General features: G+C 47.4%; 3 protein-coding genes across 3 annotated transcripts in view; 2 read left to right on the top strand and 1 right to left on the bottom strand.

The window, feature by feature from the left end:
- The first annotated feature begins 725 nt into the window (after positions 1 to 725).
- LOC135244419 (apoptosis-stimulating of p53 protein 2-like) lies at positions 726 to 37,269 on the top strand. Its single transcript, XM_064316671.1, has 19 exons — positions 726 to 1,361; positions 13,309 to 13,456; positions 16,862 to 16,975; positions 20,622 to 20,698; positions 22,142 to 22,243; positions 24,667 to 24,847; positions 25,074 to 25,255; positions 25,719 to 25,883; positions 26,985 to 27,032; positions 27,590 to 27,794; positions 30,412 to 30,510; positions 30,780 to 30,910; positions 31,240 to 31,678; positions 32,905 to 33,746; positions 33,945 to 34,082; positions 34,240 to 34,373; positions 34,641 to 34,807; positions 35,159 to 35,358; positions 35,644 to 37,269. Exons 1-19 carry the CDS (start codon positions 1,335 to 1,337, stop codon positions 35,683 to 35,685), a joined length of 3,441 nt encoding a protein of 1,146 aa, XP_064172741.1. The 5' UTR covers positions 726 to 1,334; the 3' UTR covers positions 35,686 to 37,269.
- A 1,087-nt stretch (positions 37,270 to 38,356) lies between these two features.
- Positions 38,357 to 45,862, top strand: polh (polymerase (DNA directed), eta). Its single transcript, XM_064316673.1, has 11 exons — positions 38,357 to 38,511; positions 39,542 to 39,690; positions 40,031 to 40,165; positions 40,726 to 40,958; positions 41,713 to 41,876; positions 42,186 to 42,289; positions 42,691 to 42,810; positions 43,238 to 43,361; positions 43,953 to 44,018; positions 44,187 to 44,353; positions 44,665 to 45,862. Exons 2-11 carry the CDS (start codon positions 39,554 to 39,556, stop codon positions 45,590 to 45,592), a joined length of 2,178 nt encoding a protein of 725 aa, XP_064172743.1. The 5' UTR covers positions 38,357 to 38,511; positions 39,542 to 39,553; the 3' UTR covers positions 45,593 to 45,862.
- Positions 45,863 to 48,100: 2,238 nt separating this feature from the next.
- The window catches only part of LOC135244426 (GTP-binding protein 2-like), a 12,267-nt gene continuing 5,613 nt past the window's right edge, over positions 48,101 to 54,754 (bottom strand). The window contains 6 exon segments of the mRNA XM_064316680.1: positions 48,101 to 50,925; positions 51,107 to 51,271; positions 51,655 to 51,826; positions 52,231 to 52,289; positions 52,697 to 52,832; positions 53,035 to 53,254. Coding sequence (XP_064172750.1) covers positions 50,761 to 50,925; positions 51,107 to 51,271; positions 51,655 to 51,826; positions 52,231 to 52,289; positions 52,697 to 52,832; positions 53,035 to 53,254 — 917 coding nt within the window. The 3' untranslated portion in view covers positions 48,101 to 50,760.

Here is a 54,754-nt window from a genome sequence, read left to right as displayed (position 1 = left end):
TTACTGTTTAGACGTCTGTGAGTATAAGCAGTATTTTAATAAAATTCAGACTGGGTACACTGAACTTACATCTGTGGTTTGGTGAAGCAGAACAATGATTAACACGGAAGAAATGGCAATTATTTTCTTTCTGACGATAATTGTTTATTATTTTATTCTGGTATACGTGTCCTTTTTCATACATTCAGCTTCCAGTCAAATTGAAACAATGTGCACACAGTAGCCAGCCATCTCCGTATAGTGTGATTACGCAGCTATTACGGCCGAACTTAAAAATTGTTTGTAGTATATCGTGGTTACATTTATCTGATAGAAGAAATAGAAAAATATTGTTGCATTATTGAAAATGTTGTCGTTTGTGGTTTCATTCGTTGTTTTCTTGATTCAGTGTAGCCGATTCATGGATGTAATACAACCAATAAATAGCATTTAGACAGTCCATTTCCTTTTAAGTTCGGCGCATCTTGCCCGCTATTTAAACAATTGAATGTTTCTCTCTGTCCATAACAAAGCAATTGTTTATGTTTCGAGTAAACTTCACACTCCATTATTGAACAAACAAAAAAATTGATAGTGTACCTGTGAACGTTGGTGTGGCAGAATTCATTTTGCGTTTCTGGATAATGTGTAGGCTAGTTGGGTATGAGGGGAACGTGTAGGGGCAACCTGAACAAAAAGAGGAGGAATCTGAATTCCAGGAGAATGAGTTTCCTCCCCCTACGTCATCAGGGCTGGGCTATCATTTGTTGATCACGCCAGGCAGGGCAACAGGCAATTTACATTGGGGATTGTCCGGGGTGTCTGTGTAGGCTATATGTGCGACCACAACTGTGGAGTTTCCACAATAAATTATTGTAGGTGTACTTTTTATTTAGCCTACTTTGGAATGCTGTATTTAGACTGCAATGTTGCTTTTCCTGCTGAAAGGCAAAAGGCTGACAACTTGCATCAGGTGTGGACTATTTTGTAATGATTAGCTGGCGAGCAGCTAATCGTCACTGGAGAAACTTTACGCATGAAACGGCTTTGTTTCCTCGCTTTGCAACAAGTTTCTACGAAGGAATAATTCGACTTGACAAAGGTGCCAAATCGAAGCAGCATCGTGATATAAACTACACGGACAGCTCTATCAGCTTTTTTTTTTTTTTACATTTCTTGAACTATTTTTTTAAACAAGGCGGGGCTAAATTAGTTTGGTAGCTACCAAGCTACGGTCTATCGGACAGAACAGAGGAAAACTCTTCTGGTCACCACTGCGGTTTGTTCTGGATCGCAGGAACAGCTGTAACATCTTCGAATCCTCCCTCAATCAACGGGATTGGCAATAGGTTTAAATGCGGTACGAAGCTAAAATGATGCCGGTAAGTAGGCTAGTTTCTCGCTCGCTGTACCAACTCTTTAAAATGTGCGTGATTGTATTTTTCCCCCATACATATGTCGCAATAAATAGGCTGCATTTACAATGATCACATTTGACGTAGCCTACTAAGTTAGCTACCTATCTGGCTAACGCAATAGGCTACCTCACTGTCGCAAGGCTGAGTTATGTCCAGCTGGCCATCTCGCACTGCCTGTTTACGTTACCTGGAGGTTGGCTGATTTGTGCGATGATTGCTAGTTGGTCGCTGATACTAGCCTACATCTCAGCCAGTGTCAGTCACAAAATATGTCATTGTATTTTACCAGCCAACTTGACTGTCTTAGATATTAGGCTGCCATGAAGGTATACGGATATTACCCAATTCAGATAGTATGTTACCTCTATTTCCTTCCAGTTTACAGTGCAAAAATATTTACGACCTTCCAAAAGAATAGTAAAACAAAGTATTGCGCTATGAAAGGTTACTGTGGTCTAGCAGTTTGCCATTGGTGGATATGCATATGAAACTACAAATCAAAGCCCACGATTCAAACTGCAGTCGGTAACGTTGCCTGCACCTCTAGCATTTTAATAAAATCATCTACTATGGGCAATGAAGTCTGCCAAACTGTATTATTTCGATAATAGTCTGTAAAACCTCATGATTCATCCTGATCCAATACAGGAATTGCAAAGTTAATCGCTGCAGTTATCCTGTTCATTCCGAGGACAAATGAGGTCGCTATCGCTATATCGGATCAACAATGTTTTTTTGTAATTCTTCTATATGCAGCGGCTAGGATCGGATGCAGTGTTCTAATCTGTTACGTGTGTGAGAAAATGTTTATCCATTTTTTGTAGCTCAACTATGAGGTGCATGAGCCCCTGAGAATAAAGTAAAGCGCTGACATTATTCCAGATATTGTTACTCATTATTAAAAGCAGGGACGAATTCGTTATACTTTAACTGCACCGGTATGCAGTAGGGATGTTGTTTCAATGCAGAATCCCCGAAGTTCTTTGGTCAGAAATCCGTGTAAAATTACCTACATCGTGTAGAAATTGACATGATTTGTGGAAAGATTGCATTCGACTTTCACACCAAGGGCTCACCTGAAAGTACCTTTATTCTGAATTTGACATGCTCTTCTTAACAGATTTCGTCGATACGATTTGCATTCCAGCGGAATTATTCGAAACTAAAAACTGTCATGGTCAGTGATTGCGGAATGTCATTGTATCATATATTGTCATCACTGGTTTCAAGTTAACGTAATATTGCAGCTGGTAGGCTAGTGCACGTAAAAGTCTAGATTTTTTAAATCGGTTCATCGCCTGATTCAATTCTGCGGTAATGGCAAGTGAATAGACTTTCAGGAGCAATTTTCCGGTCTTTTAAACTCAACCTCGCACAAGGTATTATTAAAAACTCACCGGAATATGCTCGTTTCAGTATCACTTTGAACGTGTAGTTCTTGTTTATCATTGTTAAATAAGCGAAAACTGCTGCTTCAATTGGTTGCTGCACGCTCCTCGAATTTAGCACAATGACGCCAGGTGGTTTGAAAGTTCAGCTGGCACTGCTGATCATAACTGAATGAAGAGGCTTCTTGATAGTCCTGGGTAGCCTACAGTATACACAGGAAGATATTCGTGCATTTTAATGTGTGCACCGTGCCACAGTAAATGGGTTCTGCGCAGTCACAGTGTCACAAAGGTCATGGTGATATTTCGCCATGGCTATTGTGGAGATGGCAGGAGGTCCATCAGTAAAGAGCATTAACGGAAACTGATGAAACCGTTTTGTTTCTTCTGTAATTCATCATTGAGTAGGAGTAGAGAGAGAAAAAACATTGGGCCTCATTCATGAAACATATGTACGATCACGTGTTTGTAAACGGTGCAAGAATGTTTCCAAGAACATTTTGGCATTCATCTTTTTTTCTTATCTGTATTTGTTCATGGCTATTTCCTTATGCTAATTGAATGAACAGGATTGCGCATAAAATTTACAAACCGTCAGGATTCATCATCTCGTGAACCTGGGATACGCACAAAAGTTCTGTACATTTGTCATGAATCTCATATTGGTTTTTCATAGGAACATTTTTAAGAACAAAAGTAAGAATGAGAAAAGTTTTGTGTGTGATGCCCATTGTTTTCCCAGGTCGCATTGCTTATGAAAGGCTTCAGACTAAGAGGTGTAATTTTGTGCTACTCTGAATACAGTGAAAAACTGTTGTACAGTTGTTTTTCCCACGGCACACAGGAACTGCTGCCGTGGGCTATGCATGGCAAATTGTGGTCACTCACTCACGGATGACCTTTGAGGGACGTTTTGTGGGATGCATGTGCAGGTGGTGCTTCGTTCAGTAGGACGCTTGCGCAGGTGGTGCCAGCTAAAATGTGTCTGCGGAAGTGAGTTGCGCTGTGGGTCTGGACAGTTCCGTGCTTGTTAGTTAAACATCTAGATACGCCAGATAGGTATGAACCCACAGACAGCTTCAGCACCATATTTTTTTCAACCACGGTTAAATGTAAATGATTGAAAATCTCCATCATTACAAGACTAATCATTAAGCTTGAAGTCAAACAGCAGAGTGTTTTGCAGTAGCTGTGGTTTTGTCCGAGTTCATGCTTTCAGAATGGACCGCGGGTGCCAGCTGTGTGTAAATCCCTGTGGAGTCATTTTGAGAGCCAGATTTGAGTAAATAGGAACTGGAGAATATCATATGATCTGTCTGTGTGCTGACTTTGGATTTACTTACTTTAATCTCAGAAAGGGGTGTTGAACATTAGTCCTATAGGTCTGCAGGTTTTTGTGGTTTCCTTTCATTCAAGCTGCAGCCAATTACAGTCTTGAGAATGGGTTGGATTCTGACACCTGCGATCTAAAGCAAAAGTCCGTAACGCTAGTCCCGGAGAGCCAAAGATTTGTCTGGTTTTTGTTTTTGCACTAAAATCCGCAATATGAGTTTTCTGTATGATTAATTGCTTTAATTGATGAATTAAGTTCTCAGTAACAGCAAAAAACCAGAATGCCCTGCAGCTGTCCAGGATCAGGGTTGCAGGCTGCATCCTTCATGAGGGGTACAGTACAATGTTCTGGAGATGACAACACAGTGAAAATCACTGAGTTCCTACGGAGATGGAGCCTATAACTAGGCTACTGTGCTTTTGTGAATGGGCGCACAGTAGGTTATATATAGGCACTGAGGAATTAAGGGCCTACTGGTGATGATTTTAAGATTGTGCACGTGGGAGATGGCCGTGTTCAGTGGCACGTCTCTTCCTGGTTTCTGAGATGAGCAGATTGCCGACGTGATCTCTTCGGAAAGCAACATTCTGTTCCGAGACACAGGACTTCGCGATCGCAGTGTACCCTGCCCTGTGTTCTGGGGCAGGGGTGGGAAGTGCTTTGGAGTCCGAAGAGCTTTCTCTCAAGGAGAGCTGCATTTAAAGAATTTTTTTTTGCTTTTTCAGTTTTTACTGGGAAGTTTTTGCTTGTGTTATTTTAAAAGTCCCCTGCTACTTGGCAACAGGCCGACCCTCACCAGGGCTTGCTGTGAATGAACAGGACACTATTTAACCTTCATGGCTTATGAATGGCTTAATGGCTCATCTCTTAAATTAATATCCAGCTAGTGTCAATGAGGTTGATATTGCTGTTTTGATCTTGATGTGCGCACAGTCACTTCAAAGACAGATAAATAGCCTGCATGTAATAGTGTGTCCTGGGAGCCTTAAAATAAGAGCCCCGATAAACACCAGTTGTTATTTCACAAATTTGGAGGGTTTTCAGTGGTTTGAAATGTTCTTCTAAGGAATCCGTAGTGTCATGAGGTAATGTGTTCTTGACGTCACTTAAAGACAGATAAATAGCCGCATTATAGTGGTCTGGAGCCTTAAATAGGCTGATACCAGTTATTACAATTGAGGGTTTCAGGTAAGTCTTCTATAAGCGTAGGCCTATGTTTGATGCAGGCCATTGGGAGCACTCTTTGGTGTGTTACTGAGCCTGAATTTTAATATGCTGACATTGTCATCCTGCGAGCGCGGGGGTGGGGAGGGCCTAACGTGCCTCAGTTTATGGGGAGAGTGATGGATGTTTGCCAAAAGCTTCAGAGATCCATTCTTCTTTCTGTAGCACCCGGCGCAGCCTGGAATTCCACCCCGCCTTTGCAACAAAGTTTGCTTAACAGAGCATTTTTGCAAACATCCCCCCCCCCCCTTTTTTTTGTTTTGCAAATTTTCCACACTGCCAAACAATTGTCTGGGGGAAATTTAGAATTATTTATTTTTCTTTTTTGTATTTGATTTTTTTTTCTCACTGGTTTTCCTGTCTTTTCGACAGCAATATAATAACAGTGTGATTTAAAAAATAAATAAATAAATAACTTCATTTTAAATAAATAAGATGATAATATGCCTGTAGCCCATTCCTATTGAAAATACAGGGTTCTGTTTATTACCGATCTGCAAAAGTAATTCTGCCTGGGCTTGTATTTGCAAATTGTCACTATTTTAAATATAGATTTTTGTTTTTGATGATGAGCACCTGCAGGGGAACGTGGACAGTCTGAGGACGGTTTAAAGCTCCAGCTCTCTTTACAGCCCCTCTGGAGGAGTTGGAAGGCCACAGCGCAGGCAGCTCGAGTGTGTTTTTTTTTTTTTTTTTTTTTCTTTTTTTTTTCTCAGCACTTTCCCAAGTTCTTTCATGGTCGACTGGGGCTGCTGGATGCAGGCTGCGGCAAACAATGGACTTTTATATAATTAACCGGTTCATCTCGGGTGAGCCGAGCAGCCGGGAGTGCGAGCGAGCGAAAAGCGTTCGGTCTGACGCCATCGGCCCTCGGTGGCGCTCGGCGATGGGGCGTGTTCTCCTCCGGGGGGAAGATGGACATCATCCCTCGCCACCATCAACAACTCTTAAGATCTCAGAACACTGCTATCCCTTTTAAAAATCTGTGTCACCCGATGCTGTTGTTGTTTGCGTGTGAAACTCCATGTCGATTTGATGTTGTGGCACGTTCGCCAGTACTGCCGGGCCATGGTGTGGAACGGGTTGTTTTGCGGTGTTTGCGCTGGGAGAGGGAAGGTGGGGGAAGAGGGGGAGAGAAAGAGAGAGAGGGCGACGGATGTGACTCACTCACCTCCAGTAAAACGGTATGTCAGCAGTGCAGCATTAATCAACTTGCCGACAGTGATAAAGTACGCTCAGGGCGATTACACTCTGAAGAATGACCTATGACTCCCATTCATACAAATTCCTCTAACAGTAGCCTATCCAAATCCCTGTTCACATCAATAACAATTTTCAGGGCTGCAAGTAAGACTCACCCGCCCCACCCCCCACACCCTCACCCCTCCGCACTGACTGCTCAGTAGCTCCCGTTACCCTTCCCTGCTGGGTTTTTGGGCTGCTCGTTGTGTGAGGCAGGGCTGACTGCTGAACCCTGATAAGGGCTGTGTACCTTTTTTCGCGGACTCAGAAAGGGCCCAGCCTGACAGGCGTGGTTCTGTTACACACCACTTTCATTGTCTGAATCCCAGACGAGCCCGCCCCCTTTATTTGCTGCTGTCGCAACTCTTTGAAAACGTTTGTAAGCCGTTGTGTGTTTATTGCGTTATCAACTGGACACAGCTGTACAGGTTCTTGTAAACTGTCCGGCCCCTCTGGTGGCCATTTGCATATATGGTAATTAATTGGTACCAGAAGCCTTTGTTATTGAGGGTTGGTTTTGATCCCCTAATTCATTTAATCGCCGTTGAGTGGAACGGATAGTTCGACGTGACCGTTTCCCAGGGAGACCGTATGCTTTTCGTGTTGGGACGGTTGGCCTTTTCAAGTGGGTCCCGTACTCATTTGACTCCTCGTGACAGAGCCGTCTGAAAATGTTCAAAACTGAGCTTTTCGATATGCCACGGGATTCACTTGGCCAGAACATTTCAGCAATCTTAGTTGTGTTGACACCGGGTTTGTTTGCACTGTGATTGAGCCATCACATGGAGCAAAGGCTGTAACAGTGAAATGAAACCAGGAAACGCATTGTAAAAAAAATAGAAAAAGAAAAAGTAAATATAAGTCAGATGATAACGTTTCCAAAAATCCCTTGATGGGGAAACTCGAAAAAGAGCGGTGTTATTATGGGTGTTAGATGGCCCTGTGAGAGGATCGCAGCGGTAGCCTGCTGTGTCGCGCGATTGTGTTTTAAAGCGTAGGGTCATTCAGAAAGGTTGTTCTGTCCGTTCACAAAGTGGATATCGTGAGGCGAATGACGAACGCAAGTCACTTCGGGCAGGGTAGAACTGCAGCACGAGAGCTTTTCAGGCGAACTGGAAATGTTTCAGTTCATTCTCTGCAGTGACCAATGTGACACTCTCAGTAGTTTGCGCTCCCGTGGAGAGAGTTTGGCAAGACGCGCCTATATCGCGGTGTGTGGGAAATGGATACGTGCGCGTCGGCAGGAGTACGGAGGGGAGAATGGGGATTCGGCGGGGTGCGGGGAACGGGCGTATCAGCACGGTAAACCCGACCCATTCAACCACGGGATTTTAAAAGCTGCCGTGGTCGTAAATTCAGTCTGTATTGATCAGCCGTGTCAGGCTCCACCCCCCCCCCCGGAGGTCAGTTCTCATCGCAACCACAGAAAACCCTCGGAGGTCCGTCTCAGTCACTTCTCTCTCACCTCTTGACCCGTTGCCAGGTTGGAGAATTGGGCTGTGGAAGGGCAGGCGTGGTGTTTGCATACGGGGCAAGCAGAGGTCATTGTGCTCTTATCTCCACTGTCATAAAATAAGCGTTTGGCCTGTAATGTTGCAGCCCTTCAGTTTGTAGAGTCCTTGTTCCGAGCACACTGCAGGTTTGGAACAGGATATAAATTCAGCGAAACCAGAGGAAGTGAACAGAACCGATGTGGAAACGGTGAGCGAAAAATTTTAAATTCATAGGCGAAGGACTAGCTTCCCGCACATCTACACTGTTGGACAAAGCAGGCCATCGGAGACCGCCGGTGTCTGTGGCGTGTTTAATTTCACTCTTGTGAAAGGGTGGCGTTAGAGGGGCCGCAGGCTGGGAGAAGCGGAGTGCTAGGCAGGAGGGGTGGTCGCAGTCGAATCAAATCCAGGCATGTCGTGGAATGTGGGTCTGCGAGAAACTTTCACAAACTGAAGCCGAGGTACGTTGAGATGTGCACCAGCAGCACAGGGGCTTCATCCTGTTTCTCCCCGTGCCGTGAAGCACAGGCTGGTGGGAACATGTGATGATCGTTTTAGGGGCTCCTGTACTGGCTGAGTTGCAGAGCTGTCTGTGGGACGCTCAGGGGAGAGATGTGCTGCTGTGGTCCTGGTGCTGTTTTCTTGGGTTTCTTTTATTTGGATTTCGGGTAGCTTGTTTAACAGAGATCCAACCAGCCTGCTTACCTGAGCAATGCCTCTGATTAATTGAAATGCACAGAGTTCTTCACAGAATTCATAGCTGCTGTAGTGCACAGTCAGCAACTCATCTCACTCGTCTACGACAAGATCATTTTTTCCCATGGTGAAACGTGGCCTTTATCTGTTTTCTTTTTTCTGTGGAATTTATGTGAGCAGCTTAGTTAAAAATGAAACAAAGCACTTTGGAGCTTTGTGTGCTTTAATCCCACCTGAACAAAGTAGCCGTATCAATAGGCCTTTATGTTTCAAGTTTCGTTGGGAAAGTGCTGGTGATGTCATCGCTCCAGGACTAGTTGATAACACACACAGTTTGGAGGGCATGGAGTATGTCCAACTCTGCTGCATTCATGCTTGTGAATATAGTGCTTGAATATTAGTACGTGAATCTAGTCATTTAACTGTGCTGCTGTGGTGGCCTCTAATTTTCTCATAAATAAACATTAAGCCTAGATTAACCCCCCCCCCCCCTTCTGCTTTATCCCAGTCTTCTCTGTAAATGAGACCTGACTAACTTGGCTAAGTGCTGCAGGTAAGAAACCTAAACATCTGTCATCATCAGAACCTGCTGCGCAGCTCTGTGAAAAGCCGCATTGTGCTGCTTTTCCGGCCGGTCATGTGACCAACATGACAGCCAGGTGACGGAACAGAAGTTTTGGCCAAGGGGAACTTGGCAATCGGTGGCTTTTTCAGGTCAATTACAGTGACTGTGAATAAATGATGAGTGAAATTGTTTTTCCTCACAAGAAGTTATTCAGTAAACACAATATTGGAGCATAAGACATTCTTGCGCTGTTTTTGTGTTGCCTCAACGGTTAGCTATTTTCCAATTCTGTCTTTTGTTAATCATTGGGTAATTTGTAAAACATTGATTTAGAATAAAAACAGTGGCTGATTCATAGGGAAAGGGGGGAATTTGAGGGTGTTCAACATGCAATAATGGTGTGCGAATAATGGTGCTTTGTTCTCTCAGGTACATTTCTGAAATTCCAGAAATGTCTTTTGGGTTTGGGAGGGGGGGCGCGTTTGCAGGTGAGAGTTAGAAAATGACTCCGTTCTTTGTTAGGCGCGCGTGCATGTGAGCGAGCAGTCTCTCAGCTAATAGGGATGCGTGTGGGAGATGCAGCCTTTCCTTCTCTGGGTGTGAAGGAAAAGTTGCATCTCCCTGGAGGGAGCCCAAACCCAGCGCTGGTTTAAGGGGAACAGCACAGTGGCCCAGGAGTGAAATGTTATTCTTCATTGTATGAATGCCATTGCTGTACTGTCAGAGGTTGCTGGTTCAGATCCCCGGTGAGGCACTGCTGTCGTACCCGTGGGCAAAGGTACCTGAAGAAAATTGCTTCAGTAAATATTCGGCTTTATAAATGGATGGTGTGCGAGCTGTGCAAAGTGGCTCTGGGTATCTCTAGTGCATTAGTCAGCATTAGACAGCATTATTCTCTGTTCTCTCAGGACTCCTGGTTTGGCGTCTCAGTCCTGGTTGTGGCTGCATCTTGTTTCGGTGGCAGGAAATATGTGTGTCCTGCTGACAGCTTATTGGTGCTTTGGTGCTGCTCGACTGTGGCTTTATTCTTTAGTTGCCTTTTAGTAAACCTCAGGAGGGAGACTGTATCCCAGGGAGGAGCAAAATGAGCTGCTGCATACCTGCTTATTTTAAAAACCTGGAGCTGCTCAAACACCTGATCGCCGGGCGAGCCGTTGATCGCCGGGAGCAGCATTTTCGTCACGGCCGAAAATAACTTAACGGCTACCTTTTCTCAACCGCTCGTCTGCAAACATGTTTCCTCCCTCACATTGTCTGTGAGTCAGAAGGTTTGCACATGGGCTCCAGTAATTCCATAGCCAAAACTATGGAATGGGGATGGGCAAGCTGTTTTTGCAGCGTGCTTTGATGGGTCCCGTTCCCTCTTTACCCAAAGACCCCCCCACCCCCACCCCCCTCGCTCCTTTAGGGGCTACAGGCTCCTCGGAGGAAAGAGACGGGGAGCGAGTCGTTCAAAAATCAGCATCTTATTCAGCCGTAAACTTTTATAAACATTAAAAACGAACTAACAAAAGTGCAATAAGCACCGTTTCGCCCTTAAATTGTAGCTTTGTGAAAATGTTTATATAAACATGCGATTCTGTTGCTACATCCCCTACTGTGAAGTGCAGATCAAACGCTGCAGGAAACAAACCAACCAGGAAACTAAGAGGAAAAAATTGGCGGTGTAGAGAAATCAAAAAGAGGAGGGAAAACGCGGTTACTTTTCTCCTGGCTTCAGACTGAGTGTGCTGTGCTGAGGAGGACAGGTTTATCCGTGCTGCTGCTTTCAGCAGCGGGTGCAGCCCTGTACTGGAAGAGCCGGGCGGCGGGTGCAGCCCTGTACCGGAAGGGCCGGGCCCCGCTGGCAGCGCGGGTTTCCAGGCGTCGCCGGGTGAAGGCTGGAGCCGCCGGGGCATCGCCTGCGTTCGCCGGAGTCCCTTCTGCTGACTCACCGCGCCGTTCGGTTTTACGGCTTTCACGCCGCAAAATGCAAACGAGGAAGCTGGCCTGACTGAAGCCGGCAGATAATCTTCCTTTGGAAAAGGCTGAATTGGTTTCAAATGAGTTCCCTCAAATGATTTCTGCCCCCCAGCCCCACCTCTTCCTCCGGTTTAAAACCCCATGCTGAGATTCAATCAAAACATTAGCCCCACCCACTAATCGCAAATCACAAAACTAGACACCCGCGGGGGGAGGGGCCCTTGGATTTGAATAGGGTGACGTTAGTCATACCGTAGAGGGTGTGGCCCACTGGCCCCGGGGTTTTTTTGTTAATTCCGGTCAGTGGGAGGGTCAGTGTTATTCACACTGGGTCTGCATTGAATGGCCTACTCCCGAGACCCTTCTGTTAAACTGTAACTGTAGCAGTGATCTCTCCTGCTGTGCTCCCGCCTCCACTGTATACATACAGTCACAAAGAGTCTCTGCGGTCGCCATTCTCAAACATCCCTGTCATCCTGAGGCTGCCAGGTTGATTAATTGAAGACTTCTTGCCCATTCATTCTTGTAAAGTTTCCATTTGTGAAGCTTTTCCTCCCTCTCCCCCTCTCTGAAAAATGAACATAAGGCCTTTTTGAAGGTGGGTGTAGCTTTGAATATACTGGAAGCTGTTTGAATTCAACTGAATCTTTTATTACCTTTTTATTTTTTTATTTTTTTGTGGAATTAAGTAAATGCATCCAAACTGAGTTATGTTCTGGCTCAGAACAGTTGTGAAGCTGTTAAGTTTTTTTATGTGGCTCACTCTGGTACTATGAGCCTGAGCAGGTGGACAATGTGATGTAAAATAATGGGGGGAAGGGAAGTGTGTGGGGGGGGGGCATGTCCATGTCAATGGCAGGGGTCAGGAGGACCAGGCTTACAGTCACACGCACACACACACACACACACACACACTCTGCCTGCTGTGCAGCTCGTCTGAAAGAGAGCTGCCCTGTTCGGGCCTAAAGGCAGACTCCTGCCAGTTTCCCGTAGAAGCCAGAGTGCAGACAAAGCAGAGAGGCATATTTGGCAGATGACAGAAAGCTTGTTGAACTCCTACGGCACAACTGTTTGAAAAGCTGCACTGAATTGTGTTGTGGGGAGACACTAGTTGCAGACTGTGACCCAGGTTTCTTTTTTTTTTTTTTTCAACCCTGCCTTTACTTCATGGCTGATATTTGGCGTTGACCTGGGGCACAACAGTACTAACAGTAGTGTGTCAGCAGATTTTATCAATTCAGATATTCCTGGATATTACATAATGTGGAAAGTCCAGACCATCTTTTGGGAAGCTGATGATGAGAGATTAACTTTTCACAAAAAGGTATTCATTTGTGAGGCTTGGCCCTGTGTGTCCTTGCACACTTCTGCTTCACTCTTGGCAGTGCAGAGTTAATTTCCTCTAAATTACTTCCTCTAAAACGGAGCTGTGTTTCAGCCACCCGATTGGCTGTGAGACAGCCAATCACCTGTGCACTCGTTCCCAAATCCCCCTGGAAAGGAGGAATGTCTCCAGCAGACACCGAGTCTCTAGGGCCTGGGCTGTGTAAAGGCAGTGGCAGTTCAGGTGTGTTGTTGCCAGGTTGGGTGGGTTGGCAGGTGTCAGAGCAGCGGGATGTTGGCATGTGGCGGTCTCTCTGTCTGTAGCAGGACCCTCGGACAGCCGCAAGACTCACTGCCTCTTATATAGTATACATAAGTGGGTCATGTCCAATGGTTTTGGTATCTTCCAACAGGTTAAAATATCCACACTCATTCCCATAGCTTTGTTTTGTATTGCGTTTAACCTTTAACCCATTCAAAAACATTATTTCAGGCGTTACTTCGAAAAGACACCACAAAGAGCATTATTTATGTTAATCATTTTGACAAAAATGTCATATGGCTATAATACTGAACATCTTGGTATTGAATTGTTTTATGAATCCATGCCCAGTTCTGTAAATTCCCACATGCTGTTTATATGATGTAACGTTCTTACGTCCCTTTTTTTCTGCACCTGTGACAGATGTTCCTGACCGTGTACCTCAGTAACAATGACCAGCATTTTACTGAGGTGCCCGTCACCCCGGACACCCTCTGTCGGGACGTGGTGGATCTGTGCAAGGAACCGGGGGAGAGCGACTGCTACCTGGCCGAGCAGTGGCGGGGCTCGGGTGAGTTTTCGGGGGCAAATGGGATGAGTTTTTCGGCTGGATCATGGTTGAGTTTTTGGGGTGGAATGGTGAGTTTTTTTGGTGGCAGATCCAGTGTGTTTTTGGGGGTGTATAGGGTGAATTGTTGGGGTGGAACTGGTGTGTTTCAGGCATCTTTTGAGCCAGTGCTTTATTTTTAAATACTTTGGACCGCCTTCAACACCAGTAAAATTCCCTTTGTTGCTGACAGTTTTAAAAGAAACATGTTTTGACCTATATTCAGAACAAATCATAGTTCTTGCACATGATTGCATCATTAAAAAAAAATTTGCTTATATGTTTGGTTAAATTCAGAGACCTGCTGGAACGTTTTACATTTTTGCCAGTATCTAAAGAGAGTCAAAGCGCTGCATTTCAAACGCGTATTTGACCTAGTTGTGATCAGTAGGTCTGCAGTACTAGTTTCTGGGCTACCTGCCCCAGGCGAGCAGGATGTGGGCCAGACCCAGATGCTGCCATAAATTCCTGATTTAGAGGTAAAACATTTAATGTTGAACTTTTTTTGGCACATGAAATGGAAAAATCACATAGGCCTTACTACACATCATAATAAAAAAATGGAGGGAAATGTACAAAATTTAAAAAAAAGTAACATAAAAAAGACACGAGCTGTGCAGTCTACTCTAGAAAATAAAGTGCAGGTATTTTGCCTGCTAAGCCGTGCCTGGGATCTGTGTCTCATTACCGTCGTCTGCCACTAATTTGATCAACGTGTACATTGCAATGAAAACGGTCAGTCAGTCAGTCTGCCAATCCAGAGTATTTGCTAGGACACACCACCAGTAGCACAAGTATTATATTTCTCTGTCACAAAGTTGGTGAGGAAACGACGGGCTGATTTACCAAGCCCGTCCGCAGGCGCAAAACCTTTTGGCACACGCAAAACTAATAACACAACCACCGATTGGTGCAAAACAAATGCCATGACCAAATTGATCATGTTAAGCTTTTGCATGTGCTCAAGGTCCTAGTGATTCAGGCCCTTAGTCTGACGGAGAGCAAAAGAGGAAAGCTGTTTTAGTAGCGTCGCACAGGCAATTGTGGTGCTGCTTAAGTTGAGGTGTTCCTTGAGCTTTGTTTCAGTCTGGGGAGAAGGGGGATCTCACCATCCCCGCCCCCTCCGTGGGTTGGGCCCTCTCTTTGTCTGCGTGTAATTGGATAGCGCAGGTTTGAAAGGGGTCTCTGTGGAATGGCTTCCGACCGTCGGTCGGTTCTGGGCCCGCCCCATTCAGAGGCGACGACGTCCGCTGTGAGTGTCTCCGCGCTGATTCAGTTCAGCGCTTTCTCTCTCATTTTCTCGCGCTCTCCTGGACTGCAGATTTCCCCCCCAAAAAAAACTCTCAGACCTGTTCTCTGCACTTCAGTACCTGGAGTGTGCAGCGCTGGATGGTTGCCACGGTTACCCCTCAAGTACCGAGGCAGGGGCCCTCAAACTTCAGCTGCTGGTGCTGAGCCTTTTATGGCTCTCAGGGTCGACTGGCCGGCTCAAAACTGTTAGGCAAAGATTTCTTTGGAGACCCCTTTTTCAGGGGGGATGTTTTTGCGATTGCGGACCGGGTGGGGCCCATACTGACAGATAGGGTCCCTGCAGACAGACGGGACCCGAGGCGATCTCCCATGTGGCCTATGCCTAGAACCGACTCGGATGACACTTCACGATGACCACTTTTGCTGCTGCTTCCCTGCTAACTTCCTTGAACTTTGGCGCAGTATGTGCTACGTTTACATTAAAAAGCCTCACGTCATTAAAAACACCACGTGTCTCGCAGACAATGGACGACTTTAAAATGCAACAAAACCGCTCGAGCTCCAGTCGAAACTCGGGAGAGATCGTTTCGGCGGTCGGCTAATCAGCGAGAGCATTCCTCCGTGGCGTCACCTTGCAAAACAAACAGAAAACGGATGCCCTGAGAAAGGCATCCTCGAAGAATGTGGACAGGACGAGTCTGAGCAGTTTCTCGGGCTCTGACTGATCGCTCCAGATTGGCCGCTGCAAGCTGTGTTTTTCTTTGAAATTTCTCATCCTCATTCTCTCCTCCTTTTTTCTTTTTGTTTTGTCGGTTTGTAGTTTCGCCTGCTGTCAAAGTCAAACGTACAGAGAAGGGAAACGCAGTCCTGCTGCATATTCAGCGTGAGCCCTCAAGGTGACCCCGGCTCTAAGCCCTTTATCCCTTATGTAGTTATGTAAGCAGAATGCAGAGGTGCGTTGCCGTGGAATTGGAGCGGATCGCTCATACGCCGTGCCAGAGTGCACCAGAATGACCTTCCCCACGGATCATGCGGGAAGCACAAACTTATGCTCTTTAAATCGAGCCCTTTTAGTCTTTGGGTCACCACCTGTCACCTGCAATCCAAATCTATACCCTACTCGAGTCGTGTTGTTCTTAACCTAACAGCCTGAAAAGTACTTAAGTTACAAGGAATGACTGGAGCACAATGATGCTTTGCAAAAAAAAAAAAAAAGGATTGATGGATTGATTTGCCTGATTGGTCACATGGGACTGACTAATTGGTCACATGGCCCTGCGTAACAGTCTGTGGAATTGATTGATTGACAGCCCACACGCCTGTGGGATTGATTGATTGGTTGCAAGGCGAAGCTTGGCCTCACGATGTAGCATTGTAATGCAATTCCTGTCGAGCGTTTCACCAAGATCTCTGACAACCCATTATCTTGCAATGAACTAAGGGAGCTTGAAGCAAAGAAATGGTTGTGTACATGATCTTTCAAGATAATCTAAAATATAGGATCATCATTGACATGGCAAATTGAACATATATAGAGGATTTGTTTATACATTGTAAAATGAATAATAAGTAGCTTAGGTAATCTAATGTATACTTTTCATATTAAACTGTACGTATTAAATCTATCTTATTATGGTAACCTACCGTCAGGAGCAGTTAAATCTTGGGTGTGCTACCTTACTGAGCAGGTTATTATGCACATAGCACTGTGGGTGTATTGTCATCTGCAGAAGCACATTAAAAATAATTTCTTTTCATTTGTTTTTGGATGAAGTTTCTTAACAATGTGTGTCTGTGGTGGACTGATTTGCAGCCCTGTTTAACGGTGAGTGTGTGTGTGTGTGTGAGTGTGCGTGCGTCTGTGGGTGAGTGTGAGTGTGTGTGTGTGCGTGCTGGAGCGATCAGCAGTCCTGTATGTGCGCATGTGCGTGTGTGTATTAAAGTGTGTGCGCGTGTGCATATTAAAGTGTGTCTGTGCTATGTGTATTAAAATGTGTGTGTGCTGTGTGTATTAAAGTTTGTGCATGCTGTGTTTATTAAAGTGTGTGCGTGCCGTGTGTATTAAAGTCTGTGAGTATGCACATGTGTACTAAAGTGTGTGTGCTGTGTGCCCTGCAGAGCGGGTGGTCGGGGAGGGGGAGAGGATGCTGGACATTCTGCAGCGCTGGGGCCAGCAGAGGGTCGAGGTGCACTTCTTCCTGCGGCACGAGCGCCCGCCCGGCCGTGACTCAGGTGAGCAGCACAGCCACGCTTACAGTAAACTCCATTTCCCAGAATCCCCCAGGTAGTAAATTAGAGGTTCCTGCTTCAAGTGTAGCACACAGAGCAATGGTACTTAATCTGAATTGCTCCACTAAGTAATCTGCCTGTATAAATGAATCTGAAAATGTATGTAAAAATGTGTACGTTGCTCTGCATAAAGGCCTAATTGTTGATGCAAGTTAAAAGCTTCAGCTAAATATATCAGTGTAAATGTAAATGCAGGTCCTCAACCATTTGGTTACCCCACCCTACCATAAGACATACAGACCTTCATGACATAAAATTTTAAATTACAATGGTTGACCTTGTTTTAAAGAATTCTCAAATGTGATGAAAGAGATCTTTTTACATTTGGCCTCATTTATCTGAAAACAGATTTTTTTTTTTTTATTATGCAGTATATATATTTTTTTGCTTATAATATGGCCCAGACTCCTTTATGTCTCCTGGGGTATTTGTGTTGTGTCGGCACGCTGAGACACGGATTGCCCTGAAGGGGGAATGAGGCGTCCTCATATCTGTAGAGGCAACGGTATGCGCGTGACGGTCTCTGCGAGCGTGAGATACTGTAGCTCCCTAACGTGAGCCCTGAGCCCGTGCCCTGTCAGAATAGCTGGTTCACGGCGGGTCACAGATGGCAGTGCCCGCCTGTAACTGGCACAGCGAGGACACGCGTTCTGCCAGGCCGCCCCCACCCCCCCCCCACCCCGCTGCTTGTGCAGACCTCTAGCGTGCCCGCGCAGTGCACAAACGTCCTGCAGCCACCACCGCAGAGCACCACTCCCGTATAACAGACGTCTTATGTCCAAGTGTGAGAAACCGTCCCTTAAAAACACCCTTTAAAAAAGTAGTCAGCACTTAATACAGATCTGTATTTGTGCAGAAATATTTTAAAGGTTCATATTCATAGTCAGCATTACTAATCGAGCTCATATTGTCAAGTCCAAAGCATTTGTGCAGCTTGGGGAAAAAATCTACAATGTTGCAATTCTGCTGTCTAGAGATTTTCTACTGCTTTGTTTGCCTCAGAATTGAGCGCAGATTTAATTAAGATGATATAAAACTGCCTGGCCTAATGGGGAAATGTTTTTCCACACCAGAGCTGTTTAGTTATTTTTACCTCTCCATTAAAAAGTTGTGCCTGGGATGCCATAATTTATTTTGACATTTGTTTTATTTTTATTTCTATTCAAGGTCTAATCCTGTCTGTGTAAACCTGCTTATGAGTCCATTAGCGTAACGCAGTTATGTTTTCCTATTCTCTGGCATACCTGTTAAATATTGGACGGCTGGCCTAAGTTGCAGCTGAAACACCAGACCAGAGTGCCTCACAGGATGCAGCCCAAGTTTACAGCTTCCTTGATTGCTCTTGTACTATAAAACCCATTTCCCTGTTATGAAGCTGGAACTAAAGCCGCGTTTCCACCGCAGGAACTATACCCCGGAACTAGGAACCTTTTGAGGAACTCAGTGCGTTTCCACCGCAGGAACTAGGGTCTAAATTTAGTTCTGGGGGCTTTGTTTTACCCACCAAAACGTTCCTGCTCGGGGGGTAGTACTTTCCGAAAGTACAGGAACCTTTTGGGTGGAGCTTGCAGCGCTGAACATTTCTGATTGGTCGAGTATTCGTAGCATTTGTGTTGTATTTATTTTCCGCCATTACCCGCCATGTTTGAAAATATGCAGCGGCAAACCAATTTATTTTCATAATAACTTCAAATCAAACTTGTATGTTATGCGGCGCAGTAGCCTACTTTTGGTTATAGCCTGTCAACGTCTTGGAATTATAACGTGTGCTCTTCTGTTCTTTTCTTGGTTTAGTATTCGTTTTATAAAATGCTAAGCATTCGTGCTGGGACAGCATATTACGTAGGCTACCAAAACATTCAAACGGATTAATTCGGTTGCTGAATATTTTCTTCCGGATTTTCTTTGTTAGCCGTTGTAATTGACTCAAAACGTTTGGTACAGTTATGTGAGGTATGCGGTAGTTCTGCATAATTAACATTGGTGATACAGTACAAGCAAACTGGAAATCACCTTCCGCACTTTTTATCCGGGTAAAATAACAGGTTAATTCTAGTAATCTTCCTTTTAGCTTTTTCAGACTGCCGTAATTTTACTCAATTTTACTGCCATTTTTCAATTCCACGAAAAGACCAGGAAGACTATGGACTCATTTATGGTGCATGGTTCGCATCTGGAGGGCACACTTTGCTGCTCGGCTAGCAGTAACTTCGAAGGAAAGCAAACGGTGGCTGTACCACTAATTTACATTTTCACGCAAGTCCGAGTTTTCGTTCTATTCTTGTCATTTTGCGATTAGCCTATATGGAATTGACGACGAGAAAGTAATAAAACAGCAAATTATTTACAACGTGTGCATGTTTTCTGCTGTTAATGAATGTGTTTGAGAGGATATATGAAAATCAATAAATACAAAAGTAACCATATATAGTCATTGTTGGTAACCCGTTGTATACAAGTGGAATAAACCCCTCCGGGCTGTCCCGGTTATTAGAAAATAATGTAGGCTACTTCGGTGGTAGTATGGGGTTACAGAAGAAATCATATGACAGATGGACCGACGGCAACGTCAGTAAAACGCGGCTTAAGCTGAAGTGATTAGTCCTTTTATTTGGCCTCACTATCCTGCATGAGCTCAACCCGAACATTGCGTGGCCAAAGCCATTTGGCCTCACTATCCTGCATGAGCTCAACCCGAACATTGCGTGGCCAAAGCCAGCGTGCCCCCCCCCCCTTCTCCATCCTGATTCCATTCCACTCCATTCCCCTCTTCCACATCTTCTCCTTTCTATCCCAGTAAAAAAATCTCCCTCTACCTTCCCTTATTCAGGTTAATTCTAGTCACGGAGGATTCCCATCTTTAGTGCATTGTGGCCCAGCCATTGCACTCTCAGTAACTGCCACTCGGAATGTTGCTGGTTTATGAATCTAGGTCTTTTCTTTGCGCACTCGTTGTTAGTCACTCTGAATGAGAGCGTCGGCTAAATGCTTCAAATGTAAAAGTTGCGGGTGGGGTTTGAGAGCTTTCCGTCGGCTTTCCATCAAGAGGGAGCGCAGCTGGCTGCCATCACTGATCACATCAAACAACCAGCAAGTGATGTAATGTGGTTGGTTATCTCTGGAAATATTTGGCCTTGGACTCCACAGACAAAGCCTGGGCTGTTGCCTCGACCTTGGCAGACACCAGGATCCATTGTGGCTCACTCCCATTGTGTGTTTTGCGGCTGTGTTCACAGGAAATGTAATAGGAAGCCATTCAAACTGCGCTGGGTTAGTGCTTGCCTCATTGCACTGGAGCAGAGATCTCAAACTCGCATCCTGGGGGGCTGCTGTGTCTGCTGGTTTTGTGTGTCCCTGCATTTAAATGCTTAATATTTAAGTCACTGATAGGCTAAAGAGTCTGCAACATCTTGCTTACCAGGCCTAAATGAACTGCTGACTTGAAAGAAAATGACAAAAACCTGTAGAGTCTGTGACTCTCCAGGACTGGAGTTTTGAGACCCCAATGACAGAACAGTGCCTTAACAGGAAGAGCCGCCCAGCAGCACTGAAGCATCTTTAAAAGGGGTGTGCTGATGGTCTTCCACAGGTGGATCCAGAGGTCCAGAGCACATGGCCAAGCGGAACGGGGTGAAGGGTCCCACAGACAGACGCATGGAGAACGGGGTGAGCACAGGACTTGCAGTATTCTCTCTCTCTATAGAACACGTCCTAACCTCAGAGTCAATCGAGCAGAGCATCAAACCGCATGTAGAATACAAACGATTACATCAACAAAACGACAGAAGCCTTTTTAAAAAAATGAGCCCACAGTAATAAGGCAACAATTGGAATTAATAAAGGACTAAGCATTTTATAATGGGTGTATTTTGATTTGACATCACTGAGTTTCAGATTTGTAGTGGTCATATTAAGCAGTTATACAGGTGAGACTTGCAGGATGTTATACTTTTACTTGAAAGAATGGCCATATATAAGTCTAGTCGGTACGCCATGGTTGAAAATCTGCAAGTATAATCTTCTAGTAAAACTGCTCCTTCAGTATCTTGTAAACTGATTCACCTACATTCACAATGAAGATAACTTTCAGCAAGTTTTAAAGAGGTTTTTATTAGTAACTGAATTTAATAAACTACTTTTGCTTAGTTTGAATTAGTCTCCAATTTTTGAATGAACGTAAAAAGAAATTTTTTTATAAAATTGAGTAATTTTTGAAGGTGTGTATAGTGGTTGTTGTTGTTGTTGTTGTTGTTAGGGTTATTATTATTATTATCATTATTCCATCTCCAATGCATTTGAGGTTCCACTGTAATTATTTCCAGGCTGCCTACCGGAAGTTTTTTTTTTTTTTAAGTCATGGTTTAGTGGTGAGTTTTGTTCCGGAGAGACACCTTGCAGAACCTGAAAACCAGAAGCCCCAGTTATTGCAGCATATCTAACAGCTGACAGAGCGGGTGTTGCTTTTTAAAAGCGAGGGCTGTGCCACACAAAGCACCCGAGGAATGAAACCGGTCCGACCGCACCGAGCCTCATGAGTCAGCCAAAGTGGCGTTCTGTAAACGGACCCGGTGCGGACGACCGCGTGGTTCACGCTACCGTGGGAGAGAACTCGCTCGCACCACAGGGGGAGCGTTTACTCGCACGCTTCACATGGTCTTCAAAACACGAGCATGCGGGGAGCCGTGGGATCCTGGGGCTGTAGTTGCTGTGGCGACAGACCAGAATTGGATGCTTTTTTCTTTTCTTTATTTTACCCTTTAGACATTGGTACAATTCCTGCAGATTAGTGTCGATTTAAAAGGAAGCATGCATTATCTCCAATATTCAAAGAATTACTCTTTCTGATTCCAGGTTTTCTTTTGTAAAATGTTTTGTTGAAAATCCTCAGTATCTTCAAATCAACTGGCACCAAAAGCACAAAATATTCTGAAAACAATTGTTGATCGTACGAACCAAAACTTTTGTTCAGAAAGTTTGAAAAAAAAATATTTTATTTAAAAATTCTCCATAATCTGTTGGAATTTCACAAGGCTCAGAAGGCTTAACGTATTTCTGACCCGGGCATGGGTGAGTGGGGACAGGAAGTGAAGTGTTGCATTTCCTGTGCAGGTGGGGCCCCCTCGTATGGACATGACCCTGACGGAGCTGCAGGAGATGGCCTCCAGGCAGCAGCAGCAGATCGACGCCCAACAGCAGCTCCTGGCCTCCAAGGTGGGGAGAGTGAAGGGTTTTGGGGGGTAAATAGCTACTGGGGGGTAACCAGCAGTTTCCTTACTGGGGGGTGACCAGTAGACTCCTTATTGGAGGGTGGGCAGTAGCCTCCTTACTGGAGGATGATCAGTAGACTTCTTACTGGAGGGTGACCAGTAGCGTCCTTACTGGGGATGACCAGTAGACAACTTACTGGAGGGTGACCAGTAGCCTTCTTAGAGGAGGGTGACCAGTAGCGTCCTTACTGGGAGGAGCCATTCAGAGGGATGAGCAGAGTGTGTGTTCAGGTGAAGTGTGTTCAGCTTCAGCAACCTCAGCCTTTCTGTTGTGCAGATGAAGCAACGGGACCAGCGCCTTTTAGATGCCAGGGATCGATTGTTAGTGGGGGTGTGAAGAATTCTGCCTCAGGTCTATGAACGGGAATGGCCCAGTGGGGGTCCCTGCAGTGCTGGGAGCTGCTTTATCTTGCTGGCTAAGCTCTAAAGCCGCGTTTCCACCGCAGGAACTATACCCCGGAACTAGGAACCTTTTGAGGAACTCAGTGCGTTTCCACCGCAGGAACTAGGGTCTAAATTTAGTTCTGGGGGCTTTGTTTTACCCCCCAAAACGTTCCTGCTCGGGGGGTAGTACTTTCCGAAAGTACAGGAACCTTTTGGGTGGAGCTTGCAGCGCTGAACATTTCTGATTGGTCGAGTACTCGTAGCATTTGTGTTGTATTTATTTTCCGCCATTACCCGCCATGTTTGAAAATATGCAGCGGCAAACCAATTTATTTTCATAATAACTTCAAATCAAACTTGTATGTTATGCGGCGCAGTAGCCTACTTTTGGTTATAGCCTGTCAACGTCTTGGAATTATAACGTGTGCTCTTCTGTTCTTTTCTTGGTTTAGTATTCGTTTTATAAAATGCTAAGCATTCGTGCTGGGACAGCATATTACGTAGGCTACCAAAACATTCAAACGGATTAATTCGGTTGCTGAATATTTTTTTCCGGATTTTCTTTGTTAGCCCGTTGTAATTGACTCAAAACGTTTGATACAGTTATGTGAGGTATGCGGTAGTTCTGCATAATTAACATTGGTGATACAGTACAAGCAAACTGGAAATCACCTTCCGCACTTTTTATCCGGGTAAAATAACAGGTTAATTCTAGTAATCTTCCCTTTAGCTTTTTCAGACTGCCGTAATTTTACTCAATTTAACTGCCATTTTTCAATTCCACGAAAAGACCAGGAAGACTATGGACTCATTTATGGTGCATGGTTCGCATCTGGAGGGCACACTTCCCTGCTCGGCTAGCAGTAACTTCGAAGGAAAGCAAACGGTGGCTGTACCACTACTAATTTACATTTTCACGCAAGTCCGAGTTTTCGTTTTATTCTTGTCATTTTGCGATTAGCCTATGTGGAATTGACGACGAGAAAGTAATAAAACAGCAAATTGTTTACAACGTGTGCATGTTTTCTGCTATGAATGTGTTTGAGAGGATATATGAAAATCAATAAATACAAAAGTAACCATATATAGTCATTGTTGGTAACCCGTTGTATATAAGTGGAATAAACCCCTCCGGGCTGTCCCGGTTATTAGAAAATAATGTAGGCTACTTCGGTGGTAGTATTAGTATTAGGGTTACAGAAGAAATCATATGACAGATGGACCGACGACAACGTCAGTGGGCTAATTTGCCTAATCTTCGCGGTACTTTAGACCCCGGTGGAAACGCAGACAACCATTGGCTGAAGGAACCTTTTAGTTCCTGGTAAAGTAGTTCCTGGGACTGAAAGTTCCGGGTAATTTTGGTGGAAAGGCGGCTTAAGACTCCTAACCCCAATAAAGGCTGGCATAAGCCAGAGAGAAAAAAACCTCACAAAAACAAAACTTCAGTTGTGTGGTCCAGTCAGCCAAATTCAAATTAGATGCTGGGGTCTCTCATGAATCAGCAGCAGAGATCAGTCTGTTCCACCACGTGCCTGCAAGGTGTGCGAACGATCCCCGCTGCTCCACGCTGCTGCCATCTGCACGTACACATCATAAAAAAACACTAACGGGGAAATGTGAAAGAAAAGCAGAACTCTCAGTCTTTAGATTTGCAGCCAAGCAGAGATTTCTGCCTTTGCTGTGATGTGTTGGTCAACTGAAGGGGGCCACGATAAAATGTCTTGATGTTCACGAGAAAATTGTACAGAGGTGCCAGGGCACTGATGGGCGCTGTATGTGTTGGATTGGTTCCCTGATGGGCTCTGTGGGTGTTGGGTTGGTTCCCTGATGGGCGCTGTGTGTGTTGGGTTGTTCCCGGGTGGGTGCAGTGTGTTGGGTTGGTTCCCTGATGCGTACTGTTTGTATTGGGTTGTTCCCAAATGGGTGCAGTGTGTTGGGTTTGTTCCCTGATGGCCGCTGTGTGTGTTGGCTGACCCGCAGGAGCAGCGGCTGCACTATCTGAAGCAGCAGGACCAGCGGCAGCAGCAGCAGCAGCAGGCCTCGGAGCAAGAGAAGCTGCGGAGGCTGAGGGAGAATGCAGAGAGTCAGGAGGCCCGGCTGAAGAAGGTCCGGGCCCTCAAGGGCCAGGTGGAGCAGAAACGCCTCGGCAACGGCAAACTGGGTGAGCACAACGCTCATGTCACTAATTTTTGACTTCTTGACAAATGTAAGTTTTTACTTTTCTTCAGTTTAAGCACATTAGCTTATGGGTACCACAAGCTTGACAAGGCATCTCATATATTTACAGGCACCATGAGCCTGACCAGACTGCTCATGACCTCACTCTGCCTCTCTCTCTTCTTCTCTCTGTCCCCCTCTCTATCTTTCCCTCTCTCCCTCTCTCTCAGTGGAAGAGCTAGAGCAGATGAACGGCCTGTTTCAGCAGAAGCAGAGGGAGCTCGTGGCGGCCGTGACCAAGGTGGAGGAGCTGAGCCGCCAGCTGGACATGCTGAAGAACGGCAAGATGGAGGCCTTCCATGACAACCAGAGCTCGGCGGCAGAGCTGGACCGCATGTACAAGGAGCTGCAGGTATTGTGGACGGCCCTGATCTACCGCCAGATTCAGTCACATCTCGCTCCTCCTACACTTCAAATCAGCCATGTTGAGCTCTCACTGCACACGTGGATGCAGCTTTAATTAAGCCTGCGGTTTCTTATAATTCCAAAAAAGTAAAAATCATTTAAAGCACTTGAACATATTTTAATTGAAAATACTGTGAATTAAATGTTCAAAACATAAATAAAATCGAGCATGTACTGTGCTGCTTCACTCCGGTACTTGAGCACAGTAAAATATTTAGGATACACTTGCAGTCTGTGGCTGTAGCTGGTTCTGTCACAAATGTCAGATCAAGATATGATTTGGCTAATTAAGAGCAGAAAGCTGGCACAAAATCCTGAAACGGATCAGCCGTTGTTGTGCACCCCGGCTTTAAACGCACGGGCCCTGGTTATCCGAGTGCTTGCACTGATGGAGCTGTGTCTGTGGGCAGCTGAGGAACCGGCTGAACCAGGAGCAGAACGCCAAGTTGCAGCACCAGCGGGAGAGCCTGAACAAGCGCAACCAGGAGGTGGCGGCTATGGACCGGCGCGTTGGCGAGCTGCGAGACCGGCTGTGGAAGAAGAAGGCCGCCCTGCAGCAGAAGGAGAACCTGCCCGTGAGTAGAGCTCCCCCTGCTGGAACCACCAGCATCTTCGCTGTCACAGTAGAGCTCCGCCTGCTGGACCCGCCAGCATTTTCACTGTCAGTGAATAGACTGCCCCCTGCTGGAACCGCCAGCATGCTCACTGTTCTAGTAGAGCTTCCCATGCTGGAACTGGCAACATTCTCACTGTCTATGGGTAGAGCGCCCCCTGCTGGAACCAGCAACATTCTCACTGTTTGTGAGTAGAGCTCCCCCTGCTGGAACCACCAGCATTCTCATTGTCTGGAGTAGAGCACCCCCTGCTGGAAACGGCAACATTTTCACTTTTCCTGAGTCGTGCTCCGGCTACTGGAACCGCCAACATTTCTCACTGTCTGTGAGTAAAGCGCCCCCTACTGGAATCGCCAGCACTCAACCCTGGGGTCTCCAGCCTTGCTCTGGACAGTTTTTTATAATTTTTTTTATCTGACTCGTTGGCTTTTTAAGGTCCACAGGTCCAATCTTTCCCCATTTCCCATCCTGCAAAGCAGCTTGTCTGTAAATCGCTGCCCAGTGAGGTGCTGTCCTCACACCCATATTTCACAAAGAGTTTTCAATCCAAACGGCATGACCGTTTGGTCAATAGCATGATCATTTGGTCTTTAAAACATCTTTTCTCCAGCATCGTTCAACAAAAAAATGGTTTCAGTACGGGGTTTATGTGGAACCTTCTGACTCCGAATAAAATGGGTACTCGTTACTTTTAATATTCCCATACTCGGACAGGCGGTGGAAGCGTAGCGATATTGGCAATTAAATAAAAAGCCATGTTGTCATAGCCACAGAAGTGCTTTCAATAGGCCAGTGTGAGTAGGTAATTTACCGCCACCCTGTCTGGAATCTAAATGAGGCTGGCTCTGTCCAACCGCTCGGAGCACAATGGACATTACGTCTTACCGGCAGTCACTGCCAGAGACGTTGGGAGAAAACATCTTGAAGCTGCCCGGCTAACATGTTTCATCCACACTGGAGAGGGACTTACTTTTTTTTTTTGAAGGACAGCGTCTTGTCAAGAGTCTGACGGAGATTTCTGGTAAATGGCACCGCTAATTTCTTCCTTTTTGTCTACTTTAGAATGGCGTCCCCATTAGAGAGAAGACTTCGAAAGGCGATCATCAAAAGGTACACTTACGTATGACCTCACTCACTTCGTATCGGTCTCTCGGATGTTTTGAGGGGAGAAATATTGAATGGATCCTGTTTATAAAAGTTCTTGCTCACTTTGAGGTTTTAAATTACTATTTCCTTGTCAGTGTCAGAGCCTCTTGAACATTAATTCAACAGCCTATATTTAGGCTAAGCAGCTTAGGACCTGAAGTTGAATACCAGAGCTGGGTGATGGCTGAATATGAGCTTTTTCCAAAGATGAAATGTCATTATGAAGAACTTGCTAGTGTCAGTTTTCCAGCACCTCTGCAGTGATTTCTGTATATATAATGGCGGTGTAAGGGAATGAGGGTTTGTGGGATGGCCACACAGGAGTTGACGCTTCCTGCCATCATCTCATAACTTTAAATTCCAGCTAGAAGAGAACGTTAAGTGTTGTCCTACTGATTATATAAACATGATGGTTGTAATTAAAATGGCATTTGCCACCATGTGCATCGCCTCCTGTGTGTTAACGGCGAACGGTTATCCACAGACCCGATTGGTTAGTTTGCGCTGTTTTTTGCGTGCAGCTCCCTGCAGATGCAAACCCAGCACAGCAGATCGGCCCCGCCCGCGTGGCGGCCGTGGGCCCCTACAGGCAGTCCGCTACCATGCCACGCGGCTCCTCGAACGCCGGCGACGCCCTGCTAAAGCCCGCCTACCCCGACGGCACGGCCACCCTGCCCATCCAGGACAGCCCCCTCAAAGCCCAGGCCAGGGGCAGAGCTCCCGCAGGTACGCTGCTCACCTACACCCAGTCTGTCTAACTGTGGATGCTAGCCTAGCTATTTGGTGTGTCTTCACTGGGCACTTCAAGGGCCCAGAAGGGTGAGGGGAAAAGGTGTTAGAAATAGATATCAAAAATAGCTCTGCCCCATGTCACACAGTCCTTAAATAGGCTTTTGCAGCCTGTATATGATAATGTGTTCTCTGCTGTATTCTGCTGGAATTAATTTGTCAGTAAGAATCCAATTTTTTTTCATGTACCAGTAATGGTGGGTGGGTACTGTCTTCATCCTTGTCAGAAGTCAGGTGTGTGTGTGTGTGTGTGTGTTTGTACATATTTAGGCTTATGCTTGTGTGTGTCTGTGCATGCGTCTGTATTGCGGCGTTGTCTCTCAGCTGTGTGTGTGTGTGTGTGTGTGCATGTATGTGTGTTTGTGTTGTGTGATTGCTTCCTCCTGCCATCTTCTCTCTGCTCACTTTATCCATCTCCCAGCTGATCCTGGGCCTTTGGGCTGTCGCTCAGCTCTGGCAGAGAGTCCCACACTAGCCCCCCCCGTCACACCTGAAGGGTGCAGTGACTCATTATAACCACTAGAGAGTATTGTTTTGCCGTGCAGACCAGGCACACAGTAGTCTTGGCAGCACAATATCACACTGTTGACATTAAACTTCTATACACGCTGGCTCTATGTGTCAGGCTTTCCAGAAAAGGTCTGATTCACCTGAAGACCAGCAAGGACTGACTCAGGGTGAGATGCTGAAGTAATTGCTTCTTGGATGAGCTGGCAGGATCTCTTTTAAAACAGCAGCTTGCACCGATGATCAAAAGGCCAGCAGTAGTCTACGGTGATTGAAAAGCAGCCATGTGAGAGGAAAAAGGGGGGAAAAATTTAATTTAGGGGCCTTTCTTTCTCCAAAGGATGAGTCACTCTGACTCATGTGGACCTCTTTAAATAGCTCTCCCTGAAGACAGGAAAGTGTTCATCATATTTAAACATGAATGACCACCAGCCCCCCCCCCCCCACACATACACACACACTGGAGCTTGGACACACAGCCATGCATCCCCGTGAACCCCCCCCCCCGGCCGTGGGCGGAGCAGGGAAGAGTGGGAGTTACAGTAACAGGTTTTTGCAGGTCGGCCGTGACGTTGGGCGATCGCTTCCGCATGAGGAGCCCATATCCAGTGGGGAAGAATGACGGGGAGGCGGAGGAGGGGGGGCAGCGGAGGGGCGGGGGGGGCGGCAGGCTGTGTGGTCCCGTTCTGACCGTGTTCTCGTCAGCGGTCCACCGGGAAGAGCTCCGGCCTGGAATTGGGACGCCCTGCCTGCGTCTGCGTTTGATGGAGGGCCGGGCCGAATTGGGACGTGCTCGTGGATTACGCTTCGCTCGCGGAATATTAGGGGCTTTTTTCTCTTCTTGTCAGAGGTGTATATTTGAGGAGTGATGTTTTTACTGAAACCACTGAAGGACCTACGGACGAGACGCAGAGGTACAGGCTCTCTCCAAGGGGCTGCATGTGTGTGTATGTGTGTTTGTGTTTGTGTTTGTATGTGCGTGTGCATGTTCGCATGTGTGGGTGTGTACACACGCTTTTGCTTTTGGACCTTGGTCTGTGCACAAGCAGGTCAATCGTCAAAGAGCTTCAGGACCTGGCAGTTTGCGTGCAAACGTTTTTGTAGTTTTCACGTGAATGGAGAGGATCGGACAGCAGAGAAGAGACTCCCACATCGCCATACACTTAAGCTTTGTCTTCATAACCACAGCGTTAGTCGTATCGCACAGGAACTATCCAGAACGTTTCCTTGGCTTTCCATTTAATTTCCATTCATTCTATAAACGGGTCAGTCGGAACAGAACAGAGCAGAACAGTCGCCTCTGGCATGACCCACCTCTGTAATTGTGTAACTGGTTACGCCAATTACTATAACCACCCATATAAAATAAATGCCACCCGTATCTTGGGTTTTATGTAAAATGTGCTGCACACAATGCAACCCGACACCCGGTGTGTCAGCAGTCGTATCGCAGTTGTCTGAGTGTAGTTTGCTGATTGCGTTGGGCTTATCGAAGACATCTGGAGTGTGTGAGCTCAGCCCTGAGCACAAGAAAAATGACTCGCTGGACAGTTCACAGCTCTGACAGACGCAGGCCTAACACTTTATTTTCGCTGTGTTCATTTGTTTTTGTTTTTTTAAAGAAATTTCCATTTTCACCTCAACATTCCAGGCAAAATTCTTCTTCTTTCGTGCGAGTGTATGTTTTTTTAAGTGTGACGCTTCAGTGAAGATGTTGATGGATCTGTATAATTGCTTCCCAAATAGTATCAGCATCTAAAGAGTGAAAGGATTTCAGGTGCATATTGACTCAGAACAGGGGGGTATTTCACGTAGCAGGATTGCAGAGTTAACTGGATAACTGCGCTGAGTACAACCCGGAACAGCTCTTCTTACTTCAGTCCATGGTCAAGATTTGGGAGAGTTCCGGGTTTTACTCAGTGCAGTTATCCAGCTAAATAAGTAATCCTGAAATAGGGCACTGATCAGAAGAGGTTAGCAACAATTATCAACAACCAGAGGCTAATGATCACTCTCCCCCCCTCCCACCCCCACCCCCGATTCTCAGGGCCACGCCTACATTCAGCCAAGGTGTCAGAGCAGGGAAGCTCTGTCCCAGAGTCCAACGGTGCCCATGGCCCCTCCCGCACCCACGTGATGGAGCAAGGTAACCCCCCCCAAACCCTCTCCAGCAGTGTGGCACTCAGTGGTCTTCTGACCCTTGGAGCCTCTTTCACCTTAAAAACCAGCAATGAGTTCAGTTCAATGATTTGTCTATGACTTTGATTTTCACTGGTGTGTGTGTGTGCGTTTGTGTTTGTGTTGCCTTATGTGCAATTTCTAAATCTCTCTGCAAAAATATATATGTTTACCTGTCAATGTGGCGTAGCAGATGTGTCACCTGCACAGACACTGACATGTCTCTTCCGGTTATAGACGACACCGAGGTCCTGAAGAGGGACAGAGACAAGAAGGCGCGCCCCGTCTCCATGTTCGAGTCCACAGAGCCGGCCACCACCTCCCTGCGCAAGAACCAGAGCAGCGAGGACCTGGTGCGAGATGCTCAGGTAAGCGCTCTACCGCCCCCTGCCTGCCGTCACAATAATTACAGCTCCCCATATGCATAGGTTGGAAACATCAAGCGTCTAAGATAAGATATTCTAGTCCCCAAATCAGTACTGTTTTGCATGTTCATTTTAAGATCTTATTAGGTTTTTAATCTGTTTAATAGCAAAAAGTGAACAATCCTGAAACTGGTTGCTGAGTAACAAATATGGAGTCGTTATTTCTCTTTGATATTTAAAGGGTTTCAGAATTTGTGCAGGAGAATCTGTTTTTAATATTTGTGTGCGGTTTTCCCTGCTGGATTTAAATTTACATTTTTTTGTTTCCCTAGAATTCTGGGATGGGGTCGGTCAAGGTCCCCCCACCAGTAGCCAGCAAACCCAAACAGGTGAACCTCTCGCTCGGGCTCCCGCCAGCCCAGCCCACCTACGGGAAGCCGGCCGTTAATGCCGGAACCTTCCCCGGCAAGGCCAAAACTCCGGGCCAGCACTCGGCCCCTGGGCCGACCTCCTGGGGCTCCGGGGACCCGTCCCACAGCCAGACCCTGCCCCTGCCCCCCAAGCAGGAGCCCCCGGTGGCAGCGGCTGTGCGACCTTTTACCCCGGAGCTAGCCCCGCCCAAAGAGGCCGGCCCCCAGGGCTTCCACAAGCCCCCCACGGCTGCAGCCAGCTCCATCTACTCCATGTACACCCAGCAGCCCGGGAAGGTCTTCCAGACCGTGCAGGGAGCGCTGAGCCGGGCCCAGGGCAGACCCAGCCCCTTCGTTAGCGGTAAGCCCCGCCCCCGCTGCCGATGTCACGCTCATAAAGCACCAATAACGAATCAGCTTACCAAAACTACAGTGCCTCATAATGCATTTTAAGAACACCCATTTAAATCCCTCTCTTTATTGTGACACGAAGGATGATAAGGATAGTAATACTAAAGTCATTACATATAGAGATTTAAATATTGCTCTTCAGAAAGGAGGGACGATGTCCTACCTGCACACTGTAGTCTATGTTCAGTACAAGATTTCCATTTACTATTATTTTTTTAAATACATAAATTATTATTTTTTAAAGTGTACATAATATTTTTCTCTGGCCTGCAGTTGGCTAAACCAGGGTTTTTCAACCACTGCACAGCAGGTGTGCTGTGGAAGACTTTCAAATTCCACCACAACTGAACATCGTTCGTGACGTTTTGTAACGTTTTAGCGGTTAATAGGACAGTGGTGTGTCGTGTTGTGGAATTTTTTTTCATTTTAAAAAGTGTGCTGTGCCATAGCAGGAAATGGGTTGGGAAGCACTGGGCTAAACTGCAGTGAAGGCTGATTCGTGCTCGCTCACCTCCCCCCAAGAAGATCGATGCGCTCATTCCAAGTGTGCAGCCTGTTAAGTTGGCAGGTTTACACTACGGCATAATTAAAATCGAAAAGTAAGCAGAGTGTTCCAGACGGGACGAATGGTCCGTGTTGAGCCTGCGTTAAGGAGGAGCTCTTGAAGCCGGGTACAGCAGCAGGAGCTAGCCGAGCGGAGCAGGTGCACCTGAACGTCACGGGGCCCAACACGGCAGCCCGCACTCTTTCCAATCACACATGTAGCGCTGAGCGTTCAGGCATGTAGACACGAGCCATCTGTTACCCTGCTGTACCGCTAACTCTGGAGTCTGTGAGCATGCCAGCGTACAGTACTGTGTGTGTGTGTGAGAAACAGAGATGTACAGTACAAAATGCACATATGATATGCCCTCTGATGGATTGGGCATATCGTCCAGGGTGTATTCCTGCCTCTCGTCCCAATGCATGCTGGGATAGGCACCACTGCCAGAGGCTCAGCTGTGTCAGAGGAGTGAGGATCTCTGAGCTCACATTGCACTTGTGATTACTGCCCATCCATAATCCAGACCTCTCCCTCTCTTTTCTTCTCCCTACCCCTCTCTCTCCCTCTCCCCTATTCTCTCTCTTTCCCCCCTCTCTCTTTCTGTTGGTCTCTCCCTTTCCCTCTCTCTCTAGTGTATGGGAAGCCTGTTGTCCCAGGAGGGGTTCAGCAGTCCCAGGTTGGGTACCCAGAGAACCCGTACGCAGAGCGGCTCCATACGGATGCTGATCAGGGGGCCCCCACCCCTGCGACAGAGGGCCCAGAGACAGAGCGTACCCCCAGGCCCCTGAGCCCCACCAAGCTGCTGCCCTTCATCTCGAACCCGTACCGGAACCAGAGCGACGTGGACCTGGAGGCGCTGCGGAAGAAGCTGTACCACGCGCCGCGGCCGCTGAAGAAGCGCAGCTCCATCACCGAGCCCGAGGGCCCCGCAGGGCCCAACATCCAGAAGATGCTCTACCGGAAGGCCACGCTGGCCGCCATGGAGACCATCACAACCTCCACCCCTTTCTACCAGCCCAGCCCCCCCGGAGGGGAGGAGGAGATCGCCGAGCCGGCCCCGGCCCCAGAGGCGGCCCCAGAGGCGGCACCAGAGGCAGCCCCAGCCCACGAACCCCCGCAGGAGGCCCCGCCCACCACGGGCGACACCCTCGAACCGCCGGCCCCCGAGCCGCCGGCCCCCAAGCCCATCGTAGACAGTGACCTGGAGGACTTTGTCCCGCCTCCGCCACCCTCACACCCCGCCCCCACCCTCGGGGACCCCAACAGCTTCCCGCCGCCCCCGGCCTTGCCCCTGTCTGACGAGGACGAGGAGCCAGAATCTTCCCTTTCATCACCCGCACCCGACTCCTTCCTGGAGGAGTTCCCCCCCTACCCGCCACCCCCGTACCCCAGCGGAGCGGAGCAGGACAGCCTGGGGGAGGACCCCCTCAGCATGAAGGCCCCTGAGGTCACGGGACAGGTCACCCTACCCCCGGTGCGTAGGACTTCCAGTGAAAGTCTTTCTTCCTGTATCAACTCATGAAACTGAGCTAATATTGTGTAATAAGATGAGATGGTAAAGTTTATTGAGATGAGGGCTTGCTGTTAACCACAATGAAGCAGATGACAGATCATACATTCGGGTAGCATTTTGGCTGATCCACGTCTCACCCCCCCCACCTTGATACCTCAGGGCAAGAGAACCAACCTACGCAAAGTGGGGTCGGAGCGCATTGACCACGACATGCGGGTCCGGTTCAACCCACTGTCCCTGCTGCTGGACTCGTCTCTGGAGGGCGAGTTCGACCTGGTCCAGAGGATCATCTACGAGGTGAGCGGCCGCCGTCGCCCCCCCTCCAGACCAGGTGTTTCCTGTCTGTGAGCGCACGAGGTGGAGGTGATCACTCTGGAGGTGAACTCTTATACTGCCGTTATTCTGGGATAGAAAAGCTTTTCTGGAAGTGTGTGCGTTGTGTTGTCCCTTCCAGGTGGAGGATCCCAGCCTGCCCAACGATGAGGGCATCACCGCCCTGCACAACGCCGTCTGCGCCGGGCACACCGAGATAGTCAAGTTCCTGGTGCAGTACGGCGTCAACGTCAACGCTGCCGACAGCGACGGCTGGTGAGCTCCTCGCATAAGTGACATAAGGCATACAGAACTTTGGTTTATTCGGCAAAACGCATCCCTGGAGGTTGGGTGGACTTACCCCAAATCATAATGCCAACCTTCGCTGGGCTCGTAGTACCGTAAGATTATGAGCAGCCTGGTCTGGCTGATGGTATCGTAAGGTTACGAGCAGCCTGGTGAGGCTCATAGTATAGCGAGATGTTGAGAGAGATAAGACACTATTGAAAGCACTAACCTCTGAATTACACCCCCCCCACACAGGACCCCCTTGCACTGTGCAGCCTCCTGCAATAATGTGCAGGTGTGTAAGTTCCTGGTGGAGTCGGGAGCAGCGGTGTTCGCCATGACCCACAGCGACATGCAGACTGCCGCAGACAAGTGTGAGGAGATGGAGGAGGGCTACACCCAGTGCTCCCAGTTCCTGTACGGTGTGTGCCTCCCCCCCCCCCCCCCCCCAAAATCTCCTCTACCCTCCACCTCACCAGGGACCAACTGTGCAAGTATCAATGCAAGTACCGAGAGCACAGATTACTGCATTTAAATATTTTTTTTCACCTAGGGTGTCTAGGTGTGCTCCATACAAAATATCTACCTACCTGGCAAAAGTAATTCTAGAGTTTATGGTAGCCCTGACAGTTGCATCAAAATTAAAAAAATCCTACATTTTCCTTTAACCATTATTGAAACAATGAAAAATCTTTTTATCTGCTTTGAGTGGGAGCTGTGGTGTGTGCACTTGTGGGCATGTGCATGTTGTAATTACAGTGTCTGTCCTCCAGGGGTCCAGGAGAAGATGGGCATTATGAACAGGAGCATGGTCTACGGCCTGTGGGACTATGCAGGGGAGAACGAGGACGAGCTTCAGTTTGGGGAGGGTGACTGCATGACCATCCTGCGGCGCGAGGACGAGGACGAGAGCGAGTGGTGGTGGGCGCGCATGGGTGACACCGAGGGGTACATCCCCCGAAACCTGCTGGGGGTGAGTGCAGAGGCCAGGGTTACGAAAGACCGGAATCTCAAAATAAGTGTTCCAAAAGAGCTGGGCCAAAGTAATTATCCTTTCCTCTTTTAAGCATCAAAAGTTTTGTTTTTGTACTCGATCCCTTTTGAATTTGAAAATTTCAGTGAACGCACTCGAAACATAGTACTGTTTATCACAAAATGTTTGCAGAATCAGACTTTCCATATTATAACCCAGTGTCCTGTGATAAAAAGAAAACCTATATGCCCATTTTTAAATTCCTTTTTTTTTTTTTGTTGACAGCTGTATCCAAGAATCAAGCCACGGCAGAGAAGTCTGGCCTAGGCCTAAATGGTGTGGGTTCTCATGGATCCTCAAGTCCAGTTCCATGCGCACACTGCACCACTGATGGACAGAAGCACTTTGACCTTTTTAGGAGGCTGACGACGGGGTGAAGAAAAAACTAAACAGATGAAGGATCTTGGACTCAAACATTGGACGTTCCTTTACGCACCGCTCCTGGACCGCTGACTCGTGCCGGTCGAAAGAATGACTACTGTTTTTAGACGGAAAGACGGACAGCTTATACGAGCGCCTTTCTGGAGAATACTTCTGTACAGGAAAGAAGCATCTGTTGTTTCTAACTGCTGTATACGACTCTTTTATAGGGGGAAAGCTCTGAACAAACAGTATTTTTAAGCAGAGGGTGAATTTTCTTAGATTTCTTTACAAGCACAATCTTATCTTTCGGATTATTACTTGGGGGAAGGGTTTGTACTTTTAAAGGAGCCAGGCCTTTTTAATACATGACAGAAGTATGCATGAGATGATGATAATGGATGAACGGATGCTACGTTGTTGTGAGAATTTCACTAAAGCGGAAGTTGTCTCGGTTCCCAGTCCCTTTCGTTTGGACAATCTCCTGGGGACACCGTGGTGTGTCTGTGTTTCTGTTACGGTTTCTATGTATTCGATCAAAGTATTCTTTTGGATTTTTTCATATACTGTTTCACAGCCATTTTCCATGGTGTAGGACTCATGTAATGTACGCACGTGTGCTTGTCAGCTTAGCCTCCTGCTTCACCCATATCAAATGATGGACAGGCTACGGTGTGCCGTTTTTGTCCATCAATTGTATATTAATGCACTAACATAAGCTATTTTCAGTGGCGCACCCTGCAGGATGTTAACATCTCAACAGAATGTTACCGGTGTTCACTTAAAATGAATTCTGTCAGATACTGCTTGTCACCAAAGCTGGCTAAAAGCACACATTACTTTTTTTCATTATTATTTTTTTATATGCATATAGCCACTAACTAATTCATGGCCAGTCATGTTCGGTACAGAACTGTGAAATGATATTTTTTTATTATGTTGTGTATGAACTGTCAATGTGAGAATCTGTCCACTTCAGAAATGCCACTGCTGTTGTCTGCTATGGGTCATGTGTGAACAGCGAGCCTGCTGTGTTGGGGGGTCTCCAATGGGACCTCCAATGGGGCCACCAGAGGGACTGCAAATGGAAAAAACTGCATTGTTTCAGTTCCTGCAACAAAAAACACTCGCTACCCCACCTCCCTCAGCCTGCAGGTAATGTCGTAGACATGTCATTTTACAGTTAGTCTCACTGAAAGCAGCGGCAGTCATAACTGAAACCTTTTTCTATTCGTCGACCAGAGATCACATGACCTCTGGAGCCTCCGCTACAGTGGTAATCAGTCAATTCATTGTCGCAGATGAGAACTTTGCCTTGCAGGCTGGCTAACACACATGATGTGGTAATGAGAACAAAAACCTATAGCACATGCACAACTGTCATATCTACGAGTATATTTATTTTTGTTTGTTTTGTTGTAATTGTCAAAACTTGTAACATCACGTTTTGTTTGATTAATTTACAATAAAGTACTTTGAATACAAACCATACTTAATGGAAGTGTCATGAATGCCCACTTTGTCATGGAAAGAGACTGCAAATGTGTAAAACATCCACATGAAATGTAAGCAGATATGGAATAGATCCAACATCAGAATCCTATGGGTCTTGCTTGGAAATTTCTTGTAGTTGGGCATGTTTTAGCAGTCATAGGAATGTGTTCTAAACTCAGCAAATCAATTTGTCATGCACAATAAATTGTACAGTTCTCAACGTACACCAAAAATAGCATTTCAAAATTCACTTTTATGGCCCTAGCATTTTTTGGTGAAGTTCCACTGCTTTTTTGATTGGATGTGCCTACTGGTACAGCCACACACATAAAGAATTCTGTATCATCTTTAAGTACCATCTTAGACGGTCTTTTCAGACTTGCCGTGCTGTCTATTTGAGCTCCAATCAGTCAAAGGACACCAAAAAATGTAATTATTTTCAACCCAAATGCAAACAAAATCCAAACGGGATGTATATGTCCAAACATAATTTCCAGATTTATACATGCCCGAACTTAAGGTGTAATAAATGTCAGACTTCACATTGTACTGAAAAATAATATATCACCAATAATATAATGCACCTCCATGAAACTTTAGCAGAGGACTGCTGATTAACGGCTTTCTCACATGAACTGGCACCACCATACGTTTTCAGTGTTCTGATCCTTGTGAGTAGTATAGTCATCTGCATTTTATACACGGAATGACATTACACGGTGCTGTTCTAAATTCAGGTTGCTACATTAATATAGCAATGAACTATGGCTTAAAACTTTTTTTTTTTTATCCAAACAAAAATCCTGACAGCACTGTTCTGGTGATGGTTATAATTACTATTATGACATTTCAATATCGGATAGTCTTGCAACTCTCCCCAAACATGTCTCTTTACTGGTATTACTGTTAAGCCTAGCCTATATGGTACATCCAGCAGGGCTATTTGTTTTCAAAATAATATGAAATCAGATAAATCTTAAATGGAACTGTCAGACATCTCTGGGAAGGAATTTTGATTTCTCAAAATGTTCCTCTATCTTCACTGTCCACGAAAACAAAAATCAATATGACATTTTTTCCCATATCTCCCTGCCCTGTGCCAACTTACCTTACGAATATGGCGCCTCGCTTGGTCTGTCGTGCGTCCGTTGTTGATGACATTTACAGCTTCTTCCTTCCGCGAAATCCAAAATAGATCGATGGTTGGACTTTTGTAATCTCGAGTGAAACAGAAACCAGGTAAATTAATGTTCTGTAACTGTTTTTCGTGTTGCTGTCCAGTATTATTTTCATTTTAGCGTCCGCGTTAATAGCCTCGTGCTAATAATGCTATGTAAAAAGTTGTGCAAGTCGCTCTGGATAAATGATTGTAAGTCTAAATGTAAGTAAATGATAAATGTAAGTCTGCTAAATGCCTGTAATGTAATGTAATGTAATAACTAGCAAGCTAGCTATGAGCGCGTGCACGGTTGATATTAAGGTCAGCCAAATTTTTCATATTCTTGCAAGTGTGTTGAAGTAAACTTATACTGCGTTAGATTGTTGTCATTTACCATTAACATCAAAATCCCGTCGGAACTAGAAAGGAAAGTTTAAGGATCAACTTTATGTTGGCTTGCAAATAGCCAAGCATGGTAGCATAATTAGAGTAAAAAGACTCATGTTGGCTAGTTAAACTAAGCTACTTAAGAAATACAACTAGCTAGCTCTGTTAGCCATAATTAGCTAATATGAACCGACGTTACGCACGTTAGCTCGCAAGAATTATAACTAACAGAAAACTAATTTGGCGTTATTAATTACTGTTTCTCACATTTACGTTACTCACCTTGCCAAAGATCATGTCCGTTAGAAGCTGTGTCTGTGATTGTGACGTCAGCTGCAAGTGTGCTGCACGGACCGAACATTCCATCAATATTGTTAGTGCCTGGGGGCATTGTCATGCTGAAAGGGCCTTGCCAAAACTGTTGGGGAAGCACAGAATCGTTTCAAATGTGATTGTATGCTGTAGCATTAAGATTTGCCATCACTGGAACACCCCCAATGGGGTGTCCAGATACCTTTGGTCATATAGTGTATATACAGCTGCCAGTCAGCTTAATGCATGAGCAAAGGTTGTATGAATAACTAGTGCCCAAATCAGTTATTCAGAAAAAATGTTTTCTTCTGCTGCCTGGTCATCATGGGTGGAGCATGATCAAAATCTTAAAACAGTTAAAGTGAGTTTCTTTGAAGAAATTTGTGTGTTTTTTTCTTTTTTCCCCATCAGAGTGCCCCTGTGATGGAGTATGGAAAGGAGAGGGTGGTGGCGCTCGTGGACATGGACTGCTTTTACGTCCAGGTGGAGCAGCGGATGAATCCGGAACTGAGAGGCAAGCCCTGCGTGGTGGCGCAGTACAAGACCTGGAAGGGAGGGGGGTAAGTTTTTTGTGTGGTTGCCGCTGGAGGGCGACTGAGCTTGTGCCAGCTGTATACCAACTGGCTGAAGAGTGCCACCCCTTTAGCCAGGGGTTCTCTAACTCAGCCCTGGAGGACCCACTGTGTATGCTGGTCTGTGATGCAGCCTTATAGCTCTGAATGGTTCTAAGTCAGCATTGATGGTTCTTAATTAGAGAGGAACTTTTAATGTCTATTAAATGTACACATTAAATGAAAAATAGCATCATGCATGCCATGAAGAATAATGTTTTCCTATACCCAGCGAAGCCGCAAGAGAAATTAACCCGGTTGTTCTCCTCTTCCTCCGTCTCCTCCCCAGCATAATCGCCGTGAGTTACGAGGCCAGGGCCCACGGGGTGACCAGGAACATGTGGGCAAACGATGCCAAGAAGCTGTGCCCTGACCTGCTAGTGGCACGAGTCAGAGAATCCCACGGAAAAGCAGACCTCACAAAGTGAGTAGCTCAGCTTGGCATCACACTAGTATATAATAATAATAATAATAATAATAATAATAATAATAATATTAAGAGGCTTTACATAGTGATGCTGAATATATTCAAAGATACGAATAAGACACAGTGGAGGCTCTGCATGATACAGTCAGCCAACATCCATGGGCCACTGCATAAATGTTTATGATATGCTTTATAATGTGAATTTGAAGCCTAGGCCCTGATATCTTCAGCCAGGCCTGAGGTGTGTTAGAGCTGGTTCTGGTTAGCCAGTGCTATACCAGCTGTAGCCATGCAGGAACTGGGTTGGAAGAATTGTGTAATGGTTAGGGAACTGGGAACAAAGCAATTGTAGGTTCAGTTCTCAGGCACTACAGTTGTACCCTTGCGTAAAGTGCTTGACTCAAATTTCTTTAGTAAATATCTGTATCAATATTTGGAGTTTATTTTTTTTAAATTGTCACCCGTCTGTTGTTGTAAGAGCATCTGTTAAATGGCTGAATGCGACGCAAGCGATCACTTGAGGTGGGCGTGAACTTTGACCTCTGAACTTTGTTCAGTTACCGGGAGGCCAGCGTTGAGGTGATCGAGATCATGTCGCGGTTTGCCGTGATTGAGAGGGCCAGCATCGACGAGGCCTACATGGACCTGACCGCCAATGTGCAGCAGAGGCTGAAGGACATGGAGGGCAGGCCGGTGGAGCCAGAGCTGCTGAAGACCACCCACGTCCAGGGTTTCCCGCTGGCCGATGTGGACCAGCAGGGGGCGACAGAGGAGACGGCACCAGATAAAGGTCTGCGTAAAAATTCAGAAACACTGAGGGCACTTGCTGCATGCTTTAATGGGGCGACATAGCTCAGGAGGTAAGACCGATTGTCTGGCAGTCGGAGGGTTGCCGGTTCAAACCCCGCCCTGGGCATGTCAAAGTGTCCTTGAGCAAGACACCTAACCCCTAACAGCTCTGGCGAATGAGAGGCATCAATTGTAAAGCGCTTTGGATAAAAGCGCTATATAAATGCAGTCCATTTACCATTTACCATTTACCATTTAATGGGAGAGCATTCAGTACTCATTAGTGTGAGTACCCCCTTCATATGCCTGACCTTACTTTGGTGTTGCTGTAGGGCTAATCTATATTTCAAACGTAAAAGCTTCCACACACCTCACACCACGTTCTTGGACAATACATCACCGATCATATACCAAGCAGCTTTAGCAGTGAACTGCTGCTCAGTTATACCGCCCCCTTGTGCTTAGCTGGTGTACTTTGCTTTTCTGCACACATAGACCCCACGGCCCTGTTACTCAAATCACGGTCCTCAAGTGCCGTTTTCCACCCTCCCTTTACCTGGCAGTCAGGTGTGAAGACAGTCTGGCCCAATAGTAGCACTAATTGTTAAGTTAAACAGCTGGTTGATTTTTTAAAAATTAGGGCCGTATTTGGATTCGAGGGCCAGATTTGGGAATCCGCGGTGTTAGCCCAGTATAACGGCTCTGCACGCAGGATGAGAGGGGGCCCTAAAACTGAAGTGTGCGTCTCTGTGCAGAGGAGCTGAGGGCCCGGGGCCTGCGGGACTGGCTGGCCGCGCTGTCCTGCGGGGCCCGAGCGGAGCTGCAGCTGGCCGTGGGGGCCCTGATCGTGGAGGAGATGAGGGCCGCCGTGGAGGAGCACACCGGCTTCAGCTGCTCCGCAGGGATCGCACACAACAAGGTGAGCCTGCCTCCTCCCTCCCTCGCTCCCCTCCTCTCCTCTTCCCCTCTCCCTTCCCTCACTGCCCTCCTCCTCCCCCTCCCTCTCTCCCCTTCCTATCCTTCCTATCCTTCTCTCCTCTTCCCCTCCTCCCTCCCTCTCTCCTCTTCCTCTCTCCCCTCCTCTCCCTCTCCCCTGTTATGTGTGTTTTACTGTTGGCACCGTCATGCTGTACATGTATTTAATATAGTCATGAGTCCTTATGTATTGGACAAATTAATTTTAAAGGGTGATGAAGATTTCTGTTCTGCACTTACCCTGTCTTCTCAGGTACTGGCCAAGTTGGCCTGTGGACTTAACAAGCCGAACCGGCAGACCATTCTGCCCCTTGGGTCCGTGCCCGAGCTCTTCAGCTCTCTGCCCATCGGGAAAATGTGAGTGCCAGTGCCCGCAGCGCCAGGGGGCCCATATAAAGATCATGAACAGAGCTGTGGGTGGCCCTCGGTGACTTCCCTGCTGCCTCATTTTCCCAGAAGGCTGTGCATGGATTTTACATTGCTGTGGGCAAGAGAGGGATAAATGCATTGCTGGAGATTGTAGTCTCGTAACTGAGTCGAAGTCGTAAAATATATATATATATATATTTTTTTTTTTTTTCATTTGTTTTTGCCTTGGAATAATTCTTATATTCACTAAAATATATATTTAAACCATAGCTTTTGTACTACAATCAGGACGAAGAACACATTTAAAAATGAACATGGGTAAAATTCTCTTTCATTGTTGACTGGTGAAGGACTGCCCCCTTTGACGGAGACTTTTGATTGGTCCGTAGCCGGAGCCTGGGTGGGAAGCTGGGAACCTCGATCGCAGAGACCCTGGGGGTGGAGAACATCGGTGACCTCACACGGTTCACCCAGGGCCAGTTGAGCCAGCACTTTGGAGAGAAGACTGGGTACAGTAACACCCTCTAGCGCCCTCTTTGTGCAAGGAGGGCAAGTGTCTTAATGCATTTAACTAAGGGTAAAACAGTGGCTAGGTGCTTAATGGGGTGGTACAGGACTTCAAAAACAGGAGACCACACATGCTAACAAACCATTTTTTTTTACCTTTCTCTAGTTAACATATGCTCTTTCAAATTTAAATTGGTGTCCCAAAACCCTTTGCACCTTTTGAAAGTTTTGGAACATGGAGGGGGAATAGGCCTTTAAATGCTGGGCTCTGATGGCTGTTTCACCCTGTGGAACAGTGCATTATGGATTGACACATTTATGAGGCATTATATTTGCATGTGCAGCCTCTGTTCTGGCACACCCCTAGGTTGTTTATCACTGTTTTGATTGTGCGTATGAGCGTGCGCTGTCCTCCGTTGCGCTCTCCAGGCAGTGGCTGTTTGGCCTGTGTCGGGGCATCGAGTTTGAGCCGGTCAAGCCCAGGCAGCTGCCCAAATCCATCGGCTGCAGCAAGAACTTCGCCGGGAAGACGGCCCTGTGCACGAGGGACCAGGTACAGATCCCTCTCTCAGCTGAGCGGCTGGGAACCGGAACCTCAGGGGTGTTCACCATTTGTTTGCAAAAATACGGTGGGGCAATGCATCCTGGGATGCAAATACGTTGATGCAAATTTTTAAAACAATACCTTTAAAACACGTAAGCCATTTTCAAAGATATGGGCATACAACATGCAACAGGTACTCTTATAGCAATATTCTGTGGTGAGTTTTTTTTTTTTTGGTTTAACATAGCTGCTCACGTACTGTCTACCTTTGAACAGCCTTTTAAAAACTGTTTTTTTAAATTTATTTAAGCTTCTGTACATTTTGTGGTTGTTCCTATGTTATGTTGTGTTTTTATATATTATATTGTTTGAATATTTTGTATTCTTATTTTTTATTTGTCCTTTATTTACTCTCCCATTAAATGCCCCAAAGGGTTACAGCACACAGCATAAAATAAAATACAACACAGTACAATAAAAACTACAACTCTTATTTTTTTGTGTGGGTATTTTGAATCCAGTCTATGCAAAGTGACATTTGTGTAGAGAAGCTGTTCATTTTAATAGAAGTGCTGGTGATGTGTGTTCCTGTCTCTACAGGTGCAGCACTGGCTGCAGCAGCTGGCTCTGGAGCTGGAAGAGAGACTGACCAAGGACAGGGAGATGGTGAGCAGATGAGCCGTGAGCAGCAGCCATGAGCAGCGGCCCTGAGCAGCAGTAACCACTGTATCACTCTTATACTTATTGTCATTTGCAACTCAGTACTGTGTGTGTGTGTGTGCGTGCGTGCATGTGTACTCGTGTGTGTGTGTGTGTGTGTGTGTGTGTCTGCAGAATGGCAGAGTTGCCAGGCAGCTGACGGTGGGGGTTCAGCAGATTGGGGGCGGCAGCAGTTTCTCCCGCTGCTGCGCTCTGTCCCGCTACGAGGCCGACAGACTCTCCAGCGACAGCTTCGCCATCATCAAGAGCCTCAACACCGCTGGCAACCACCAGGCCGCATGGTGAGTGACCCCACCTCTCTCCTTCCACTGCGCCGGACATGCCTCAGTCCGGCAGCACGTGCAAATCTCAAACACTTCAGCTGTTCTGTTAGCTCCAGAAATGCTGCTCACGTGAACCCAGCTAATTATTTTACTGGAGTTTAAAGAGTTGAAGTATTTCAGACACTTATTTGAGATATGTGTGTGGCATATAGGCCTGTAAAATGTATGCTATGGGAGTGTACCCAGGGTTGTTTATGATTATGAATTAAAGTGTAATCATAATTGGCAGTGCGCTACGTCTGGCGGTAACCTGCGCTGTACATACCCAGGTCTCCGGCGCTCACCCTGCTCCACCTGTCGGCCAGTAAGTTCAGCGACGCTCCCGCCACCTCGGCCGGGGGGATAGCCGGCTTCTTAACCAGCGACATCGGCGCCACGCAGAGCCAGGCCTCCTCCGCCTCCAGCAGAACCCCGCCTCCAAATCCCAAGAGGCCGGGCGCCATCCAGTCCCTCTTCCAGAAAGCTGCCGAGAAGAGGGGTGGTGGGAAAGAGCCGCCGTTGTCCTCTGATGCCGCGCCCCACCCCCCAGCAGACGAGGGTCCATCGGAATCTGGCACTTCAGCCTCTCCCGCGAAGGCCTCCACCTCCCCCGGAGCCAAGACCCCCACAGCAGGGACCCCCAAAGCCAGGACTCATACAGCAGGGACCCCCAGAGCGGGCATCTCCTCCTTCTTCCAGAGGAAGCAGCTGGAGAACAGAGACCTGTCGGGCAAAGAAGAGGAGACTTCTGGGAGTGTAGGAGAAAAAGGAAAAGAAGGAGCTCGGCCTTTGTCCACCGAAGAGGCAGGAAGTTGCATCGGGGCGGCTGAGATTGAGGCCCCGTGTGAGGAGGCCGGTGCCAGGGCGGGAGAGGAAGAGCCCTGCACTTCAGAACTATGGCCCCATCTCCCTCCTGAACGTAGCCGGGAAGAGGACACGCTGCGCTGTGAACGCTGTGGCCAGCAGGTGTCAGCCTGGGACATGCCCGAACACACCGACTACCACTTCGCCCAGGATCTGCAGAAATCCTTCTCTTCCTCGTCCTCCACCTCCTCAGGCCCAAATTCAGGACCTGCTCCTCGCCCCCCGCTGAGTGCCGGGACTCTCCAGTCGTCCCGTGGTAAGACAAAGCCCAAACGGCAGTCGGGACCCCAACCCAAGAGGCCCAAATCACAGGGCGCCACCTCTACCCTGGACTCCTTCTTTAAGAGGAATTAGACGGGACACTACAGCAGGCTGTCCCAGAAACTCCCCCCTGGGGGCGCTGCATGTTCTCCCGCTGATCTCCTGCTTTTTTTTACATAAGAGGAAAACCAATATGTAGGTGTTCAACATTTCACTAATTTCTGCATGTTTATTGACAAATTGGTCATTTTAATCACGCTGGCACGTAAGTCCCATAAGAAATGGGGTTTTCTCAGGAAGGAGTTGGAAATATTTCTGCAATCATGTATTCATTAAAGTGTTTAATAATAATCTTGTTTTTAATTGAGTCTGCACGGGGCTATTTATTCTCTCTCAACTTCCAACAGAATCTGTTTTTTTCTGTGTGACATGTCCATTTTTATTCCTCAAGGGGGCAGTGTTGAACAAGATAATACTGAAATCAGAACATTATGCAATCACTGTCCAACAACAATAGTGAGACACAATTAAGCAATCTCTTACATATCTCACTTGCTTCCTGCAACAGGGTCACCTCTTAGACGTTTGCATTATGGCCAAGTTCACTTAGCAAAGCAAAACTCACCCGTACTGTAAATGCAAAAATAACTGACTAGCCTCTTTAAAAAGGTCTCTATTAACGCAGACATTACAGAGTAAGCTGCAGATTAGACAGAACTATAAAATTAATTAAATTAATACTTTTAATGCAAGCTAACTTATGTCAGCCTTGAACTATAATACAATTCATAGAAGGAACAACACAACAGCAGATACTTGAGCGAATGACATCATTCAGGTTTGTCACAAGATCAGCCCAAAACTGTTGTGCAATTTAAATTTTATTATGTCCCTAGATGAGGGAGGAGTCGGGGGCAGGGGGTGTAACATGGTCATTTTTGTTTTGTGGTGTGTTTTCTTCCTGGTTGGCCTGGCTCCGAGTCGAGATCACGCTTGGCTTGACTGCAGAAGTAGGTCAAGGTCCTGGTGGTAATGGAGCAGAACCGCAGTGCCGTCGTTGTGTTCATAAACCACAGGGGCTGAGTTGGGCTCTGTGGCCCTGTCCGTTTGCCTTGTGCGAGGTTTGCTTGTACACCTGAATCCCGGAAAACAGCCGATCCACACTGGCCTGGGAGGCAGACCGGGGCCACGCGCTTATTTTAAACCCAAGGCTGCCTAACCCTGTTCCTGGAGATTCATTTCATTTCAACCCTACTTCGGCACACCTGATTCTACTAATTAGCAGCCAACGAGATCGTTAGCTGTTGGAGTGAAGAGTATATCTCCAGGAACACGGTTGGGCAGCTCTGCTTTAAACCTTTAGATGCCAGTAAAGATCTCTTAACACCCCAGGAGCTCCCTGACCATTTTTAAAGGAAAATGCTGACTAAGCAAAGCACAATCATTTAATTGAAGAATTTTGTTCTGAATAATTATTGTGAAAATAGTGTCTTAAAATGGCCTTTCTTAAAGTAGTCTAGTAGGAGCAATGGATTGAAAGATGCAGTGAGAGTCTGGTTGTGTTTGACTGGTGTTCGCTGCAGTAATTGGCTCCAGCGTCTGTGTAGATGGGAGTACTGGCGTGTGGTTGGGCGAAGGTGAAGGTTTTCTGTTCTCTGGTTCTTACAAGACTTTGAGCCGGTGCCCCACCCAGTCCATAATACCACCGATCCTGGAGACTGACACTTAACACCAGCTTGTGTGGGGTTCATCAGAGGTCTGCTGCTCCGTTATCGACTGGTGACAGGGATGTGCTATTGGCGACTGTAGATTCAGCCTGTTTGACTGCAACAAAAAAAGCGTAGCAGAACTGAAATATAAGCCAACGCTCGCCATATCATTCGGTCTTGAAAAAGCGACTTTGCCACGAATGACAAATACGGCCATTTCTTGTGTTTCCGGTTAATGTTATTTTTGGAGAAAAGAAAAAAAAAAGCCAAACTGCCAATTGTTCAATTGTGAAATCAGTGAGGATTCCGTCTGTTTTTGGGTGAAGGAGCTGACCACATCGCTCTGTTGGCTCCATTGTGTTTGTGGGTGTGTTGTGCTTAAAGGAAGAACGCTAATTTTCCGGGCGTGGGTGTTTGTCGTACGCAGGGGGTTTCGGCTGACGGTGACACACAGGAACCCTGTTGCCGCCCGTTGCATCAGCTGTTACAGCCGTGTTTCATCAGATCCGTCGCTCACAGGTTAATGAATTACTGACGGCTGTCTTTCTGCCATTAAACTGACTCATCTGTCTATGGACTCTGATGATGCAATCAACCTTCCAGGAGTATCGATCAGTTTTGCCCCAGATTTATTAAAAGGGCGAACCAGAAAAAAATACTCATTATTAATAATTAATGCATTACTGCAAATACAAACAAAAGGTCTGTATGCATTAAACATTGCTGGACATCTTTACGTTTGGTGTAGTATGCAGTCAGGTGAATTTGTTTTGTTTTTAGATCTACAGAATCTAAACAGATTCTCAATAAACAGTAAGATGCACATGTTGAGGGACATTGTCTCCATTTTCCAAAATAATTTTCATGACCAAAAATATCACCAGGACAGAAATCAGTAATAAAACATTTTATTTATGTACACCGTAATATACAAACAGGATTTGTACATAAATCTCTAGTACTTCACTCCAAAAGCAGATTAAAATATTAGATTAGATTTTAAGAAAAAGAAAACACTTTTTCTGTGTTGGTGAAAAAGAACACCCGTGCTGACATGGGCCCGTCCGTCACGTTCCGACCTGGGGAACGGGGAAACTGGGCGACAACGTGATGACACACAAATTCAAGAAGAAACGCATTTAACAAGTAAAAACGAAAAAGCATTTGGTTTTTATCTGAAACAATTTGATTAGCTTTCCCCTTTATAAAATGTTTTGGTTCGTATACATTCGTTTTTTTGCTTTTCTGTCTACGATTGCACGAGGACCACGTATGAATACGGGCAAACACACGGTGGACACACAACACGTTTTAAAGGCCTCCGGACGGGGAGTTTTTTTTTTTTTTTTTTTACTGCATCTGTTTTTTCAGAGGGAGCACCCTCTCCTCTTTTTCACTCGCGACATGCATCGAGTCTGACACAGTCCTCAAGTCCTGAACATGGCATTCAATAACGCGCTTACGCTGTCCCCGCTCAGTGTACAGTTATCAAACTACGTTTCAGAGTAGCACCAAATCAAATTTTTTTTAAATGTACTAAAATCACGGGGGAAACACAAATGTAGTCCCTCTTTTGTAGGCACTGAGTTTGACCCCCACTGTAAATATAAAGTGATAAAACTACAAAAGATAAAGCTGAGATGCTGACCTGCATTACTGGACCGATAGGACGGTCCACACTGGGCCCTATTAAGACCGACGTCCTCACACGCAAAGCACAGCATTCGTGCACAGCACATACCACCGAGGAACACTGGCGTTCGGTGCTGTGCAAGTCAGCAGCGTACTGTTTTATATTTTGACTGTCAGTCTCAACATTAGAGGATACCAAGGTGTGACATTTTCTCTCAGTAACGAGGGAACTGAATAGGCAGCACTGAAACTGGAATGCTCTCCAAGAGATCTACGATTATCCCAAGCAACTAAAGCACTTGAAATAGGCAGGTAGGATTCCACTCGCTGGTTATCAGCCAGGGCTACGTGAAAGGCGTTGTGAAAATTCTTGTTCGCGATTTTCCAAACAAGGAAAATAAATGTACCAGGGTAATGGGTAAGGTACCCACGTGACCTGCCCGAGGGGGGGGGTGGGGGGGGGGGAAGAGAAGCGAGTCTGCTGTGAAAGACTTTTTGGGGAGACCACACCCCCACTGTTCCATAGAACGGGACTGTAGCTTGAAGTAGTCCTCTCAGTAACAAGTGTTAGAAGCTCCCTTGATATTAACAAAGGAATGTCCTTTGACCCCCCAAATGCCCTTTGACCTCAAAGGAAAAATACTCTGTGTGTTCCTCCAGGTCTGGGTCATTTGCTGTGTGCCCAGGCCCACACGGCCAATGGGAGATGTGCTGGGTTTCTGACAGGGGAGGGGCTTGTGCCTGGCACTCTCTCCTCGGCTCATAGCAGTCCTGGTAGCTGCCGTGGAGACAAAGTCTCCTGGAAACGCCCTCTACAGCTAGCTCGTGGATTGTTTTTTGTTTTTTTTTGGAACTGTAAACATTTCAAAGCGCTGGGTGCCGCCGAACCTCCCCGTCACACTGCGTTTATGGAGCAGCTCAGTGCCTCGTTCACATTTGTAAGATGTAGTTCTGAAAGCAGGGACGTGAAACTCCGATTCCGGAGGGCCACAGGGTCTACCCGGCCTCTGCTGCCTTTCTGCACTCCAGCAGCTAATGTCCTGACTGACAGGAGGCCAGAAAAACAGGAACGGCAGCCCTCCGGGGCTGGAGTCTGACATCCCCATGTAAACTCTTCTAAGCGGCACTCCACCTGGTTTCAGGGGCACGCCCGCCCAGACAGCCGCTCATCCTCCCTCTCTCTCTCGCTGCACTCGCTGCAGTTCAGAGATGAGAATTTTAGAAATCTCTCTCTGAAGGGCAGCCTCGGAGACTGCATAAAGCAGTGTTTCCGGACCCGGCCTCTGGGGAGCACGATCCGCCTTGCTGGGTTTCCTTCCAGCAGAGCTCCACCAATAGGAATCAGCCAATATGACAGAGCAATAAGCTCGACCAATGAGAACTGATTTAGCTGTAACCGAACACTGGCCTGAACAGGAAGGGTGAAATTGTGTTAGTGGAGGTGCGCTCATGCTCAGTCCAGCTCTGATACGGCGTCCCCTCCAGACCCAGGGCCCGGAACCTTCTGCTACTGACCTGACAAACACCTGGCGCTCCGGCTCCTCAGCCACGCCCGTCTGGGGAAGACGGGCTGACCGCAAGCCTGGCGAGTACTCAAGAACCCACAACCCGCCCCCCTGCCCCCCACCCACTTAACAGTCCACAACGCCATACATTTAAAAAAGAAAAGAAAAAAGAGAGAGAGAGAGAAGGATGCCGCAATTTGAAATGCAAAAACCCAAGGCCGTCAGAAACAAATTCAGTTAAAATATGAGGAAGGTCTTTGGAGGTAAGGGAGAAAACAAGGGGGTGTGGAGAAAACACACGAGTGAAGGCAAACCCAGGGACAGAATTTACAAAGAGAGCGAGGGGGGGGGGGGAAGAAAAAAGGCATTCGGAGGAAGGAGCTATGGAGAGAATGCTGGGATATCGCCAGCCTCCCTACGAGTCCTGCTGGTAGAGGGAGGCGGGCTGTAGGTGGGTGACGTGGCCGATGCCCTTGGTCACGCCCTCCCTGAACAGCAGCTTGGCCCCCACCTTCAGGTACTCGGGGTGCTTTATGAAGCGGAAGACCACCACCGCCTTCTCGCCCGTCCGCAGCTCCTCCTGGGGAGGGAGAGAGAGAGAGAGAGAGAGAGAGAGGGACAAATTACAGCCAGGCAGCAACAGCACAGGCGTACCCCTGCATTTTAATTATGGAAATGAACAGAAATTTAATGAATTACTTGAGGGGGGGGGGGGATGTACAGTATCTGTGGCCTGTGCGGTTTCCCATGGCAACACCCACCTTCCCGTGCAGGCATTCCACTGTGGCCGTCTGCCGGACGTTGCCCACGTGCACGGTCACCTGGAAGCCCTTGTGGAAGGTCTTGGCGTGGAAGAGCAGGACGATCTCGGCCTCGAAGCGCCAGCAGATGGTGGGGTTCATCTCCGGGCTCACCATCACCATGCCCTGCGCACACAGCGGGGGCAGAGTTAGCGGCTCTGGCCCTGCGCACACGGCCGCCCCAGCGAGGCCGGCTCTCTCAGGACAGGGTTTTTGGCGGGAAGCACGAGGGGGTTAGCAGTGGGGGTACCCGGGCGAGGCAGACGCCCTGAGGACAGGGTTTTTGGCGGGAAGCGTGAGGGGGTTAGCAGTGGGGTACCGGGCGAGGCAGACGACGCCTGAGGACAGGTGGTTTTGGCCGGGAAGCGGGGGGGTTAGCGTGGGGGTACCCGGGCGAGGCAGACGCCCTGAGGACAGGGTTTTTGGCGGGAAGCGCGAGGGGGTTAGCAGTGGGGGTACCCGGGCGAGGCAGACGCCCTGAGGACAGGGTTTTCGGCGGGAAGCCTGACCTTGCGGAGGAGCGAGCGGTCGAAGTTCCCCAGCGCCAGCGTGGCGGCCTGGCCGGCCCTCAGCACCCTGCAGGTGGAGCGGTTCCTCTGCATGCTGTGCACCTTCAGCCCCAGGAACTGGCCCTGGTCAGTGGGCCCCACAACCAGCCGCTCCCCCTCTCTGCAGATCCCACTGTGGTGGGGGGGACAGAGGGAGGCGGTGAAGACAAAACCCCGGCCTTGCAGCTGGTAAATTCCTTTACTGTGTTCTTAAGCAGTAGTGTGGGTGCATGACGAGGCTGCAGAGCTTTCCGTTGGAGAGACTCGGTCTTATCCCCACTCAACACTACTCTCTTAATGCCAGCATGTATTACCATGGACAACTCCTAATGTGGGTGTGTGTGTGTGCATGTGTGTGTGTGAGCGTTCATACTGTAGTGCATAGTGCATGTGCGTGTGCGTGCGAGTGTGCGTGTGTGTGTATACGAGTGTAGTGTGTTCATGTGTAGTGTGTGTGTGTGTGTGTGTGTGCGTGTACATGCAAGCATGTCCGCGCACTGCCGTGTTGAGTCGCAGGTTAGCGAAAGGCCGGCTGACCTGTAGAGAGTTCCTCCCACCACCGTCCCCACATCCGGCACTGTGTAGATCTCATCCACCTGCAGAGAAAAAGCATGTTCCCCCCTCAGCCCAACCGCCAATCAGTGCATCCACCGATTGGATCAGCCCAACTGCCAATCAGTGTATCCACCAATCAGATCAGCCCAGCCACCAATCAGTGCATCCAACAATCGGATCAGCCCAACTGCCAATCAGTGTATCCACCAATCAGATCAGCCCAACCGCCAATCAGTGCATCCACCAATGAGATCAGGCCAACTGCAAATCAGTGTCCACCAATGAGATCAGCCCAACTGCCAATCAGTGTATCCACCAATCAGTTCAGCTCAGTTGCAAATCAGTGTCTCTGATGAATGTCCATTTCTGCCAGTGTATAAAGTATGCAGTGTGTATTTATTATGTTTGTATAGTGCATGTAATGTGTGTATAGTGTGCACTGTAGTACCTGGAACTCTGTGAGCTGCTGCATTAGCTCCTCCTGCTCCTTGCTGTTGCTGAGTGGGGGCAGGATGTTGAAGAAGACCTTGAGCAGGTCCAGACTCTCCCCCGACACGCTGGACAGGGTGAAGATTGGCGTGATACTGCAGGAGACACAGAGTGGACACGTCAAGAGAATACACACACACACACCACATCAAGAGAATACACACACATACACACACACACCACATCGAGAATACACACACACACACACACACACACACACACACACACACACACACACACACACACACACACACACACACACCGTCAGAGACACGGGGCTGCAGCGCGCTGCGTTACCTGGGCGACTGGGCAAACTGCTGGGCGGCGGTGACGGCGTCGTCCTCGTTGGACACCAGCATGGGCACCTTGTTGCAGCCGGGCTGTTTTAGGATGCGCTCCAGCTGGCGCACGGTCCGCTCCACCGTCCCACGCGGGCACAGGTCCACCTTGCTCACCACGATGAAGATGGGCACCTTCAGGGCCATGGCCAGGCCAAGGTGCTCCCGCGTCGTACCCGCTGGAGAGAGGGAGGTAGGGGGGGCGGGTGAGGGAGGGAGACAAAGACAGATCCTCAGTGAAGGCTGTTAAAGGTCCAGGAAACTGAAATCTGAATTCTTTGCTGATGTGTGTGTTTAATACTTTTTAGAATATCTGGAATATTTGTTTACTCTGACAATTTTATTCAGAATAAACCAATTTCTTGAATGTTCCAATAAATAAACAAGTTCTTACAGTTCATTTTAAAATGCCCTCAGTATTTGAAGGGATGCAACTGGGTTACATTGACCCTAAACGTCATGGAACCACTCCTGGTATTTCTACTCCGAGATTAGATTAAGATGGCCAGAATGGTGTGAATGAGACGTGTGAGTGATGTGTGGGCTGTGCAGAGCTTGATAAGCCAGAGGAAAGATAAGCGTAACACAACTCGGTCAGGATTACATAAACTGCACCAGGCTAACGTGAGAAACTTTCTGACCTCTATTATGTCAGTGAGAAATCCACTCAGGTAAAAAGGTGTGAGCAAACATCAGTCAGCGGTAATGCCAGTTTGGAAGGCATTACCGCTGTGTTTTGGGAGGCAGGAAGCGGGGCAGCGGTAATGTCTGTGTTTTGGAAGGCAGGGAGTGGGCAGCGGTAATGCCTGTGTTTTGGAAGGCAGGGAGTGGGCAGCGGTAATGCCCGTGTTTTGGGAGGCAGGGAGCGGGGCAGCGGTAATGCCCGTGTTTTGTAATGCAGCGGGCGGCCGAGCGCTGGGTCACAGGAGGGAATGTGAAACGCCTGCTGTGCTGTATATAGCTGCGGAGCGCTAACCCTGCTCTGATAGCGCAGGCGTTCCCAACATGCCTCTCATCAGCTGAGCGGGGCATCGGATCGCCGCTGCGAGCCCTCAGCTGAGCCCTCAACTGAGCCGGGGTCACCAGCTGGCCAGGGCGGGCATCGAGCCCCGCCCCCAAGCCCTCTTAATGGGACTGTTTGTTCCGCTGAACGTACACAAACCTCCCTAAATACAGCACGGCCTTGCCCCTTCGCCCCCCCCCCCCCACGCTCCAGAGACCCCACGCGCTGCTTGCTGTTGCGTAACCCGGGTTTTTGGTTTCCGTTAGCCGGGACGGTGTCGCGTGTCGCCGTCCCGCGCTCGTCAGGCGGCGGTGCGTTCCTGCCCTAGTTCCCCCCGTCCCTTCTCCCCTTTCCCCTGCACGGCTGAGCCTTTTTCCGAGACCAGACACGGCCCGCTACAGCGGACGGTCAGGTGACACCCGAGGATCGTCTCCCGCAATGCGTTACACACACCAGCACTCGCGTAAACATGGAGCCGTTTACATCTGACTGCCGAATATCGATTTCCCAGACGGGGTGCTATCACACTTATAAAATGCAGATCCCAAACATAAGACCAGAAGACTTAAATAACCTTAATACTTCAGAACTTCCCACGCTGTAAATAACCCAAATAAGGATGTAAATTGCGTACAGTACCTGAAGGTGCGCAGATTTCCTTTCAGTGCTTAAAACT

The sequence above is a fragment of the Anguilla rostrata genome, chromosome 18 (genome assembly GCF_018555375.3).
Source record: "Anguilla rostrata isolate EN2019 chromosome 18, ASM1855537v3, whole genome shotgun sequence".
Classification (NCBI taxonomy): Eukaryota; Metazoa; Chordata; class Actinopteri; order Anguilliformes; family Anguillidae; genus Anguilla; species Anguilla rostrata.
The sequence above is the reverse complement of the archived record's forward strand: the minus strand, read 5'-3'. Positions and strand labels throughout refer to the sequence as shown.

Excerpts from the sequence above, each read along its gene's own strand:
- polh (XM_064316673.1), top strand. The coding sequence starts at position 39,554 with ATGGAGTATGGAAAGGAGAGGGTGGTGGCGCTCGTGGACATGGACTGC. Across the intron at positions 40,959-41,712 it reads GGAGACGGCACCAGATAAAG|AGGAGCTGAGGGCCCGGGGC; the intron begins GTCTGCGTAAAA and ends GTCTCTGTGCAG. Across the intron at positions 44,354-44,664 it reads GGCAACCACCAGGCCGCATG|GTCTCCGGCGCTCACCCTGC; the intron begins GTGAGTGACCCC and ends GTACATACCCAG.
- LOC135244419 (XM_064316671.1), top strand. The coding sequence starts at position 1,335 with ATGCGGTACGAAGCTAAAATGATGCCG. Across the intron at positions 13,457-16,861 it reads CGAGCAGTGGCGGGGCTCGG|AGCGGGTGGTCGGGGAGGGG; the intron begins GTGAGTTTTCGG and ends TGTGCCCTGCAG. Across the intron at positions 20,699-22,141 it reads ACAGACGCATGGAGAACGGG|GTGGGGCCCCCTCGTATGGA; the intron begins GTGAGCACAGGA and ends TTTCCTGTGCAG.